Below are 72089 nucleotides of genomic sequence, written 5' to 3' on the forward strand. Positions count from 1 at the left end.
ATTATTTTTATATTTGTCAGAATTATTGATCATAACCAGATTCCCAATATAATTACTAATGTATCCTGAAGTTAATTAATAAGTTTATTGCAACATTTTGTAGTTTGCTATTATTTATGGTACTTGTTGATTTAAAAAATTATAGTTTCTTGTAATTTCATTTAATTCTAAGTAAATATTGGCCATTTTTAACTTTTAAGTTCTTTTTCTTAAACAAACATAAGGTTGTAAAATAGAGATTTACTTAGGTGAATATCTTCCAAAATATTGTAAATAATAGCCAAATATTATATTAATGGAAGAACCTATGCATTATGTAAAGATATAAGGAAAGAGTTTAATGTTTATAGTTATGACAAACCATGTAAGTTCATTTGTATTCTATATTGAATTCAGTGAATAACCCCCAACTTTCGTTTATAACACACTAATATTATTTTACTTAAGTCCATGATGTATTCTGGTAATTAATATATGTATGTCATAGAAAAGATGACACTGATATTAGCTTTCTTGATTCAGTAGTTGAAATTCCACCTGTAAATCTTAAGTGACCTAGTAGGAGGACCAAGACAGCTCAAGAATCGTGCTAACTAATCATGTTGAAGCTGCCTATTTCCTGAGCTCTAGACTGAGCTCATATGTAATGCTACTTGATATCTTCACATGGATGTCAAACAGGCATCTCAACTTTAGTTTTTAATTCCTTGGTACCATCTAGTGCCTGCCCCAGAGTTTTCTGGCTCATTAAAACTATTCATACCAACCGTGAGGGATTCATGTTAACTACCAAGGAAAAGGCATTATTTCCTTCCTCCATTGCACCCTGCACTCCCATATCCAGTCCACCAATGAATCCTGCTAGTTACAACTTCAAATTTTGTTTCCAATACAATCAGTTATTTCTACCTCCATTGCTACCCCTTAGGCAAGCCACCACAAATTGAGTCTTTTTTAAACTTATTAATATATAACCTAAAAAACCTTGAAAACCTATATACTTCATAGCCCATTTCTGAGTTGACATTGTAAAGATTTTATTATGAATTTTAGTAGCTGGAAAGGACATGCTTTTTGTAAGATTATAAATATTAGCATTTAAAATAAATGTGTTATATGGAATCTAATAATAGCAATTTCATGCCTAGCACCAACCACTTAAAACATAATAATGAACAAATGATTCCTTATTGTTAGAAAATTGTATTGTGTTTTCTTTCCTTAAACTTATATTTTTGTTCCATTTCTTCTCAGAATTCTAAACCAATCTAAAATCACTTACCGATTAATATATATTCTATTAAAATATGTGTTATATTTAATTTGAAAATAATTTTCTGTGATCACAAGGATCTGGAAAATTAATTTTGTTTATGTAATTATTGGTGAACAAATTGCTCAAAATACCAATATGATAGACATTTCATTAAAATTTTAAAAATTATCATAAATGCATATCTTAATGTTCTGAGTGGCATTTTGTCTTCTCGGTTCATATGTACACACATAATAATACTTACTGCAAAAATTAGAATGTTTCTTTTCAGTGCTTTATTTTATCACATTTTAAATACAAACACTGTAATTTTTAAATAAATAAATGTATGGGAATGAAAAACAATTATAACAACATCACAAAATTCATTGAACTGAATTACGTGGCAAAAATCAAAAAGTGCTCTGTAAAAAAATGATAAAGATCTATCAGTCAACCACTCAGCTGAGTTCCTTTGCAGTTTTGTTGAAAGGAACATTGGAAATCACCTAACTTGAAAAAGGGCTTGTATTCAGTTGGTAAAACAATTGCCATTTTCAAAATCTGTATCAGCCTTTGAAATTGTTCCCCATTTGGTGCCTTGAAAAATTCAAAACCTGAACAATGTCAATGGCCCACTTCAGTGTGGCAAAGAGATAAAGATTTGCAAAGAAGGAAGGCTTCACAGGTAATCAGTCCCAGGAAAGCCAGTAAACGGTTTTTAAAACAATCCTCACTTGCATACTTCTCAGAAAGTCTACGGAAACCCCAGAATATGTGTGGAAGATGTTTGTTGTGCAATTCTGCCAGTAGCTTTGACCCTGGCCCCATGCTTCCACGTCTTAATTCATTTTCATTGTCTAAAAAGTCACCAGTCACCACTTTAAAATGCAAATCAGATCTTGTCACACTCTCCTTTAAACACGTCAATGGCTTCTCTTTTCCTGTGACAATGGGAAGTCCTTTCCTGCCTTAGGGCCTTTGACCTTGTTACCTGCAGGTTTCCTTTTCTGAAAAACTCCCCTGACCTCCCCATCCACAGTAGGGCTCTATTATTTTCTATCCTATTACTGTCTCCTCTTTATAGAAGTTATCATAATCTGGACGTAAATAAAAAAAAACCCTTCCCATGTATATGTTTACTTATATATTGGCTGTCCCACTTGCTAGATAAAATCTTTGAAAACCTGGAACTGTACCCTGGTAACTGGCACCAATTCCATAGTAGCACATAATAGATGCTCAATAAATATTTGAGTTGGAACGAATGAGTTGTAGCTGTTAACCTAAAAAGAAAGACCAAAGTGAGAAGCAATAAAGGTTTATTTGAGATCAAAAAGAATTAGAATTCTGGGAGGCACTGATTCAGGCAGACAGCCACGTAATGTTCAGATTTTGAGGTAAAGGCAAGGGGTTTTTTGAGAAAAAGTGGATAATGACATGACAAGGAAATTTTCTATTGGCTCTAATAAGCTAAGGAAGGAATTTCTATAGATGTTAACTGGCTAAATTATTCTTTAGCTATGTATTGTGGTGCTAATTCTAAAAATACCATTAATTTTCAGTGTTCTTAGTCAAGATGTCTACTTTCCAGTTAGCTTGTTACAAACAGTTGTTTGGAATACAGTGTCGGGTTGGACCATTCCAAAGGTCATTTTGTCTAGTTCAAACATTCCAAATGTTTGAGAAATGAGACATGTAAGGCGGGTTCTCTGAGATGCGGGCTCCTCCATTTTGAAATTTCCCCATTGACATCATTTTTCCCATAGCCATACTTCTAGTGCATGAGTGAGAGCGAGATACAGAGAGGAAGGAAAGGTGCCAAACAGGGAATGGAGAATGGTTTTGAATTCCTAGTGTACAGTCTCTGAGGAGAAATATTTCCCAAATGTCTTAATCACATGTGAATTCCTTTCATTCAATATTCTCTGGCCAGCTCCAAACAACAAAGGAACCACACAAACATTGCAGGATTCTGGTGGGGTTTTTTTGTTTGTTTGTTTTTTAAATAAAAATTGTTCTTAAAGATCTTAGGAGCATTTTTGAAAGTTATATACAAACACAGCTTAGTAAGTATAGGTGTTACCCCTATCATATGAACATTGAGATTAGTGTGGATAAATAAAACCTTTGCATGTATTTCTTGAAATTTACATTAAATATTCCTTATTTGTGAACTTTTAAAATGGGAATTTTTTAGGTCTGCCTTCACTGACACAAATATATGAGCAACTGTATAATAAATCATTGACATTGTCTGATAGTAAATACATACTGTATGTGGCATCCACCAATGAGAGCAACAAATGGTCGGAAACTTTCAGGAGTTTCAGATGGAACTTTATTGGCCAAAGCTTTACCTGCACAGGGGCGAACTCTTGAGGTGTCCGGAGACACGGTGCCAAGAGGCTGCAAATGAGAGTCTCGCCTGGCGCTTACAGCTTGGGATTTTTATTGGGGTGAGCAAGCAAGCAAATACAGAAGCAGACGTAGCTGTTAGCAATTGGCTATCTCGAGAGAACACACATGGCTATGTTCTCTACTTGCAACAATGGATACTTTTCTGCAAAGACAAGGTCATGCACAAGGTGGTTATCTTGTTCAGCACTCTTTGTACTTTCTGTACTTTCTATCTTCCTTGCTGAGACAGTCTGGAGCCTGCCTCGGGTTCCTCTTGGCTACTTTTATCTAATTCCGGCCCTAACACTATATTTTCTGCAACTTTTGTTATATATTTTTTAGCTGTCTATAGTAAGAAATATGGGTACTGATTTCCTCCTCTTGTTACCGAACAAGAGGAGGTCCAAGGGAGGGGCAATACAATATTTGGCCCATCTAGGGATGCCCAAAACTGCTGTACAACAGGGGCCCCTCCCAAAAACCAAAATACTAAAATCTACTGGGCCCTTCTGTCCGCCGCCAATTGGAAACACATCTCTTAATGCCAGAGATTTGTGAAAAGGAAACAAAATGTTTATTTAATGCTATTTAGGCCTAATGCCACCACTAAAATATCAAAGTCCTTTAGGTTATGCACCTACACCCACACAGCGCTCCCTTTCCCTCTGTCCCAACTCCGGGTACCGTAAATCAGGAAAAGAGCACACGTCTGTGTTGCAGGCCGCTGGCACCATCAGCTGTGTCACTGTGCAGGCAGGATCTCGAGTTAATCCAAAGTACTGTGGTACCCTCTCATGATCCACTTGCAAGAGTCCTTTGTATCCAGTTCCAGTCAAAATCTCTGTTGCTTTTCAGGCCCCGCGGCCAAAGGGGGCACCCCAAAGCCGTGTGGGCCTCTTCTACCAAAGCTGCAGGGGTCCGCACTCCACCAAAAGCATGTGGCTGTCTTCTTCACCTGGCTGCAGGGATCTCCATTCTGGCCAAACTGCGTGGTTTTTCCCTTTCACCTGGGAAAGAGGGGTTCCACACTCTGCCAAAACCACGTGGCTCCCTCTTTCACCTCACCAACAGGGGGTCCTCACTCTGCTGAAACCGCGTGGCTCTCTCTCAATGGCTGCCGTGCCTGGCTCTTAAATCCCAGCACCCATCTTCCTCTGTACCCCTATTTCCGACTCCTCCCAAAATCAGTTACACCTGCCAGTATTCTGTATTAATACAAGTTTACTGGGCTGCCATCGTTAGTCTGGGCAGTAATCATCCCATGTCCTCGAGCCAATCTTCTCCAAGCCCCTACGCAAGCGCTGTAACTTGGGGGGACCTGCCCCCAGTTACATCTTGGGGGAAGTGACTTCATCCCCCTAGCTCCAAGCCTGGCCACAGCCATTTAACATATCCAAGTGACCGCCAGAGGCTATAGATATGTTAAAAGACAATGCCATGGATTAGCTGCAAGGCTGTGGCTGTGCAAAACTGTCCCTTCCCCCCCAACTCACACCTGTGGGGGTGGGGTGAGGACATCTTATATGTCTCTCCATCATTCCCATACACTTTGAATTCTGGACACCATTCCAAATCTTTTTCTGGGGGGGGGGCCCCCTTTGGCTGCACCCTGTATCACTCTTACTCTTGAAAACACAGGGACCAGACTGACTTTTTGTAATCTTATGCCTATACTTATTAAATACAAATGTGTATAAAGCTGAATAATTCATTGTAAAAAGCAAAAACATTTTATGTCAAAGCTTACTAACGAAAGTGTATATTTTGTTATTGTTTTTGTTTCAAAATAATTGTATTGTCAACGAGCCATGAGCCTAACTTTCCAAACCACAGTGATGATTTGTGGAACGGATATTAAGATAAAAAACATGATATTTTAGTGAAAGATTAGCTCTTTTCTTGATCTTCTATTTACAACGTTCTTCAGTGAGTTTATCTAGTGTGCAGTCTGGTGTGTTTTCCGAATATTTAAATGCCTTTTAATTTGCGCATGTAATTGTTTCCCAATTCTAGTCTTACACCATTCCAGAGAGGAAAAAGCTAAGTGTTTTTTTTAATTTTAAAACATGAATTATTCTTCATGTAAATAGTGTAAGGGGACTATTAGAATACAAAATACTTTACTCCAAGCTCCACAAATTTGAGAAGGAAAAATAAGGTAAAACAACAGTCCTGGGAACTAAAAGAACAAGCTATCATCATGCAGAAACTTTGAGTAATGTAATATCTACAATGCAGATGGGTTCCAATAAAGGGGGCCTTGCTTGCTCTCTTGGAAAGAAAATCTCCCCAAAATTGATATGGCCTTGGAAGAAAAAAAATTAAGGGGCTTTGTTGATTCCAAAATCTTCCCATCTTGGAAGAGTCAGAAGTTGGAAGTAGAGCAGGCTTCCGAAATGTTGTGTTTCAGTCTACCTGGCCATCTTTGTCCAGCACAGCTCTTGCCCCTATCTGTGCAGTTAAACACAACATTCCTCATTTTAATAGTAAATCTGTTTCCTGATCTAATTTAGGTCAATTGTTTCTTCCCAAGGACTTATAAACATACATTTGGGAGCTGTAGGTAGCCAGGTGTTCTCCACAAGCAGAAAGCCTTTCTCTAGCCAGGAAGAAAGGCAAGCTGTATAGAGAGCCACAAGAGAGAGGGAGACCCAAGACTGCATTTAATGCCCTCCTTTCAGCTGTTCTTGGGGTCCAGCTATATCATTGCTCTTCCCAAGTTTAATGGCACAAAAATCTTCCAACAGTTGCAACAAAAGTCTTCCAAAGTCTTCTAACACATTTTGACAATAAGTTGGTTTAAGTGTAATTTCCGTTGCTTCACTGACACAGAGGGACTACCCAGTGAAAATCACTAAAGCCACTAATAGGCAAATGTCCAGGGCAGCTTCAGGTGCCTGCAATACACAGAAAATTTACAGCGGCAGCAGCTTGTCCTCATAGTGCTGTGTACAGAAGCCAGCTTTGTACCACATTGACAAACATCCAGTTTTAATCCTTGCAGAGTTTGTATTTTCTAAGAGAAATAAAATTGCATACTCAATGGCAATACATTAGAAAAAGGTGCTGGGTTATGGGAAACACAGAATGATGTAGAATCATTAAAAGGAGAGGGGGCAGGTACCTGTTTAGGGAGGAGAGGAGCCAAAAGCAGACGTTGAGCAGGAAGAGTATTCCATGGAGAATGCAGATTATGTGTAATTGCTCAGGTGTGAAATAGTTTATTATACCTGAATTAGAACTAGGTTGGGGGGAGGGAAAGGGGAATATAAAATGGACCTTAACAAATATGCAGGGCATCGAACTCAGGAAAAATTACATAATGTTTATAAAAGCGTAAGCTTTATTCGAAGGTTGATAAGTAAGTGTTCTTTTTTATACAAGAGATACTATTGTGGGATTTTCTTTTAGAAAGTTACTTTGTTCACTGTGAAGAAAAGGAATTGAAGGTGGTCAAGAGTAGATAATGAGAATGCGTAAGAGGATTTCACAGTTGAGTTGACCACAGAAGTTAAATTGACAGAATTTAGAAATTGGTATTTTGAAGGAATAACAAAGAAGGATGAATAAAAACGAGGCTCTGATCCTGGCTTGGCCAACTACTTAGCAGCCTTCACTCTGATGGAGAGCAAAATAGAGAAGGCAATTTGAAGAAAAATGTTTCAGATTTAAATATGTTGATTTCGAGGTGTGAATGGGCATGGAGGTTGAGGTGTCCTCTTTGAAAGATGGTAGCATCAGACTCTAGGAAAATAGTCTTGCAAAGCTATACTTTATTCAATACAGTTCTCAGTAGGAGAAAGATGAAGCCGAGTTATTCATGAGTGTAAAAGGAGGCTTGATTAGGTACATTGGCTCAGGAATTTTACACGGGAATTACACAAAAATTTAAAAGAAATTTTGCAGAAGTCTCCTTAATAAGGCTTCTGATTAAAATTTAATAATCAGTTTTAATATTATTCAAATGTAAATTGAAAGACCGCGGAAACATTCAGCAACATTCTTTGTGAAAGCAATGAACTTGTCTAGAAGAAAACTTGTACAATTTTAAGGATAAGTGAACAGAAGCAGCAGCATACACACACAGAATCTGTATAATCTCTGAAAATATTCCATTGTAATAACAAATATATATATTAAAAATATAAAAGAGTCACTACAGAAAGAAAAAGTAAATTTCAGATAGCATCTGATTTATAATGTTGATAAAATACAATTATTGTGAAATAAGAAAAAAAGAAGAGATAAGAAAACAGAAGTAGGGGATTAATACTGGATTGAATTATAAGCAAGCAGACATTTAAACATATAGAAGATATTTATGGAGCATTTTGAGAAAAATGTGATGTGAGAATTTAGAAACATGATTGAAGCAATAAGTAGGAGAATTATCAAAGTCGATAATGGCTTTCGCTTCACCAAAAGTAAAGGATGGAGGCTGAATAGCTAATATGCAGATACACGTTTCTGAATAACAAATGGCAGCCCTGTTGAAATGCGTAATAGAAGCTTTATGAACTACATTGAGACTTCAGTCTACAGTTTCCAATACAATTCCTAGAAGAACAGTCAAAATCTAGGTATACTCTGGAAAAGCACTAATACATCAAAGAAAAATAAACATAAAAATTGAGGGGTAAACAAAACGTAGTAAGACTAACCACGAGGAAGCTTACGGTCTGTCAGCATCAAAGCTTAAGTTCTATAGAAAAGATCTAAAGCAATTAAAAAAGTAGAAACAAAAATTTCTCTAGGATGATTTTAACATAAAGATAACAAAACAGAAGGTCTTAAAATGATAAATGATGAAGTATGACATATTTGATAGAAAAATGGTGATATTAGGCAACTGTGAGCTCTTAAAATAAATTTAAAAGTAAATATGGTACTAGAACAAAAAGACAAAGCAATGAGATTCAAATATTGATTTGCTGTCTTGGTTATTTTTAATGGTATTTTTCAGATTTCAAAGATGAGCAGAATTACATTACTTGGTATATAAACAAGGACACAGGTCTACAAATACACTGTTTGGGAATAAGAAATAAAGGATCTTTTATAAAAGCAGCTTTGCAATATGCATTTGTGTTCTCAAAACTATATACTCACTAGCCCACTATTTCCATTTTGAATAGAAAAATAAATAAAACTAAAATTTGAGTATTTTGTTTTAAAATATAACTTATGTAAAAACTTGGTAGAAAATATGGAAACCAATATATGAAAATGTTTACGACTTTATATCTAGAGTGTGGAATTGTTGATCATTTTATTTTATTCTGCACATTTCTCTATATATTTGCATCTATTATAACAATCACATGTTAATGTTATCATTTAAAAAATAATTAATATCTCAAAAATTTTGTTTCGAGACATGCAACTCTATCATCTTCCTCTTCATTTTCTTAAATGTCTTGCTATACATTGCTCAATTATTTACTTACTTGCATGACTATGTAATTATACAATGACTCTTTGACTCATACAACATTAAAAACATAGTAGCCAAGTGTTTTGACTATTAAAAGAAAACTTTAAAACATATTTTTTAAAAAGTAATATCCTAACAGTAAGAAGATCTATACTTTATTCTAAGTAATCGGTCAATTGGCTGTGACTTGGGTGTTCTGGGTATTTGAATACATGTAAAAATAAATGTTTAGTAACTATTGTTTCGATTGCTGTTAATAAACTATGGGAGTCACAATGAAATTCATTCATGATTCTTATCTCCCCTCTTCACCCATTACAAGTCTTGAAAAAGTTCCCTGACTCTGAACTTCTCAGAGAAGTGAACCGCACAGGTTGCTGCCCAGGCCATGTTTATGGTCTACAGCAAACATTTCTGAGTTGCCCCTACTGTTTGGGATGGAAATGGAGTTCAGAGAAATTCAGATGTCAGTCGATAGTTCTAAATCCCCTCCTCAGTAATCACCTGGTGGCCTCTAATCACCCTGGAGCTGGGGTATTAGCAAATTCCAAAACTCAATTCTAAATTTCTGAGAGAGAAAAATAAGGAAAACAAAAGCGGAGAAAGAACTCCTTCAGTGATTGATGTAACGTCTCTGCTCTGCTGGTTCTGTTGCTGACAGAAGTTAGATTTGCTTCTGTTGGAACCTAAGTCCCCACTGGCAATATGATATACCCGAGGGAAAAACACTTCCCACGAGATTAATTTGCCACAACCATACTAAGCCAAGTTAGAAAGTTTGAAGGAAAAGCTTCATGAATGTCAAGGCCTGCCTTAACACAAGGATTGTCTCACTCAACCACTCTCAGAGAAGCACTTAACCACAAGCCTGAAATTTCTATTGCAGCGTAATGAGCTGCAGGCGGCTTCTGAAGACCAGGGAATTTGAAAAGTCAAAATGACAGATTTATACCACCTTGTCAGTGTCACCATGCCTAAATCCAGGCGAGGCACTTACAACCGATTTCTCAGGATTGTCAAGGATGATAAATACAGAGGAGACTCTACAAAGAGGCATCAGGATCCCGTGGAAGCCAGTGAATCGAGCATAGGCTTGGAACCTGGGACCATGTCACAGACTAGATGAGGCACTGTTATGACCTATGTGCATATGTTTTTTTCAGAATCATTCAGATGTTTTATAAAAATATTAACTTTCAGTTAGCGGTAGGTAGGATTTTTTTTTTGCCCATTCCAACATTACTACCAGGTGGCATGTTATAATGAAAAAAAGTCTCAGATCAAATTCTGTGAGACATAAAATATTTATCACTGAGCAGACAATAAAGCAGTCATTCAACCTATTATGCAAGCTCAATGAAGCCCAGGTCCCTGCAATTTTAACTGATATGACAGCACGTTGCCTAAAAGTTTTCCCAAAACAGCTGTAAAAATAAGCTAATGGCAGAATTTAACTATCTTTTTTCCCAAGGAGTCCTAAGTAGCTAACAGCAGGGTGAAGGAGCCCTGATCCCTGAAAGTCATTCCAAGTGGGATGCCCTACTGAGCTCTGTGGATTTTCACACCCTATTAACCCAAGTTCAGGGATGCCTGCCAGGATTGACTAGCCAGTCCACCTATCTTTAATACCCTTTTTACTAAGGAAAGGTAATTTCTAGCATTTTCATGCTATCAATAGTTGTTTAGTGTTTGGGGAAAATAAGCACTGCTATTGATTTGGAGCAGCCTGTCCTGGAGTGTGAGCATAATTTTTGATTGCCAGTTTGTGTTTGTTGTTTCTTTGCAAAATTCTACCTAATCAAGCACTTTCTAAATGTTAACTAATCACGTGGAGTGTACATTTTGGATTAGAATGCTTAAAATGTTAAGGCCATGCTGCTTTAGAAGAAACTGAGGTAAACATGTACACCATACTGTCTCTGTTGAGGTATTTGAAAATAAATGAAACCATAAAGCAGTTATCTTGGGTCACAAAGTTTTTGAGTATCAATTTCTTTGTCTTCAAATCTAACACTTTAAAATATCCAGTGGAAATAGAGACTACACATGTATCTTAAATAGGAGCCAACACATCTTTTTGCTGTTTTGTCAATATTTTAAGAAAGATAGTAATTAACTTACCCCCATGAGGTGTCTGACATGTTCCCAAACACATAAAGTAGATTATGTGGAATAATACATTATCATTTATTGAGTACCTACTCTGTGACAATCCTTATCACAGAGTGGCAGTGTAGACCTTGTTATCACCCTCGTTCCCTCTGAAGATGTGTCTCCACCACGTGCCTTGTGCCTTTCCCGATCAGCGTCAAAACATCTCTTCAAATTTCATCATCATTCAGTATACTGGGGAAGAGCAGGCTGTGGAAGATTCAGCATACATAGAGCTGCAGTGACTAAGGTGATTATTGCCTCCAGTCCTTTGTGGCATAAAGCAAGGCCTATGTTAGTCATACCAGCCAAGAGAAATATAATTAGGAGGTAGGCATCGTTGCTTTTGTTGATACTAATATAGCCTAGCACAATTAGAGAATATTCTAGAGCATAGTTCAGGCTAGGATTCCTGCCTCTGTATAGATATAATAAATGGCTTGCAGACTGTCCTGTTTTTTTTCCTTTTTTAAATTATTTGGAGAATTATGAGCTGCAGGCAGTGTTAGTAGAATTTGCAAAAGTGTAAAGAGCTAAGATATTATTCAATAACTTAATGTTATCTTTAATAAATGAGATGTAAGTTTTAAAAAAGACAAAAAAATGAAGAGAACCCAAGAGTGGACATTTCTCCTAATTCCCGTAAGTGGTGACTTGTCAGGGTAGCTTACTTATTTCCTGGAATCTGATTTTATAATTCTTGTCCCCTCTGGACCTCATGAAAATGCAACTTTTGACCTTCCCTTCCTAAAGGAAGATGAAATTCAATATTTATATAATTCACTAATTATTTCCAGGTCATTATAAAAATCAGGAATTTTTATTTTCAGATATCTATAAAATGAGATTTTATTTTAAAATTTCTATCTATTCTATTGGATATTACGCAATTACTTGATTTTGGAGGAAAGCTAAGGAAATCAAAGAAAACCCCGAGGGAGCATATAAAATGTTTTCATGACAAGAAGCATCTTACGCTTTCTACTTCTAAGATAATTTCACTTCTGAAATTCTGGGCTACATAGGAGCAGAGAAAAAAATCAAGGATTTGGTTTCCCCAAATACGTCATCAGTGTCTCCCTGCTGCTTCCAGTCTTGTGAGCATCACAAAGCCCAGTTTCCCTGACCTGTGTTGCTAGAGCAGGTTGTGCTGGCTTCCCACAGGCACACACTGCCTTACCCTTCGCTCTTTCTTGTAGGACAGAACCCACTGCGAGTTGTCATTCACATGCTGCCCTTGTCGGGTTTGCAACACAGGGCCTACTGTACTCCTGCACCATCAGGACCCCTAATGTCAATAATGAGCTTATATACTCACAGTGAAATTAATGATGTAAGACTGTAATAACTGCTTTCTCATTGGCTGGCATGCCACATGAAGAGTTCTTATTACTCACAGGAAGTATGAAAATACACTGGGAACTCCCCAGCAGCTCGTCATCTACTGCAGACCCTTAGATGATGTCAGAGAAACAACTGCAGAAAGAGGGTGTCTGTCTGTGCTCTAACTGGGAGGTCACCTTAGCTTCAAATAGAAGTCAGCTTTGAAGCTGACATTTTATTGAAAGCATTTTTTTCTGATGATTCATTGGGATATAAAATGCAGTTGCAAAGAGTGGTATAAAACAGGCAGACTTTTTTTGCTTCATCTACTTCTTAGGAAAAATCACCATTTCATAGCCCAGCTCCTTCACTGTTTGTTTTTGCTACTGTTTTTATTGGGGTGGCCTGAACCAGGCATCAGGACTCAGGGTGGGAATCAGGAAACTGTAGTTCCTGCCTTCCCTCTGGCCTGGGCTGGAAGCAACCTGCTCAGATTTCACCATGCAACTTTCCTCTCTAGCAGACGAAAATGCACCCCTCTCCCAGAAAAGTTCTTGGAATTCATGAGAGATCTTTGATGTACTCTTCAGAGAGTTCAGGTTTGTACTAAAAAGATAAAGCATATTCCATTTGGAGAGAGTCAGAAGAAAGCAGTAGATTTGAACTTGGAAAACATATTAAAAAGCAGAGACAGCAACAGAAAAGCACGAGACCTCTACCGCTGACAGATGGAATGAAGAAGAAAAGCACACATTCCCCATGGAAACAAAGAATTGCTTGAAGTGCTTTAATACAATGCCTCAAGGGTCCGTCTCATATTTCACTTGCATAATAAACTATAAAGCATTTACGTTAAAAGCAGTGCCAGGTTATTGTTGGGTTTTTTCCTTTCCTCCCCCACCCCTCCCAAAATAAAACATCAGCATTCATTTATAGACCCATATTTAATCACACTTCCAATATTTATTTAATCATTTTCTTCAAAAAAATACTATATGCTCCCACTCAGCGACCATTTTCTTATTCAAGACTCTAATTCTATTGCAAAGCAGAAACGTCTCCTTCTGTGTCATTTTTGATCAAATGGGGCTCATTAGATTTTTATTTACTGCAATAGCTTACTTGTTTCCTGGAATCTGATTTTATAATTCTTGTCCCCTCTGGACCTCATGAAAATGCAACTTTTGACCTTCCCTTCCTAAAGCTTTTTATTCAATGGGGAGCCAACCACGTGTGATGGATGGTTTCGACGGCAGAGCATCTCAGAAGCTTACACACAGGGTGGTCAAAGTAACTATGGAAATTCAATTCACTTCCAGGACTCAAATATGTCAAGTTACAGGTATGTAAGTACTATGTTTGAGGGGGGATTAAGTTAATATAATTCCATCCTGCTATTTGGAAAGAATGTAGTACAATGTAAACTGTGTTTTTGACCCAGACTATATTGCCCTAGAAAAAATTAAAATACTGAGCAAGTTTCCCATTAAATTCCACTCTCTAAGATGCACTGGCAAACAAAAACTTCAAAGCAAACTACCACAGCTTTCTCCTAACTTTGCCAACTCACTTTACAGGCAGCTGGGTACTTTGAACTTTTAATTTCATTTGCAAAGCTTAATTGGGAGTATAGAAACCATCTCTGATTTAACATCACCAGCCTATAAATTGCAGCTGAATACAGTGATCTGATCACAAAATGATGAAGCAGTGGACTTTGAAGTTTAGCTGTTAATGCATCTCAACCAGTAAGACCTCAAAGGGGCAAGCGGGGCCAGTTGATCACCTTTGTCTACCTGGCCAGATTCTTAGCACAGCTTCCTAAGCAGGTAGACTGGAGGCACTTTGTGTTCCTTTGCGAAGAAGTACACATCCATGTTTTAACAGTAAAACCTCGGGATAAGTTTGCTACCTGCAAGTCACTCAAGTAAGCCACAAATTTATGTTCTTAGAAATGAATGTGCTCCCTTCCTGTCCACTTATCTGTATCCATCTCATTAACTTGCAAATATTATCTATCCTGCCTCTGAAATACAAACATTCTTATTCTACTTAAAATTTCATAAATCTCAATTTTAAAAGCTTAGATTATTATTTCTACACGTAGATATTGTGCTCTTACTTTTTTTCTTATATGATCACCTCCTCACTCCCAAAGCAGTGCACACACAGTAAAAAAAAAAACAAAAACTGGGCTTTGCTTCTCTATTTTTATTTGCCTTGCCAACCTTGAAGATTCTGTGGCTATTTAAAGGATCAATTATCCAACTGGATCACTGATTTGGTGTAGTCAATAATTCAAAGATGGAAAAGTGTTAAAATTGGGCATCGCAAGCATTGAATATCCAGAGGTTCTCATGTGAGAGGCCCACTGTAAGAATGTGGATTTCATTTTCAGGGATATTTTTAAGAGAAACTTAAACCTGAAAATAAAATCACTGGCGGTTAGGATAACTATTCAAATGCCTGATCTAGACACTTTATAAAATGGTCTGTCCAAGAGGGTTTAGGTGAAATCTTGTCTGGAGTTTGTGGAATGAACAGAAAAATCTCTTAAAGTCCCACGGAGTCTTTTGATTCTACATTAAGCAGGCCCTAGACCACACACAGACACTTTTTATGACATCGCTCCTTTGAATATTTGTTTTCTTTATAGGGCAAATGGGAAGACAGGAGAAAAAGTCCTATTTATGATAACAGTGTTATAAATGAAAATCATTTTACAATAGATATAAAATTACTACAATAAAAGATAAAATACTCCTATTTATCAACTTGACATTGAATTCAATCCAAAGTTAAGAATAAAGAACAAGAAAAGTTTAAGGTTTCTGCCTCATTTTGTGTTAGAATATTTATCATCTAAGTCACTACAGAGAGAGAACGTTTTTCTTCTTCTGGTCAGGGTATGGGAGCCTGCTCCTCATGTTTAGTCTGTGCCATTGCAGATTTTATGGTCTGGTTTTGACTCACAAGGATAATTCCAAATAAGGAATCGTTAAGAATTTATAAGCTCAGTAATGTGGAACAAACACGTGTTACATTCAAGCAAAGGAAACAAAGTAGGGAATTTCCTTAAAATGATGAATTCACTGCTGTGCTATTTCTGTGGTCCAAGAATGATTTGTAAATAGGTCTAGGGATGAATATAAAGAGTTTCTTTCTGTTCTTTTTTATAAGGACAAAGACGCTGATGATGCCTTAATTGAGAACCTTCTTCACAAATTTGGGACATTTTGAAAAGGGCTTTTCTAAGCACATAGCTCCTCATTAGAAATTAACTCCTGTATTTTAGAACAAGGATAGAGAGCACCACCATTATGATAATCCAAAACATGTTTTTTATTTTACCCAAACAACATTTTTGTTAACTAAATTCATTTCAAAGACTAAGTAAACTTACCTCACATCTAAGGTGCCACACTTTCTTCAGCAAACTTGACTCAGAAATGTTCATGTCAATTTTATTTCTCCAGGACAACTCAGTGTAGTTCAAGTGCCCAAGGTTACAATGAGTAAACATCTCCTTTTTGACCTGTTTCCATGCTACATATGAGTCACTAGCCTCTCAGTACTTGAAATCATCTGAGAGTGTTTGGTTTAGCATAATATAAACTACATTAGCATTAACTAAATATATAAAAATGATTATTGTTATTAATAAAATAACAAAGAATATAATTTATTGAACCTTCATCATAGGCAGGCATTTTGCTAGTACCTTATCAACATCATTTCATTAAACTCAAAATATAAGCCTGCAAGAGAGAAATTATTGTCTGTATCATTCATACCTTGCCAATTTTTTTCCCAATTTCTATTACTCTGTCCTTTTTATTCTCTTTTCTTCTTCCTAGCCAACTTAGTTAACATAATCATTTTACTTATTGCCTTTCTTTCCTTCCCTCATTTTCACTCCTTAGCCCAGTTTAGTTTGATTTCTATCACCAATACTCCACTGAAACTTCTCTGCCTCATGTTACCATTAACTCACTGGTTTAACTCACTAGACAAGCTCTCACATCTTGTCTAACTGAGCTTCTCCCCAGCATCTTGGCACTGTTGACCACTTTTTTTTATTCATCTTCTTTGTTCATGAGCTACTTTCCTAAGTTCCAAAATGGCACACTCTCCTGCTATTTCCACTGTGTCTGAAACTCAGTCTACTATTGCATTTTATTTATTTTTATTTTTTGTTCTTTAGTTTTTATTTCATAATCATAAACTTAACTCTGAAAACTAGACTTGGAAGAGGTATCAAAAACAGGGAACCCAATGAACTGTGGTGAGAGCAGGAAGATTATAGAACATTCCAAGCAGATGGGGGTTAAGGGTTGCTCTCTTGAGATACAGAAGGAATGGTCTGGTGTTTAGGATATATCGCAAGTCAAATTTATTACAGCTGTCCACAGTCAGTAATGGTGATCTTTCTGCTGGTCTTGCCATTGGCTTCACGGACCCCTGGCACTCCCTTGCCGTCACAACATCCATGCGGTCTTTCACCAGGCCGAAGACAGCTGGCTTGTCGTCCAGCCCCTTGGTCTTGGCAGTGCAGATGAAAAACTGGAACTGTTTGTGTTGGGTCCAGCATTTGACAGGGACAAGACACCAGGACCTGTGTGCTTCAGGATGAAATTCTCATCATCAATTTTCTACCCCTTAGATGGACTTGCCGCCTGTGCCATTGTAATTTGTGAGGTCACCATCCTGGCACAAAATCCTGGAATAATTCTATGAAAGAAGGAGACTTTATAACCAAATCTTTTCTTCCGAGTGCTCAGAGCACGAAAGTTTTCTGCTGTCTTCGGAACTTTGTCTGCAAACCACACAAAGGAGATGCGGCTCAAATGCTCGCGGTTGGCAGCGATGTTGAAGAATGCAGTGGGGTTGACCATGGCCGAGGCAGCGGGGGCGTCATCGGCAAGGCCTAATTCATTTTAATCTCAGACCATCCTCCTTAAACTATTTTACAAAAATTCTTCCTCAGTGATTTCATCTGCTGGTTCCAACCACCAAATTCATAATAATATTCAAATCTTTATTTCTAGTCTAGCCCTTCTTCTCCAGTTCTACACCTGCATTTGAAAAGGCCTTCTTGATTTGGCCATCTACTTTTTTATAATCATCTCAAACTCAGCATGGTTCAGTAAAATTCATTATTCATTATTATTATTATTTCAATAGTAATTCACCATCATCATTTCTCTTCTTCTATTTCATCCATCCTTAGTTCCCTACCTTAATGAATGAATTGAGACATATTCTGGATGTGCAATACAAAATACGTTTCATTGAGATAAACTTCCAGAAAAAAACAAGACCGTGGTCTCAGCTGCAGAAACTAAACCATATTTCCTATAATTTGGAGAATATTCAAAGATCAAGATTCTGTTTCTAAGATGCCTGGATTTGTGGTGGTGGGGAATCAGCTGCACAACAGAAAGATCAGTTTTCAGAAGAGCCAGCATCTGAAAACACAATGAGGAAATCAAGTCTTAAGTCAACTGGCATCAAAGAGAAACATGTATATAGAAAAACAGATGCAAAATAGAGAGCAGTCTAATGCAAAATATTTTGATGAAGAAAACACTTTAATACAAATTATTTTGATTAGGAAATGCATTTGTATGTAACAAGACAGTGAAAATACTTTGTTTTTCAATGAAGAGATTGTGTTAGAAATACTATAGTCAGACAGCCCTGAAATACAGGTAATAGTCTGGTTATACTGGTAAGAGTAAAATATCTGTGCTCTCTGTTGCCACTGCAGCCTCAATTCAGATGACTTTTACTTTATAAACCTTACTTTTTACTAGAGACCTCTTTTGAACCTTATCTGTCAATAACAATGTTAAAGTTATATTGTGTTGAGAGCTCTGATTTTGCAGTGGACTTTCTTAGGACTTACACAACACATTTTTGAGCTATATAACTGTATACAAATATACTTAACTTTTCCTGTGTATTTTTTCAGAAATTAGCAATTGAAGAGTGTGACAATATTTGAAGTCACATTACATTTTAAGATCATTTATGCCACTTCCATTTACTTTCTATAACCCGATGAAACCATTTCATTGGCAAAAAGTCATTTAGGGTTCTTCCCCATTTGAAATAATGACAGCGATAATAACAATAACAATAAAAATAGTAAGTAAAACTTCAGATAGAGCTTACTATGTAGCAAGCACTTTCAACATTGTACAAGCATTCACTCATTTGAAATGTATTCATTGACAGTGAAATCTATGGCAGTAATTACTATTATCATCTCCAGATGATAAAATTGAATTACAGAGTATTTTTGCAACTTTCCCAAAGTCACACGTGGGCAAGGCTTGGACTGCAAACACAGGCAGCCTGTCTTCTGAATGTATATATTTAAATACTACACTCTACTAGCTCTCAAGCTTTAAGTGGAATGTCTATTCTGAAGTGTGAAAGCTACTTTTCATTTTTATGGACCTTATCCACATTCAAATAATGAAGAGAACAAGAATGGATTGAAAGTTTATGATAAATGGTTGTTATTTTACTGTCAGTGAACCAAATTCCAATTCCAACACTAGAAGCTGCTGGCCTGTTCCTCATAAAAACAGAATTCAAAATAAAGCATAAATCACCCAAAACTCTTATAAAGCACTTCATTAAAATCAGCATCTAAAGGAATACAGCTTTTATATTTGCAAGAGACAATAAAAGAAATAAAATATATAGTCAGATCGCCTTGGCATACCATTCTAAAACCTGATAATATGTCTATGGTGACGAATAATCTTTAGGAAATTGAAAAACAATTATTACCTTATTCGTTGGCAGGCAGGAGAAATGGAAGCCCTGCTAAATGGTGCACAAAAGAGATTAGTATGTTCATTGAGACCATTCTAAATTGAATAGAAAGGTAACACACATTTTCTGCATTAACATTCGAATAGTTCTTCAAGGAAAAGTGAATAGCTGTAGTTCATGTATCTGGAAGAAATTGTGTGTTCGTAGTTAGTGCTATTCATCGAAACACATGCTAGCGTCACACTGCCTGTTTTTGAATTGGGGGCAAGTATGTGACGTATGTCACTTCTGGGACCCCTGGACTTTGGGTGACACTTCTTCCTCTCCTACACTGAGTACAGACAACTCCTCAAAGGCCTGTTTCTGCCAGGCTGAGACCCTCTGTGAAATGACGGCAGATCACGGTGGACAGCTGTTTCTCATGAATGAGAAACACGTTTTTGTTATGTTAATCTTTTAAGATTTAGAATTTTGCTGCTCATGATGTTACTTTATCATGTCTAACCATTCTAATGTATACAGATTTACCTTCATCAAATCAGATCGGAAGCGGCGGGGCGGGAGTCATTTCTTAATTTTCTTGAACTGAACCAAAATCTAGAATTTAACTCATAGCCTCCATCTTATTGGGTTGGCAGTAAAATTAATGTTATTCTATTAAAAAGTCTGCCTCCCATTACATAAACGTCACTAATATTCTAATATCTTATATAACAGTATAATTATATGTGTTGATTCAGGGAATCCCCTCTGGTCTTCTCATCCTAATGGTTATTCCTGGAAAAGACCGTCCAGGCCTATCTGACGGCTGAGCAGTCCAGACTTGACTGCTTTCAGGAATCCTGTTAACAATCTTGTCGCTTGGTGAGAACCCCCCTGCTCCCTAACACTCTTGCAGATTCTATCACTTTTCATGTTTAATGGCCACAACAGATAAGAATCCAAGTGGAATTAGTACATGAACTTGTATAGTTTGAAAACATTGCTTTGAGAAAAGAAAAGAAAATACATATAATTTCTTAATCTGGGTGGTGGTTACCAGGATACAAGTATCAGTACTAAATCACTAAAAACTTTGCCATGTGAATGTTATAACAGTGATAGAAAGTTTAAGGGGCGGGGAATGATTCAGAAATCAGGCTCAGGACTTTGGCAGACTTTCCTGCACTTGAAGGGCCCAGAGGGTAAGTTTCATGAGCTTCAAAGTAAAGCGGTATTTCTGACCTTGAAGTCTGCCTCCTTACCTCTGTGGCCCTACTGGTCTCTGTCAATCCTTTCCCTCTTATCCCAGGATAATCCTTGCCAGGAGCAAGGAAATTCAATTTTTAAGCTGTCATAAAGGGTTTTGTCTTCAATTTCCCCCAAAGCAAGAATGTATGTAGTCCATCTATTGGGAGTGAGGAAACTGTTTGTACAATGAATTGTACGCCAGAATTAATGTCTCAATAAAGTACTCTGCCACACACAGATGTAAAGGGAAAGAAAGCTACATGCATCTTGTAGATAGAATTGCATTTCAATTGATCTCGTACATTATTCACTTGAAATATTAGTTTTTTTGTGAAGAATCTTACCTAACATACATGTCAACATTGGCACACATCACCTTGTCATGTCTATAAGGAAAACTGAGAAACACTCAGGGTTACTCCGATTGCATATTTATTTTTCTTGTGGTGCCTAAGGGTAAACACATTCCAAACAAGGGTAGGCCATTTGATAAATGTATTTTCTGTCTTCATTTTATAATACCACAAATAAAACTTCTTTAAACATGAGTAAAAGTTAGAGGTTCAATAGAGTAAAATATTTGCACCGTTAACTAGTAAATGACCATCATTTACATTTCTGAAGTAATTACAAACCCTCTATTGTTTGATGTTGAAGCATCTATAAATGAGGCAACCTGCTTTTGTTTTACCTTTTGCATTTCCAGAAAAAACAATATTATGAATTATATTTTTTATGTAAAATTTTGCTAAGGCAAGTAGAAAAGCAAGCTTTCCAAAATCTCCCATTATGGGTACCCAAAATTAGTTCAATGAATAACAAAGCAATGAAATGATTCTGCCATAATAATTAATGTTTTTAGTGACTTGGTCCATTATGTTGATTTCTTTATTTATGTTCTTTTTTATTTTATTTTAAGATTTTATTTATTTTTAGAGAGAGGGGAGGGGAGAGAGAAAGAGAGGGAGAAACATCAATGTGTGGTTGCTTCTCACGCACCCCTCACTGGGGTCCTGGCCCTCAACCCAGGCATGTGCCATGACCGGAACAGAACCTGCAACCCTTTGGTTCACAGGCTGGTGCTCAATCCACTGAGCCACACCAGCCAGGGCTCTTTATTGATGTTCTATTTGTTTAACGTACCTCTGGCAATTCTTCCTACCTCAAAAAAATTCTGTATTTTGCTAGTGAATTTGAATTTAGGAATTCCAACTTTCTGAATTTAGGAATTCCAACTTTTTGCTGCAGAGTTGGCCACAGGCTTCCTATCTTACATTAAATAACATGAAATCTGTGAAACAACTTTTAGTGCCGACACATGTAAATGGCTCTCTTTTCTCCTCATAGTAAGAATGTCACATAACAGTGCCTACCCTCCCATATGAACACATTTCTGCATACAAATAATTACTAGTAAAAATTGTTTAAGATATTAAATTGTATAGAAAACGCTGAAATTTAAAGTAGGAAATTGATTCTGCCTATGTATGGACTGATGGATTTATTCATAGAAAGACATTTTCTAAAGAATCTGCTTTTTAAAATTGCTCTGAATTTTAATAAAACACTTGAATGCAGACAGTAATTTTTCACATATGATTTGTATAACTAGTGGTTTTAGAAAATATGTAAATTAATACTGAAGTTACAAATTGATTCCTTCTACAGTGCTATTGTTTAGTGAGAAGTATTCTCACTAAAGTATTAGTATTCTCAAGTACGATAATTAGAATCAGAAGTTTTAGTATTCTCAAGTACGATAATTAGAATCAGAAGTTTTAGAAGCTTTCCATATATATATATACACACACACATACATGTACATATATGTGGATATATCTATGGTCTCAAGTGCATTGCAAAAAAGCATTGCCTCTGTTTTAAGTATGGAATTATTTCAGAAATTAAAGCTGCTTTGCATGTTGGCGGGAAGTCATAGGTCTCTCTCTCTCCGATTTGCTAGCAAAACAGTAAAAGAACACTAAACAAAAACACCTGGCTATTCTACGTGACTTCACTACTTCACTAGGAGAGTTCAAAGCTCTTTGTAAACTTTTGCTGCCTTACTTGTAATTAAACTATGTAAAAGTATTTCCTAAGTGTATCGTTTCCCTACGAAAGTTAATTAACCATTTCAATGCATTGGGGTATCATTAGGGCACTGTTACTTTATTGCATAACAATCATAAGCTTCAGGAGTTATATAAACTGAAGTATGAAAATAAACACAGACCCAGGGGCCAAGAACCTAAATGAACCTTGTTGTAACTAAGTAGGAATTTCAGTATAAATAAAACAAAATTAAACATCTTCTGAGGCTACTAATAATGCTGTCTCATCTATTATCCCAATATGTATAATATATGTATAGAAATCATTAAAAGTTTAGCAAGATGGCAATATTTTAAAAATTTTATATGATGATGTAGAATCTTTTTTCTCCACAAATGTGTATTTGTATTTATTTTTTAAAGATTTTATTTATTTATTTCAGACAGAGGGGAAGAGGGGGGAGAAAGAGAGGAGAAATATCAGTGTGTACTTGCCTCTTGCACACTCCTTATTGGGGACCTGGCCTGCAACACAGGCATGTGCCCTGACTGGAAATTGTACTAGCAATTTTCCGGCTCACAGGTTGGTGCTCAATCCACTGAACCACACCAGCCAGGGCTTGTGTTTTTTAAATAAAATATCAACATGACTAGGAGATCTGGAGAGAAAATGAAGATAGTAAAGAGAACATAACCTAAAAAATATAAAATAAAATTAAAAAGTAATGTAAAAATAATATTAAACTCTTATTATTTAGTTAATAAAATATAGAAATATTTGTTTATTGTTTAAAAGGAAATCTATTTTAAGATTATTGTGATAATAAAATTGCTGATGGCATATTGTTTAAAAGAAAAACAATACTTAAATGCAGAGCCAAATGTTAATACTATTTGTGAAATGTTTAAAAAGTTCCTAGAGAGAGAGGGAAATATGTAATGCCTCATTCCTTCTTCCCCAATCACTTCTCCAAATTAGCGGGTTAATTGTTTCATAGATATAATTTCAGCTATATTCTTCATTAACTCAATATATACAAATAAGATAATGCTTTAATACATATGAGTTCATACAGTATAGGTATCCTCACACTAGCATATTTCCCCTTGATAATATAAATATTTTTTCATATTAAATTTTTAATATTTCCATCTCATTCATTATAAGAATTGTTCAGTGATCCATTGTTTGAATATAACATATTTATTTAAACAATCTCTTACAGATTAACATTTAGATGATTTTTAATAGTGTTGGAATAGTTATTTAATTATGTAAACACAATCATAAAAATATTTCTAAAAGTGAGATTGATATGCCAAGTGATTTAACATACTAAATATTGATAATTACTGTTGAATTGCATTCCCCTGAAGTTAATATGATAGTTGTTATTTCTCCCAACATTGCTATACTGTGTAGACTCTACAAGTTTGATGGCTCAATATTAGTTCCTCATCATTCCATATATTTATGGTTATTTTATTTTGATTGATGCTGTCATTATTAGCCATGTGTATTTCTTTTCCTTTTCAACTTTCACATTTATTTTTTTAAAAATTACAGAGATTGATCTCTTTTCTTCGGATTTGGCTCATCAATGCTTTACAGATGGATTTCACAATAGAAGCCTTCCTAACCTTTGTGACTCTCAGACTTCAAAAGTACAAAAAACATTTTGTAAACTGTAAAATTGTTAGTAAAAACAGTAATTGTGTCATTTGTGGGCAATGAACTACACTTTCCTTATGTTTAGTTTCTATCTCACAATAATATCTTATTTAAAAGTCTTGCCCTGACTGGTGTGATTCAGTGGATTGAGCGCCAACCTGAGAACCAAAGGATTGCAGGTTTGATTCCCAGTCAGAGCACATGCCTGTGTTGCAGGCGAGGTCCCCAGGAGGGGGTGAGCAAGAGGTAACCATGCATTGATGTTTCTCTCCCTTTCTTTCTCCCTTCCATCCCCTTGCTCTAAAAATAAATTTAAAATATTAAAAAAACTCCTCAAGGCTATTTGTGGTTAAAGACATAAGAACAAACAGCAACTTGAACAAAGATGCAGACTCAATTCTAACTCTAAAATTGATGTTCTCTTCTCAAGGCTTCATAGACTGCTCTCTTTTTTTATTGAGTAGGCAAAATTTAAGTACTAAAGAGGAACGTGTACCTATAAATCATCCTTGTTTTTTGTTCCAGATTAATCTTTCAATATCACTTTTATTAAGTCTTTCCCAAACACCAGTAAATAATTGTTTTCTTCTTTCCTGCCACATCATATCTAAATGGAGGGACCTGGCTAAACCTCACCAATCCAACCTTAACTTCCGCTAATCCTCAAGTGTGTCTTTAGTTATCCTGGTATCATCAACCTTCCACTGATGAGCCTCGCTCATAGAAAGAGATATAATCTGTGATGATATTGGGACACTTTTCAGGGTGAGAAGGAAGGCTACTAAATATTATAACAAGCAGTCATATTTAGGTCCATCCCATAAAAACGAAATGTGTGGTAAACCCTGGCTCTGCATGCCCTCCCTGAGGCTTCGAATATTTCCCTTCTCTCATTCATGTACGTTATGCACTTCATAAGACCTGGCTCAGACCTGCCTTTCTACACATCTTCATCACCTAGGTTAATCTTTTCTCTAAATCTCATTAGCATCCACACTACCATCACTTGTTTCAATTCATGTTCCTTTTTTTGATCAAGATTGGGAGATTTTTTTATAAAAGATGGGGGTTCATCATTTACTACAGTATTGCAGAAACCTATCCAGCGCAGGGCAAGTAATGGATATTCTGTGAATAGCTGTGGAATTAATTGAATCAGTTTTCCAACTTCTAAGTGTCCCCTATTAGCTGGAGGAGGGGGGATTAACTACAATCAGTTAATAATCATTTAAGCTTCTTAAATTAAGGTATATTTTAGCTGATTCTATTCTAAAGTGCCTTTAATAAGAAGCAAATGGTCAGAATGCATGGATTTTCATAAAATTAGTTTGAGGGTCAGAGCCTGGAGTGCCGTCTCAGAGGACTTAGCTGGTGTGCAGAACCTCCTGGACTGGCTCTAGGCAAGACGTGCCACTTTCTGAAGAAAAAAGAAAAAGTCGGAGGGAAAAAAGGCCCAGAGTGAGCTAAAGACAAATCCTTCTTATTTCAGAGTGTTTCTTCGGGCAAGCACTGTCTGAGCTTTTTCAATCCAGTCCCAACTGTTTCATAACTTACTACCCAGAGGCTCTTTGGAAATTTGCTTCCCTCTTTCAGTCATTCATAACCACGCTGAGGCAGGAAGCTGCACTGAGCGTATTTTTCATGCATTCAAATAACTATAAACAAAAAATTGAGTGTCAATAATGTTCATTGTTCACAGAAATGCAAATCCAACTCCCAACTATTCTGGCAGGACAACAGTAGCTCCGTGGTAATGCCGTGCCTCCAGAACTGAAGACCAGCCATCATCAGACAAGGTGTTCACCCCAGAAGATGTTTTCTTCAGCAGATTTTAACTGAATCCAAATTCATTTTAAAGCATGATGGATCAAGGTTTGGTGTTGAACTCTGTACTACTGACAGAAATACTACAGATGGATTTCCCAGGCTCAGATAAACATTCCTCCTCAATTTTGTGCCCCCAGTTTATAGGAGTGCAGTTAATTTGAAAAGTAGTACATTATCTCAAGCTACTCATTTTCTATGAGAAGTTTCAGGATTATTTAATTTCACCAAAGACAGAAAGTGTAATGAAACCATTCTATCAATGTCAATATTATTGGCCAAGTAGAAGTTTTTAGATTAACAATATAATTTTCTGAGCAAGTCATCTATCTCATTGATGAGATGCTAAAGATTGATCATTCTATTTAATATAGAGATATATGTGTCTATATCTATATATCTTATATATATTTATATCTATATATAATACATTTTTTATTTTTTTAAAGATTTTATTCATTTATCTTTAGAGGGGAAGGGAAGGAGAGAGGGAGAGAAACATCCATGTATGGGTGCCTCTCATGAGTCCCCTGCTGGAAACTGGCCTGCAACCCAGGCATGTGCCCTGACTGGGAATCAAACTGCCATCGTCTTGTTCTCAGGCCCACACTCAATCCACTGAGCTACACTAGCCAGGGCCTATATATATTATACATTTTAAAATTACAAATCCATGTTTCTATACTAGACATAGGCTATTTTTACAGTTTTATTTTTGTGTATATATTTGCTTAACAATCACTAAATCCCTAGGCCAGGTTCAGGTAACTGAAGAGCCTTTATAAGTAGTTTATATGGTGGAGAACCAAGATATATTGTAAATCCAGCCTGGAGCAAAATAGGAAATAACATCCTCCTAAAGATAGGCTTAGAAATTCTTTTATACATATATTATATATATTTTATTGATTATGCTATTACAGTTGTCCCATTTTTCTCCCTTCACTCCCCTCCACCCTGCACACCCCCTCCCATCCACATTCCCTGCCTTTAGTTCATGTCAATGGGTCATACATATAGGTTCTTTGGCTTCTACATTTCCCATACTATTCTTACCCTCCCCCTGTCTATTTTCTACCAACCATTTATGCTACTTATTCTCTGTACCTTCTCCCCCCTTCTCCTCCTCCCACTCCCCTGTTGATAACCCTCCATGTGATCTCCATTTCTGTGGTTCTGTTCCTGTTCTAGTTGTTTGCTTAGTTTTGTTTGTTTGTTTTAGGTTGATTGTTAATAACTGTGAGTTTGCTGTCATTTTACTGTTTATATTTTTTATCTTCTTTTTCTTAGATAAATCCCTTTAACATTTCTTATAATAAGGGCTTGGTGATGATGAACTTCTTGAACTTGACTTTATCTGAGGACTTTATCTGCCTTTCCATTCTAAATAAAAGTTTTGCTGGATAGAGCAATCTTGGATGTAGGTCCTTTTGTTTCCTGACTTGGAATACTTCTTTCCAGCCCCTTCTTGCCCATAAGGTCTCTTTTGAGAAATCAGCTGACAATCTAATGGGAACTCCTTTGTAGGTAACTGTCTCCTTTTCTCTTGCTGCTTTTAAGATTCTCTCCTAATCTTTAATCTTGGCTAATATAATTATGATGTGCCTAAGTGTATTCCCTCTTGTTTAGGACTCTCTGAGCTTCCCGGACTTCCTGAAAGTCTATTTCCTTTGCCAGATTGGGGAAGTTCTCCTTCATTATTTGTTCAAATAATTTTTCCACTCGTTGCTCTTCCTGTTCTCCTTCTGGTACCCCTATAATTCTTATGTTGGAATGTTTAAAGTTATCCTGGAGGTTCCTAAGCTTCTCTTCATTTTTTGAATTCTTGTTTCTTCATTCTCTTCTGGTTGGATGTTTCTTTCTTCCTTCTGGTCCACACCATTGATTTGAGTCCCAGTTTCCTTCCCATCATTATTGCTTCCCTGTATATTTTCCTTTATTTCACTTAGCATAGCCTTCATTTTTTCATCTAATTTGTAACCAAATTCAACCAATTCTGTGAGCATCCTGATTACCAGTGTTTTGAACTATATATCTGTTGGTTGGATATCTCCTTGTCACTTCGGTATATTTTTTGTGGAGCCTTGATCTCTTCTTTTGTTTGGGCCATTTTTTCGTTTTGACCTGCCGGTTATGTAGTGAGGGGCGGAGCCTTAGGTGCTCACCAGGGAGGGGTAACCCATGTTGCTGTGCTATGAGGCTGTATGTGGGGCAGGGGTCCCAGAGGGAACAATGGTGCTTGCTCTGCTCTCTGCTGGATTTCAGTCACTTCACCCACAACCCACAAGCAAAGTGGGCCCCTCTGGTGCTACTTCCTGGGTGGGTGGGTTTGTGTAGGTTCTAGGACCCTGTGGGTCTCTCCAACAAACTCTCTTGTGAGGCTGGGAGTTTCTCCTGGCAGCTCAATCCCCACAGGTGTTTTCAATTGGAGGTTTGAGGCTTTATTTCTCTTCACGGAGACCCTGGGTTCCACGGTGAGTCCTGTTCCCCGGTTGTTCCTCCCAGTTTATCTGCACGTGAATGTGGGACCACCCACTCCACAATCTGCTGCCTTGCAGGGTCCACCAGCCTCCACCTTGCAGTGAGTCCTTTCTGCCCTGCTGCCCATCTCCGCCCCTCCTACAGGTCTGGATGAATGTTTCTTCTTTAACTCCTTGGTTGTCAGACTTTCATGCAGTTTGATTTTCTATCAGTTCTGGTTGTTTTTTCTTTTTAAATTGTTGTTGTCCTCTTTTTGGTTGTGCAAGGAGGCACAGTGTGTCTACCTACACCTCCATCTTGGCTAGAAGTCCTAAAGATAGGCTTAGAAATTCTAATCCAGTAGGTTAATTTGTTTTCTTTCTCTGGGAGCAGGACTAAGGCACACCTCATGCTGGGCCACATCATTCACAGGTATACCCGAGAAAACAGGCTGCAGACCACCAAAAACAAGTCTCACCAATCCACCTCATGTTATGGTGCAGGTTTCACAGTTCAAATCACCTGCATTTGATGGAAAACCTATAAAACCCTTATAAGAAATGTTTGCTGTCAAAAATGGGATTCCCTGCCATTGGTAGAACAGCAGCTATGCAGGCCTATGTCACATTTAAGATGTGCGGAAAGAGACTGTTTGCTAGTAGGCCACAGAGAGCAGTGTTGAGTCCAATTTATGTTGGCCCATGTTCAAGTAGATTCCTTTTTGCTTCTGGGGGTTAACTTTTCTGGTTATGATATAAAAATTTATTTTTCCTTGACATTATTATCTGGTTCATGATTTTCCATCTTGAGTCTTATGCTCTTCTCCCAAAAATCAGTGTTTGCTCTAAGCTCCCTCAGCCACCAAGGCTCAACTTGCCCATGTGCAGCTATCTTTCTATGTTACAGATTTTTTTGATTATTGCTTAATTGAGATAGATGAGGCTTTAGCTCTCACATGTAGCTGCCATTCATTAAGCATTTAAATTAATGGGCAAAATATCAAAACTGGTGGTTTTGTGTTAAATCAAAGCAGAATTCTAAATTTGTTTACCTTGCTTTCAAATTTGGAAAGAAATTCCTCTGTCCATAGACACTGCAAATTTTTAGTAACCCCCTAGACCATTGTAGATAATATTTTTAAAAATAATGAAAAGGAATTCATGCTGTTTTGCATGTGTCTATATTTGTGTTTTAATTATGCTCTGTGTTAACAGTGACATTGAACATTTTCATTTGTCAAGAAGTGCCCATCTTTCTTATAGTATGAGTTAGCAACACTCAGGAAATTGAGTTGAGGCAACCTGTTAGCACAGAAAATTGCAGCCATAAGTAGCTTGCTGTTCTTTATCTCCAAGGTACAGAGCTGACCTTTCAGAAGGGAAATGTCATCAGCATTTCTCTGGCCACATTCAGCAAGCTGTGTAAGCTGCTACTCTGAGGGAAGGAAACATGCATGAAATACATAGACTGGTGCTCTGATTTGAGGATTGTCCGCTCTCAGTATGGCTTGCAGCATGAATAATTTAGGTCTAACCTGTTTTAAAATCTGTGTTATTGCTGTTGATCAGTGTGTTTCAGTCAGTAGTTGTGGGTAAGTTACAAATGTCACACCATGATATGAGCTTGACATAGTAGAAATTAATGCTATAAAGTCATGAAAGAGTTCTGACTTCAAAATGTGCCCTCATAATCTAGTTTCTTCTTCCTCTCTTCAACTAACAAATATTTATTGAATTTTTGAAAGAAAAAAAGATTTATATTGACTATAGAAAATCAAATAAAACAAGAAAAATGAAATTGTCTAATATATCTATTACTTGTTGCTATTTTGAGAGAATTTTGGGGGGCTCTTCTGTATTCATACATATGATACAGTAGCATGTTATATGCATGTGAATGCATGTATATATACATCTGAGTGCTATGTTTTTTAGAAAATCAAGATTACATTGACTATATTTCTATTTGTCTAACACATAGACATACATATACTTTCTTTTTTTTCTTTTTTTTTAACTTTTTTTATTGATTATGCCATTACATTTGTTCTATTCCCCCCTCCATTCCCCTCCACCCTGCATACCCCTCCCCCACCATTTCCCCCTTTAGTTCATGAGCACGTGTCTCAAATTCTTTAGATTCTGTATTTCCCCTACTATTCTTACCCCTCCCCCCCTATCTATTTTCTATCTACTGTCTATGCTACTTATTTTCTATACCTTCTCCCCTCTTCCCCTCCTCCCACTCCCCTGTTGCTAACCCTCTATGAGATCTTCATTTCTATGGTTCTGCTCCTGATCTAGCTGTCCTCTTAGTTTGCTTTTGTTTTAGGTGTGGTTCTTAATAACTGTGAGTTTGCTGTCCTTTCACTGTTCATCTTTTTTTATCTTCTTTTTCTTAGGTAAGTCCCTTTAACATTTCATATAATAAGGGCTTGGTGATGATGAACTCCTTGAATTTGGTCTTATCTGAGAAGCACTTTATCTGTCCTTCCATTCTAAATGAAAACTTTGCTGGGTAGAGCAATCTTGGTTGTAGATCTTTGGTTTTCATGACTTGGAATACCTCTTTCCAGCCCCTTCTTGCCTGTAAGGTCTCTTTTGAGAAATCAGCTGACAGTCTGATGGGGACTCCTTTGTAGGTGACTGTCCCCTTATCTCTTGCTGCTTCTAGGATTCTCTCCTTCATTTTCATCTTGGCTAATGTAATGATAATGTGCCTTGGTGTGTTCCTTCTTGGGTCCAACTTCTTTGGGACTCTCTGAGCTTTCTGGATTTCTTGGAAGTCTATTTCCTTTGCCAGATTGGGGAAATTCTCCTTTATTATCTGTACAAATAAGTTTTCCACTGGTGGCTGTGCCTTTCCCCCTTCTGGTACCCCTATAATTCGGATGTTGGAACGTTTAAAGATGTCCTGGAGGTTCCTAAGCTTCTCCTCATTTTTCTGAATTCTTATTTCTTCATTCTTTTCTATTTGATCATTTTTTTCTTCCTTCTGGTCCCCTCTCTTGATTTGAGTCCCAATTTTCTTTCCATTACTATTGGCTTCCTTTGTATCACCATTCATTTCAATTAGTTTAGGTTCCATATGTTCCTCTAATTTGTGACTAAAATCAACCAGTTCTGTAAGGATCCTGATAACCAGTGTTTTGAACTATGCATCTGAAAGACTGGCTATTTCTTCATCACTTAGATCTATCGGTTCTGGAGCTCTGAGTTATCCTAGAGCCATTTTTGGTCTATTCGTGCTGTTAAGTAAGCGGATCGAAGCCTTAGTTCTTTACCAGGACGGGGAGACCCAGGTCGCTGGTTTGTGACGCTGTGTGTGGGGGCGTGGTCAGAGAGGGAGCAATGGCCGTCCTCTCCGCTAGCCCAGCCCGTCCAGTCACTCCACGCGCCTGGGGCTTGTTTATCCGATCGGAATTGTGCGAGCCTGCTGAGCCTGCTGCCCCATGCCGGCTTCCCTTCTCACTGGTTTCTCAGCACGTAAATGTGCGCGACCGACCGACCGCTGCGCCTCTTCCCTGTGCGCTCCCGCAGCCAGCTCGCTTGCGATCAGCGCCCTCGATTGCCTGCGCGCACCATGCACCACCCCTGGAATTTTTTCTTGCTAACCTGCTCCGCTGCTGGCCTCGCTCCTTGTACCGGTCCAGCTGAGTATCTAGTTGTCCTTTGGACTCCGTATTGTCAATTTTCCGTGTGGCTTGGTTGTGACTGCTGTTAAAAATAGTTGTTCTTAGATTTGGTTGTGCACAGAGGCAAGGTGGTTCCTCCACCTACGTCCCCATCTTGGTGGAAGTCTCCCATATACTTTCATTCAGTTACATCTAAGTTACTCCTTACTTAGGTCACTGTGAAGAGTTTGTATTTTCATAGAGTTTGAACAAGGATGAAATAAAGCCACACATGCTTTTCAGAGTCTATTTCATAGTATAAGCTCAATTCATGTTAACTACTATTTTATCAAAGAAGACAAATGAGGAACATTACTAGTAAACAGACTTTTAACTCAATTCATGGAAGAATACATGGACCAAGTGAATTGTTGAAGACGGAATTTAGTTGCTTGACAACACAGTAACCGATTCAGCCCAAGCAAAAGTGAAGACACCCTACATATTATTTCATTTACTCATTTACTTAATGAATGTTACCTAATGGCCTAATCTATACTAGACTCTCTTCTATATCATGATATTACTACTGTGGAGAAAAAGGTAGAAAGGGAAGCAAACAGAGTCTTGGTCCTCTAAAAGTTTATGTTTTAGTAGAGGAGAGACATACCAATAAAATACTATGTGTTGAACTGTGATAAGTGCTATAAGAATGAATAAGGAAGAGTAAGTGGTGGATAATTCCAGAAGTGCCATTTCATACAGGTGAGATCCAAGAAGGTTTCTCTGATGAAATGGGAAGAGACACATTAATAGTACATGGAAATAAGTCTTGTACTCAATAGGGAAAAAGCATTCTAGTCTAAAGGCCCTGGCGTGTATGCTTAACGTGTATTTAAAAATACAGCAAATGAGGTAGGGTGGAAAATAAGTCAGTGAGGTAAATTGAGTCAAGACTATGAAAATTTCAGTAAGTCCAAAATGAGATCGCAGGTTTTTCATCATGAATCTGGCTGATTTCTCCCGGTGAGGAAAGCCAGTTCGTGAAAACTGTTCCCTTTGTCAGTGTTGCAAAGGGTATGAATTCTTTAACTGGCTGGATAACTGAGCCAGATGAGCATCAAATTTTTCTAACCCTGATATTCTGTGCCTGAAAGCTTCTTTATAGAATCCCAATATGCAGTTTTGTTTGTCAAGTGAAGGTGGTTATTAAATCTGCATTTTCTTTCAATAGTCATCATTATGGCATTTAGCACAGGGTCTGCGTGATTCGGTTCCTATGATTTCTGATTTCCAAGTCAAGGAAATTTAGACAGAGTTTGGATTATTAAAACTTGCAATTTTAGAAACGAACACCTGTGAATTCATTTTAGACAAAAAGTAAACAAAAAGTAGATTTAGAGTTACTCTTTTTAAAAAATGTATGTCTTCATTTCCTCTTCTGCATTTGTCACTAGGTCCTCCTCACAACACTGTGGGCTGTGAAGCTCTGGGTAAAAATTGCCATAAATGAAACAGGGGCAGAAAAGTTGTTAAAGAGAATATTTTGCAGCTGCAAAAACACCTCTAGGCTTCCTTCAGACATGATGTTACCACTGGGTGCCCGTAGCTTGTTACAGGGTCACAGCATCCAAAAGCCCTGAAGGCAAAAGTCTGGTTGCAGTTTCCTTGAGGTTGCCAGTAATCAGAAAAATTCTTCCCTCACAGAAAAATCATAACTGAGATTCTTCCCACTGAAAATACCACGTGCTTAAAAACAAGGAGTCTAGCCATTACAGCTAAGTGATTGTTACTCAGGTCCAGGAACAAAAGTCAAAGCCAGTGAAATCCATGAAGCAAAGTTGAGATGCATGGTGTTTGTGGGTTGGCTGGCTGCCACGGAAGTGTTTCCTAGGTAACCTCACAAACGCACTTGGGTTAAATATCCTGGAGGTCAACAAGCCTGGACCTTTAACATGTGTCAAAATCACTCAGAGAACTTGTTCAACACAGAGCTAGGCCCCATCCCTAGAGTTTCTGACTAGTAGGTAAGAGCTAGGTCTGGATAATTTGCATTTCTAACAAATGCCCAGATGCTGCTGCTGTGGAATCAGAAATTTGAGAATCACTAATCTTGACAGTTGCTGGAGAAATTGCAATTTTGTCCCAATTGAACTGTATCTGCCCATTCAGCTTACTTTATTTAATAAGGGTGAGGATCCCAAAAGCTATGGGTTTACTTGCCTTAGTTCTAAAATTTTCCTCTGAAAACTTGAACCCTAGTCTAAATTTTTCTTCTTCATATTTTTATTGTGGGGGCTAACATCTGCAGAGGTTTGGATTTGTCAGAAAATGTATAGTTATAACATTACATATTGTTCACAAATATTTTAAGAAGGTAGACATTACTATCACATTTTCTGATGAAAACAGGCTATGGTAGGTTAGGTAAATTCTGTAAGATTACAAACCGAATAAGTGGCAAGACAATATTAGAATATGGGTTCTACTAATTATTTTTCTTGCTGCAGTGTTTTTCAGAATTCAATGTGCATATAAATGACCTGGGGATCTTGTTAAAATGCAGATTCTTTTGATAATAAAATGTGTATATAATGGTAAAATATTAACGATGTTAATACAATATTTTAAATAAATTTATATTAATACCAATCACATCATTTACATTACTTATTTAAATTACTTACATAATTTAAAATTGTAGTGTATGAGGTATAAAATATTTCATTTCATCAAAATAACTTATCTACTGCATGTGAATTGAGTCTTTAAATAAATAAACTATAATGTTTCAATTATACGGAACACACAGGTCTTATAAATATGAAGACACAGTAAAAACTTATAATTTATCTTTTTTATTGAATAGAAAATTATGTTCTAATTTTAGTTACAAGTAGAGCTATAGCTGGTCTTCATAGGTGGACAAGATAGGAATGGTTTAAATTGCCTGCTGAGAGCTGGATGAATCAAAAGCCTGTCTTACTCACTTAAGTACCCTACACTTAACCTTGAGCTACTTCTAATCAGGAGATTTTTGTAGTTTTTTTTCATTATGAAATTACTTGGAGGCTATTTATAGCCAGTTTTTTCCCTTAAATTCATCTCTAAAATACATTTTATACGACTTTTCAAGAATTTCTTATTTTTGTTATTATTTTGTTGTCTGTTTTTCTCCCTCCCCCTCCTCTACCCCCAACTCCAGCCATCTCCACCTCCCTTCCCTGATTCCATCCCTGCTTGGTATTGTCCATGTGTCCTTTATAAATATTCCTGAAAACCCTTCACCCTTTCCCCCCAATATCCCCTGCGACCTCCCCTCTGGTTACTGTCAGTTTGTTCTTAATTTCAATGTCACTTAATTTCAATGTTGCTTACTTATTTGTTTTGTTGATTAGGTTCTGTGTAGAGGTGAGATCATATTTTATTTCACACCATAGTACGTTTCCTAGTATTTCATGACAATATGTAAAGTCTACTTTAATATCACAAAGAAATACACAAAACTTGGATATTAATAGTATGACACTGGAATATGGCTGAAAAAAATCACACCCAAATTTTTTTAGGAGAATTTATTTCACTTTGATATTTATTATTTGGGTAGATACCACATACTGTGATAGTGTATAGACCAATAGATAAAGTAACCCAAAGGTTACACATTTATTGTCTTATATTATTTTCTTTCTATATTAAACTAGAGCTTTTATTCTAACTTTTTTTTACAAAATGCCTAGAAATAGCTAGTTCTTCAAAACAATTTTTAAATCCTTTTTTACCATTTCATTGGCATTGTCATTAATTAATGAATTGAATGAAATCTCTGATGTGTTTATTCAATATTTGTGTGTGAGTCATGATTTTTACTTGGGCAGTTTTAGAGCTTATTCACAAAATGCCCAAGTGAACTCATCTGCCAGAGATAATTTAAATTGCATTGCCAGAAAAGTGAAGTTCATTGCTCTTTAGGACCAAGCACACATTTTTCTTCGCTCTTGAAACCCAAGCAGCACTAGAACTTTACCTTTGGTGACTCTGCTTTCTAGGGTTTTATTTTTTTATCCCAAATATTTTGGCTTTTGTTTCCAGTTTTTGGCCAAGTATATTAGTCAGTCTGTGCATACCAACTCTGGCCTTGAGTGAGATCTCTCTGCACCACCAGAGGAAAAGATGGCAGGCCCTTAGACTGGCCTCTGTGGCACAGTCTCAGAAGCACCCGCTGCAGGTGCGAGTGAGTTGGTTTGTGCAACAATGATTCAGAATCTCCCCGGGGTGATGGGAATCTATTCTGTCAGGTGAGAGACAAGAGAAAACCTGGTTCGTTAATCTTCCTTTGTTTGTTCACTTTACCATATGTGAACTCATATCAATTAAGGAAATAACTTTTGAATGCTGGGAAATAGAACAGACCTTTGAAATTTGTATTTCTTTTTTTTATTTTTGACCTAAAACAGAGGTTGTAGAATTAGAGTTGAAATTCAGATCTTCTCATTGTGTGAACTTGAAATATTTTTGTACCTCTAGGGGATATTATTATACTAGATTATAAACATTCTCAAATTGAAGAAGGTCTTTTTTAAATGGTCTTTAGAGAAAATTAAGTATATCTATATGTGTGTGTGTATATATATATATATATTCAGAATAATAACAAAACCAAACTTTTAATACTTTAAATATTCTAACTTTTTAAGAAAAAAATCCTCATAGAAACCATTAGCTAAAAACAGGCTTATATACAAAATGCAAGTTTACTAACTTGAAGTGAATCTTTGAATAAACAAATCTGACTTAATTTGGTTTAAAAGGTAAATAAAGGTCTATATATCATTTCCTTTATATCATTGACTTTATTATCATGTGGTATAAAACAGACATACATTTAACTTTTAAATAAGATTCAGATTTGTTATTTCATGAAGAAGCTAGATAATCTGGACTACCTACATTTTTTATACTGGTGCACTGGCTTACTGTACAGAACATATTACTTCTATAGACTGTTTAGAATTGTGAAAATGCAAAACATACTCAAATCATAATTCCTCCAACCACTTTATAGCAACAATAATTATGTTCTATGGTATGCCAGCCCGATATAAAGTCTGAAATCTTTAGTTAGCCAAATTTCATTGAATTAGTTAAAAGATAATCTTTAGATACATGAGTAATTTATATATAAAAATACTAACTAACAGAGGTGGGTAAGGTTCTGATCATATTAACAAAGATGTTTATTTGACCACTAGAAGGAGGTGCAGAGGTGAGGTAGATGCTGTGGTTGTACAACGTGCACTGTCAGCTTTGCTGGTCTTCGAAAAATGCTTGTGGATGTCAGACCTTCCTCAACTACCCACATCCCAGTGTTCTCCGCAAGCTAGAAACTAGTTAATTGGTTGCCAGTGGTCAAGACTATTCTAGAGATAATAGTGGTTAAAGAAGTGTAACTTTATATGAGTAATAGACATGTTTCTGTTTATAAAGGGCAAAATAAGAGAAGTTTGGTTGAAAGTAAAATGTTTGGTTATTCCAAAATGGAAAAAAAAAGATGGCAAAAGATAAAACTTGAATAAATGAATTACAGAAGGTTTTCAGAAAGTTTATTTTGTCTTAGAGTATAATAACTATAATTAATGTGTCTAAAAAAGGAACAGTGAAATATGTTAATTTTGAGAAAGGTTCTCTCAGCTGATGGGTTGACTTTTTTAAAAGGGATTTTTGTGGGTCCCTTTTTGCCAAGTATGACATTACATTACTACAAAACCAGCATATTTGGCTTTCTCATCACTAAAATAAAACTGATTTTAAACTATTTTGTTTTCTCATAATAATGGCATTCTGTATTTCCCTTGAAATCAGTGCAGACAGAAATTTTATATCAAATGAAAATAACTTTTGGTTCTGTGCATTGATTTTGTCATGTCTTTCTTATTTAAAACAAACAAAAACTAAAAACAAAAATATAAAATGAGAGACCTGGGTTTCCTTACAATTGTATAAATTTCCATGTTTATTTAAATACTGTGTTGTCACCTTGATTCAATGGGGAGCCAAACACTGTTTTTGAAGTGATCAAGTGTCCTCTCTTAACTCCTTATTTTTACCTTCCTATGATATGGGTGTAATGTTAGAAGAAAAATATTTTGGCTGTTTTTCATATCTGCGACTGATTTTTAGATTTTTCAGAAGCCTCTGGAACAATTACAAAGATTTATTTTTTTAACTCATCAAAAGTGGGATATTAGAAATAGATTTGTTTGGTATACCATATTTACTTCTTAGCACTATTGTAAAAGTTTTGTGGGAAGAAGAGTCAAATAAAAAGAGAAACTTAGCTCTTCCTATGTTATTTTTGAACATTTAGAAATATAAATATTTTACAGACAGTACTCTTTATAAGAAGGTACTTGAGTTTTTTCAGTGTGCTCACTTTCCATAACATGTTTGTACTCTCAAGGAAAACATTGCATATGAAATGGTTATATATTGTACTTCAGTAGGAAATTGTACTCACTTCTAGTGTGATATTATAGGGCACTCTAACAAACCAACTGCATCCACTCAGTCCTAACAGACAGAGGTTAGGTCTGCTTTAGTCTTCTCTCTGAGGCTGGTCTAAAGGCTCTACAGGTTAGCTGCAAGCTAGCATTGGTGCCTTTAGTAAAAAGGATGATCTCAGACCCTAATGGAAAGAGCTGCATTTAGCTCCCATTTAAGTATTGACACTTAAAGAATACCAATTCTTTATGGTAGCCAGATTTATATGTAATAGAGTTATTGGCAGAAGTTCAATAAAAATCTATTCTTTTAATATGCAACCAAGGTCATACCCAGAATGTCATATTTCCAAATGATTTTCCTTTAGTCTGGAGTGAAAAGCCCACCATTAAGGAACAATGGTGGTACAGATGAAGTCAGTGTGCTAAAATTCCTCCCAGGACAATTGGCTTTGTATGTTTACAGGAAGGTACCTCAAGATGTTTTCTAGGAATTAGGGAGTTAAACAAATTTGGAGAAACTGAAGAAGAAAACGAACTAATCAAAATGAAAAGTACTGCAGGTGAAAACTTGTAGAGAACAGTTTTTGACTAACTTATCAGGTCTGGGATACAACAAAAGATAGCGGTTTTTAATAGGCCTAATCTTAAATTTAAAAGTGAAATTTCCACACAAATGTTCATCTTCTAGCTTCAATATTTGTTTGATTCTCTCAGCTTAAGAGTTTTTTATGGTTAATTTGCTCTCTCCTGTGCATAGGTAAAATTATCAGATGAAAGGCATCTAACCAGCCTATTTTGAAGTTAAGAAACATTTTTGGAGATTCTTTATTATCAAAATGAAGGAACCATTAGAAAAACTTATCCAAAAACCTGACAGTGAAAAGAGTAGAGTTCTTTCCAGGTCATAACTGGACCATTGTTTAAGAAGTCTACCCAAAGATTACTTAGAATGATTTATCTGTGTTTGAAATTGCTGTCTCATTATTAAAACTTAGACACTGTGAACTTGTATGTTAATTTCTATATTTCTGTCCCATGGAAAAGAGAACTTCCATTCATTGTTTTATTGCCCTATTAGACATTAACTTATTAAGTCTAAACTAGAGATCATACTCTAACACTCTTCTCAAAATGTCCATTCAATGGTCTTTGAACCAGCTTTCCCATTTTACTGGGTCCTATATTTGTTAATTAGCTCCATAAAATATTTGACCCATACTCATGTTACATTGGTATAAACTCGTGTTTTTAACATTTGAAATTTTTACTTCAGCAGTAAATACACTAGTACCCATGCACCAAAACCATCGCTCAGAGAGCTCTTGATTACATAGACTCTAGACCCATTTTTCTCCATTACTCAAAACCCATGTTGTGCTCGACTGAGCTCAATACGAACAAAAATATCATCATTCTGAAGTCCACGTCTGTCAGCTTTGATGTCCCCCCAAATTTATAAGTATTTCTTTTCAAGTGATGGGTCAAATGGCATGCCCTGACTTAACATGATATAACCAAAGACAGAAGCTAATGCAATAAGCCATGGAACTTTGTTAAAGCTGACATGTGAGTTTAAGAGCTTATATTTGTCATAGAATGACTTACTTCTCTTAATCCTTCTCTTCATTTTGGAGGATTACAACTTCTTAGATCTATAATTTTTTTAGAATTTATAAGAATTATAAAGAGGATTTAAAATATTTAAGACACACACATATATAGTTTGTGTGTGTTCTTGGTTTGTGAATAATATGAAACAACTGTTATAGTCCTTGTTTCTGGGTCATGGAATTAGTAAAAATAGAATGTTAATCATCTCATTGTTGGTCTTTTATCCAAAGCTGTTTTTTTTTAAACATGAATGTCTCAAAGGAATGAGTTACACATTTTAGAATAATTCAAAATTGCAGCAAAGGAAAATCAATGTGTCTAGCATGTCCATGGGTTTTTACCTTTTTCCCCTGACAATGTATGGATGGAAATAACTGAAGTGGTAATGGTCCTCTCCTCCCAGCTTATTACTATTGAATTATTTTCTACAGTATTTACAGTTTCCTTACCGCTGATTCCCATAGCAACCAGAGAAACAAGTTTTCATAATTTCTTCATACTCATCCAGTGCTGGTCATTGCCCAGGAGTGGGAGTTCCCTTCTCTGCTGAGCTTCTGGCATTAAGACCTTTCTGGAAAGCTATTGCTGGGTGTCACAAGCCAGCAAAGAGCCAATGCAGTAAGTGCTGTGCCTGTGTGCTCAGAGCCACTAGTCTGCTTAGTGCTGAGCTCACCCAACTGCTTGTGTTGGTTTTCTCATTATTTTAAACCATATATCCCCAAATAACTCCTGGCATGCTGTCCTCAGCACAGAAGCTCATAAAAACTCAGCAAGAGGAGTGTTGGCTTTATTATCTTTCTCTATACGACTAAAGCTTTAAAAAAAGGTGGGGGGGGCGTGGAAAACAAGAACCTGAGGTGGAAATTTGTCACAAGGCCTGCAGGATGAAAATTTTAAAAAATGAGGCCATGTGCCTATAGTTAGTCACTCAAGAAATGAGCAGTCAGCTTACTTATCACCCAGCATGAGAAGATGCTGATCTAGGGCAGGGTGTAGTTAGACCAAAAGCAAACCAAAACCGTTCAGACAGCTGGAACATTATCCCCAGCACTGTCGTTAGCTACTGTGTGATCTCTCCCCAGTCAGCCTCTTTGGCTATTCATTTAATCACCTGTTAAAACAAGACAGGGGATTGGTCTAGTAAAATGCATGTAAAACCTTTAAAACAGTGCTTAGCACATAACACAAGTGTAATAAATGCTCATTATTATAATGAAATGCTTTTCAAGTCCCCTTCTTGATCTAGAGTTTACTCTTCTGTAACTTCTGAGAAAGTATAAATTGTCTTCAGTAAAGTTAAGGATCAAATAATTGTATACATGATGACTTAAAAGTGAGACAAGACTATACATTTCTGTGCTAAATTGAGGGGCACACTTAGAAAAATCAATGAGAAGTAAGAGAAAGAAAGCTGCCCCCCACTTACCCTTTATCTGCCTTAACTTGTATCTTCACTCTTTCTTCCTTTGCTCCTGATGGAGACAAATGGACTCTTTCTCCTATAATCCCCATTTCACTTGTACCCCACATCTCATTTTTTTGCCCTCTGCCAAAATACTGTTCCAAAGTAAACATGGTTTTTGTGTGTTCATCAACTCTTTTTTCTCCTTGTTCTTTCCCTCTGAATTAGCAACAATCTCAGATCTCTCCTCAATTGCCCTCTTGATTTAACTCCGATACTACTATGCCTGTCACTATTTCCTACAAAACTACATGTTCATTTGTTTCATTTTGTTTTTAAGAATCCCATGTGCCCACAACTGAAGTTCAGGTATAGAACTATTATCAGTCTATACAAGTTCTTTTTTTGTGGGGAAGGGTATGTTTTCTTCTGTAAAGTATGTTTCTTCAACCCACCTTTCTCATTTCCTTTGATAAATAAATAAACAGCCCTGGCTGGTGTGGCTCAGTGAATTGATTGAGCACTGGCCTGCGAACCAAAGGGTCACAGGTTCTACTCCCAATCAGGGTACATGCCTAAGTTGTGGGCCAGGTCCCCACTAGGGGCCACATGAGAGGTAATCACACATGGATGTTTCTCTTCCTCTCTTTCTCCCTCCCTTCCCCTCCATTGAAAAATAAATAAATGAATTATTTAAAAAATAATATGCATATACCTAACTAGGCATTATTTCACGTATATTTATATGTTTAGGATTTACATTGAACGTTGAGGTTTATTAATCTCATTATCTTGCTTACCCCACTTTCTTCAAAAAAATAATGTTATGTTTTTGACAGCTATTTACCTGTTTGTTAACACAACTAAGGTATATACATCAAATTAGTTAGTCTTCTGCATAGAATTCCTTCATATGTGTACATTGTATTTCATCTATAAAGGGGAAATCCCATGTTGTTTATTATGCTTTGCTTTGTTGTTTATTATACACCAACTGCAATGGCCATCCTCTGAGAGATCACTGTATGAATCTGAACTGTACTTTCTGCTGAGTATCATCCAAGTGTGAACTGATGACTTGAAGGAAAAATGCAAACAGTTTTGCTGTTTTCTGGAATGGCTAAATCTGTAGATATTCCAAGGTTGTTTGAGTGTCCTTATTTTCATATAATTGCCACATTTACTCATACCCCATTGTACGTTAACTTGTATTTCCTTGTTTGACTTTACTTTTTTTCTTTTAATATTTCCTATTAAAATAATACTGACTTCCGACTGAGTTAGGATGTATTCATTCTGCTTTTACCCTCTGGCGGAGATTCTAAAGAATTGGTGTAATGTCTTCCTTAAATATTTAATAGAATTCACCAGTGAAGTCATGTGGACTCAGTGTTCTATATTTTGGAAGGTTATTAATTACTGATTTAATTTCTTTAATACACATAGAACTAGACTTTTTCAGATTGTACACTTCTTTTTGTGTGAGTTTTGGCAATGTGTGTCTTTCAAGGATGGTCTCTTTCATCTAGGGTATCAGATCTGTAGGAATAGAGTTGTTCATAATATTCTCTTTATTACCCATTTAAGTCAGTGGGATCTGTAATGATATCCTCTCTTTCATTTTGATATTAGTAATTTTTGCCTCGCTCCTTTTTTTCTAGTTTACCTAGCAAGATTGGTAAACCTACCTTATTGCTTTTACCGGTCTCTCTCTCTCTCTTTTTTTTTTTGGAATGGCATGCTCTTTCTTTTTCTTTTTAAGATTTTAATTATTTTATTTTTAGAGAGGGGAAAGAATGGAGAAAGAGAGGGAAAAAAACATCAATGTGGGGTTGCTTCTCTTATGCCGGTTATTGGGGACCTGGCCCACAACCCAGGTAAGTGCCCTAGACTGAGAATCAAACTGGAAACCCTTTGGTTCACAGGCTGGCACTCAATCCACTGAACCACACCAGCCAAAGCAAAATAATTCATTTATTTTTTTTAGAGAGGGGGGGAAGGGAAGGAGAAAGAGAGAGAGAGAGAAACATCAATGTGTGGTTGCCTCTCACATGCTCCCAACAGGGGACCTGACCTGCAACCCAGGCATGTGCCCTGACTGGGAATCAAACCAGTGACCCTTTGGTTCACAGGCCAGCACTCAATTCACTGAGCCATACCAGCCAGTCTGATCTCTTCAGATAACCAGCTTTTGGTTTTGGTGATTTTCTCCTTTAATTATATGTTGTAATTGCATTGATTTTGCTCCATTTTTTAAAATTATTTCTTTTGATTCTGCCTATCTTTAATTTAATTTGCTCTGTTTTTCTTGTTTTCTAAGGTGGAAGCTTAGATTTTTCTTCTTTTCTTATATATACATTCAATGCTGTAAATTTTCGTGGTATCACTCCTTTTGCTGCTTTCTTTCTGTCTTTCTTTCCAGTTTGGGGGCAGTAAAAGACCCTGTGACCTCACTCTAACAGAGCCAAGAATAGTTGTTGATTTTTCAAGCCGTTCAGCTCTTTAGTTATTGTTAGGATGGAAGGAAGACTTCTAATCCCTTACATAACAGAGCAGTAACTGGAAGTCTATAACATTTAACATACATGCATCTCCTTTTGTCTGTTCCTTCCACCTTCGTATTTCCTCTTTTTACCTGCAAAAATTCTATCCAGATTGTGTGGTTAATTTAAAAACATACCTATGTATGAAACTTGGTTAACTAGAATATTTTTAATTTTTAAATTTATGTGTAATACATTTTACAGTATTTTATTTGCTTTAGACTTGGTAGGAAACATGCATGCAACTAAGTATATTTTTACATGCTAATTAATGAAGGAAAACTATATGGAAAAAGTGGGTTTGAACTGGTTCTAAAGAAGGGGGTCATAAACTGACCAAATGACCAATTAATCAAACTAAATGAGCAAATTAATTAGACTAGGTATCGTGAAGACCCTGTATTCAAAAATACAAATTTAAATGTTTTTGCTTATTTCCTCAGTGCTTCAAAACAAATTATCAACAAACCACGGCCAGTGGACCAAATCCAGTTATCATCTATTTTTGTAAATGAAATTTAATTGGAACATAGTAAGTTTCATTCATTGACAATATTCTACTCAACCACATGCATGGTTGGGCTAGAGAGACAGCATGACTTGCAAACCCGAAAAGATTTACTATCTGACCCTTTGGAGAAAAATATTGAAGACCTCTGTTTTAAAAGTGTGTCATGGAATCTAGATTGAGATCCCTTTTGGACCTGAAGAAAAACAGCAATTCAAATTCCAGGTTTTTGTTAGTTTTCTAATTTATGTTAGCCTGAATGCTTTAAGGTCCTGCAAGGCAAGAGTGGTCCACTGAACAGCAGCACTGACATAACCCATGAACTCATTAAAAATGCTAATTCTGAAGCACCACGCTAGACCTACTGAATTAGAATCTGCATCTGAAAATGCTGTATTTGTGCACAAGACAGTTTAGAGAACTGTGCTTTGAAAGAGTGTGAATTATTGGACCAGATTTTGAACCCAGAATTAAGCTACCTGTCTGATTTAACATTCACTGTTGTCACTTACTGTGCGGTTACAGATAAGCAAGTTAAATTCTCTATGCCTCAGCTTCCTTATCTGTAAAGTGGGTCATGTTATACATATCTCTTGATATCACTGCAGTGATAAATGTTACTATATATAAAACACTTAAAACAATGCTCTTAATCTATTTTCTGGCACATAATAAGTGCTCAATAAATATTTTTTGTCATTTTATTATTGGAAATAGTGGAATAAGTATTATTTAACTTTCAAATATCAATGGGAAGACAAGTGATTTACATCAATTAGAAAGTTATTGGCTGATTAGCAATAGTGTCTTGGAAGAAATTAATAGATACAACTCTAGCTGGAAACTTTTAATATTTTTCAGCAATAACAAACTAGCATGATTTTTTTCATATTTCTTATAGAAACTTTTTATATTAGCTTTTCCAAACATTTAAATCTGAGTTCAATGCTGACTAATAAGATGCCCAAACTTTTCTTACTTAATTTTGACAAGAGAGATTATTTCCGGTGTCTCCTCCTGTCGGTCATAATCACTGATTTCTGGAACATTTTCATACCTACTGTCACCCTGGTTATCCATGAAATGGTCTCTACCTGGATTAGATCGCCTAAGAAACAATGCCCTACCCAAAAGTTACTGCTTTTGGAAATTTTCAGAACATGTGATTTGTTTATTTATGTGTTAAGAGGTTATTATAGGGGCACCTGTAAATAGGTAAATAGATAAGTCATTCAACTGGAAGCCATTTTAAATATATGCCCATTGGTTGGAGATTTGGATGAGTCATATTTGGAAGGAGGGGGAAATATCATTCATTCTTTAGCATGTGAAATATTATAAATCAGGTTTTAAATCTGGAATCAGCAAGGAATTTGCTGTAAGAAGAGTTGCTAGCTAATACTAGTTTCTTAGAACTATTATTCTCAAAAATGTTATTTATGTCAATAATATTTAAATGATGTTTCTGAAAATATATGCTTTATTTAAAACAAGATCTGATGTGGACTCTCCAAAGGAAAGTGTTTTTAAACTGTGTTAATGTTGGACAGGGGAGAGAGTGAAGCCCAGGAGAATGACAATGAAGGGCTCTAGCATAGTTAGTTCCTAGAATCACATTGTCCAATGCGGTAGGAAACTAGTCACATGTGACTACGTAAATTTAAGTTAAAATTTTACATTAAAGATTTGTTGTTTGGGTACACTAACTACATTCAAGTAGTCAATAGCCACATGCAGCTAGTGGCTTAATTTTGAGAAAACATAGAAACATTTTCATCAGTTTAGGGACTTTTATTGGACAGCGCTACTGCAGAATATAGAAGCGATTTTCAACATTTTTCATCTCATGGTACACATAAATTAAGTACTAAAATTCTGTGGCACACTGGTTGAAAATTGCTGGAATAGAGTAACAAATATAAAGGTACAAATTCAGAATAATTTGACTTGAAATAAAAAGAGTATCTTAATTGCATAAGAATTTAAAAGAGCCTCTATTTTGTTTTATAGAAAACTAAATACCAGGGTGCTCTTATAAACTATTAGTTTGTTGAATTAGTGTGTGATTTCAAGTTCTGTAACATCTAATAATAGACTTCTTTTCCTCAAAACTGAAGTCTTCTTCAATCTTTGACAGGGAATTTTGGGGGATTTCTGTTTTGATGATGGCCTTGTAATAGAAATACCACAGCCATCATTATGAATCATTCAGCAACCTTGAGCTAAGCAACAGTGTAACATTTTGGACTTTAATTTCTATAGTTTTATTTAGATATATTGTTCTTGGGAAGATAATTTAACACAGTTAAAACTAGAATAATCTCATTAGGAAAATAGATATTGAAGTCCAGTTTTTTTTTTTAAGATTTTATTTATTGGTTCTTAGAGAGATGGGAGGGGAAGGAGAAAGAGAAGGAGAGAAACATCAACATGTGGTTGCCTCTCATACACCCCCAGCTGGGGACCTGGCCTGCAACCCAGGCCTGTGCCCTGACTGGGAATTGAACTGGCAGTTCTTTGGTTCACAGGCCCATGTTCAATCCACAGAGCAACACCAGCCAAGCCAGTTTTATTTTTAAAGATATTCATATATTAGCCAAAATTAAATGAAAGCATAGTGAGTATAAGGGCAAAGTGTAAATCACGTTATATCTGAACTCAATTTTGAAGCAAACATGTTCTATTTATAACTTCTGGGAAAGGACCAGCATCAGACCCGTGAGAAACAAGGGGAAGCTCTGGTCCTCCTTCATCCAATTCTACTCCATCCCTCTCTTACTCCCTCTAATTCAAGCTCCTCCCAGGACATAGTGAGAAGCTTTGGGATCAGGCTATTAGGAAATCATATTTTGCTATCAGGAAATTTTAAAGGTATATACCTTTAACATTCAAGGTATATTGGGTTTTTACGATGTCACATAGCACCTAAGAATTTTGGGGGGTAATATGCTATCTTCAATAAGTGTCAATTTATTATGAGCAGAATACTCACATTCTTCCATAATCTCCATGCTATGACAATATCCTAGACAAACCATCTTCATGATTTCCCCAGCCATGCTGCAGAATGCAGAGTTTCAACTGTAGTATAATGATAATTCCATATGTCGCACTTTATAGTTTACAAAAATCTTTACAAAAGATAATTTTCTCTACAAAAAAGGAGGAGGTTGGGTGAGGCACCTGTATAGTCCCCATTTAAAAAGGAGAATATTCTTTGAAGAAAAACATCTGAAAAGTGCTCTGTGAAACTTTCCCATCAGCTAAGCATAGCCACAAAAATTTTAGCAAAGATGTATACTGTGTGTTATTTATAACTTCTAAGTAGAAATTATGTATTATGTTCAATAGTTAAAAATAAGTATAATAAGAATATAAAAACCCACAAAGATTTATTGTTCCCAGAATTACTACAGTTGTTCTTTTCTTTTTTCTATTAGGATGAATTAGGCAGTATAATGCTTTTATGCTGCTGGTATTTCTTACCTCAGCAGCTGGTATTTTCTGATAAGACAGGTTCTGTGTAGTCCAAAAAAAAAAAAAAAACTATGGTATCAAAGTTTAATATATTCAGGATCATATTGGTTAGGAAATCTGCCACAATTATCTTAAATAGCCCTAATTAGATCAACAGAGAACACACAAATAAAACTCCATTTACAACCTTTCATGTGTTTAGAAGACCTGATAAAGTCATGTTTAGGTTTAGACAACCTTATGGACCTGTTTGTATAATCTCTATGCCACCTGTCTTGTCAAGGTGTGCTCCTTGCCAAACATCCCGGGAAGAGCTTGTGCCAGCTTGAACAGACAATGCAGGGACAGACAGTGACTCTTGTGGGTCACTGTGTCCTATAACTTGAATGTTAATCACTATCTTCTAGAATAAGAGAGAAAAAAAGCAGAGGAGGAGAAATGGTAATCTTCTGTCATCTTTTATTAAAAATTGGAAAAAATTTTCCTCAGGATTATAACTACATTCTGGAATAAAGCAAAATTGTTGCAAGTCATTTTTACTTCTGAAAATATAAGAGCTCCACCTTGAGGCAAAATTATTTTATTATACTTTGAGAGGTTAAATTTGAATTTAGAAGTCTATATCTGTGATGCCTAGTGGTGAATAATCTCACATGGAAAAAGGAACAAATAAAAGAATTCCAAAGTTCTACAACACATTTAGAAACTCACATTGCATTAACACTTTTGGTAAAATACAATGGGCATTAGTTATGAAAGGAAGACAAATTATTGTAATCCTGGTGGTCATTTTAAGGCTGAAATTTTATTTAGCTGAATATATGTCAGTAAGATTTTATTTGATGTTGTTCAAAAGGTAAACTAAAACTTTAAAAATATTTTTACTCTACTGATCTCCACCAGTGGTAAATAAATTTCTGATAGTAGCTAGCCAAGAAAATACCCAAATGGAACTCTCTTGAGATGTTACCATTTATTTCTTAATGTTGACTCATGGCTTCTTGAATGAGAGACATGGTAAAAGCCAGCAAATAAAATAAAAGTTCATATTTCACTTACTTGCTGCCACTTAGCCTAAAGGCTGGTCTTTTTTTAGTTTTTCTCTTTGTTTCATCTATTTAGGGCTGAGCGTGAAGCTGCAGGGGAAAAAATGTGTGGGGAAATTGAAATCTGCTCCAAATAAAAACAAGAGTAATTGTCATTATCGCACTCATTCTCTTCTCCTGATTACAAATATGCTAAGAAGCATCCCCATTAACATTTTAATAAACCATTTTTCTATGTTTTCTTCTGATTCTTTTATAATTTCATAAAATGTATTCATTTAACATTTGTCCACTTGGATTATTTGTGCCTGCATGAATACTACTGTGAGCTAATTTTCTAGATTAATAGCCAGTTATCCCCATACTGCTTATTTCTAAGTAATCATTGCAGATATATGGGAAATGTACTTATTGCTTATTTTAATCTTGTATTATTGAAACTTCTTATTAATTGAAATACTTTTTCAGTGGATTCTCCCAGATTTTTGAGCTAGATATCCATACCATCTACAAATAATACCACCTCCCTTGAATCAATTTTGGTAATTGCTTTTTCCTAGAAATTCATAAATATATTTTAGGTTAGTCTCATAAAATCTGACTCTTTTTATATCTCTTTAGGTACTAATATTAAGGGTTTACTTTATGTTTGAGTCTTTGGTTAGTTGCACATAGCCTACTGACTCATTTCACGGGGATAGTGTCCTCTAGTAGAGCTGGGTCTGGCCCAGCCCCTGGGTGAACTGGCCGAGGACCACTCATCAATTTTGTTGCTCACTAAGTGTGTCATCTGGCCATAGTACAAGAGACTTGAGAGGGAAGAAAAAAGGGAAGATGGAGAGAAACCTGAGTAAGGTTTGAGCGGGAGCACCCACTTTCTTGTTCTCCTATTATCATCTGAGGCCCAGCTCATTAGAAAAACACCCCCACTACATGGGTCTGTTCTCCAGTTGTTAAGTTCTATTAAAATGCCCTTATTCTCACTGTCCACCCTGACACCTTCTCCTGACAGCTACAGATGCTCTTTCAGAGCTTGGGTCAGTGAGGAAAGTGTAATGTAAAGAGAAGAAAATTCATTTATAAATATTCTCAAAATAGAGGGAGGAGGAACTATTTAAATAAGCATGGAGGATATCTAATAACAATAAACAGAATCCATTTCTTTGAGACTGAAATCCATATTCTGAAAGTCCATTAAAATGCAACATTCTGTGGGAATATAAAATGCACTTAAATATATGATGCATTTGACATGGCTAAATATGTACCTTTCAAATAAACTTAGAAACCCTTTCCATGAAGATTTTTAGAGATCATCTTGTAATGACTTGGAAATTAGGAATCATAATCATAATTTGGGGTGTTAGAAGTGATGGACAAACCTACAATTCTTGGGTTGTTTTGACACAAGGAATGTAAAGTAGTCAGTAAATACTAGCTATTTTTGTAGATTAAAAATTAATGCAGCTCCAGGGCAGAAAACCATGGGTCTCAAGTTTTCTAGATGCTCAAGGGAGATAATAAGGACACCTGCCAAGTGACAATAACTGCACTGTGATTAAAGGCCCAGGCTTGAAAGGTGATGTTAAAGAAAGCATGTATCGAGCCTCCAAACCTAAAGGAGACTGTGAGTATTCTTGATAAAAATGTAGATGCTTCATCCTTTTGCCTGACACCAAATTAATGTTTTATAAAACCTAAAATTTGCCTTCAAGCCAAAATTCCTGAAAGGGCTTTTTTTTTTTTTTTTTTTACTATTTATTAGCTCTAAAATAAACAGCTTTCCAAGCCCCTTCCCTAATATTCAGTAACTACTTGGGTGGCATTTTTTTATGTAAAAGAAAAAGGTGCAAGCTTTGCACTTTATGGAGCTAGAGCCATGGAAAAATGTTGAACTATATTTTGGTCTTTAGTAAATGGGTATCTGTGTCTTTAAGGGGTGAGGGGGCAGTGTGGGAATGTATCAGAGTAAATCACAGCAGGAGAAACTTGGCCCTCTCATTCCCTGCCTTATTCAATAGAACTTGTGATGTCAACTTGAGGAAGAACAGACAGGAATCAAAGGGGTCCAGGAAACAGACATCATGAAAGACAATAAGAAATTTGAGGGAGATGCTGGGGAAGCTTAGCAACTTTTCCTGGCTGCATGGCCAAACTCAGCATGTTGCTTCCGATGTTCTCTTCAATCTGAGGCTGCTTATGGCCATTCCATCATGGGGGTCTCCTTGAGAGACAGAGAAGGCTCCTTGCCTTCTGGCTCTTGTTTCAGATTCTACCAATTATCTGACGTATAAATTATGGTTTTTATTTTATTACTCAAACTAGCCAATCAGAGATCTGTGTAGCCTGCCTCCTCTGACCCATTCATTTCTCTCTTCAAGAACCACAATTAGGAATCTCGCCTGCATCCCTTCTCTACCAAACGTCTTCCAGACTCATCTGTAACATCCCTCTGCCAGTTGTTCACTACACTGGAAGATACCCGGTGTGTATACAGCGTGGGCAAAAGGAGGCTTACAGTAGTTCAAATGGAAAGTAATTCAAGAATAAACTGTGTTTTGCATACTCACCACTGTAAAACCACTTTTGTCCCACCCTGTATTCTAGCTCCCAGACTGGGTTGTAAATTGCTGAAGCTAAAACATCACATCTGGTGCTTTTTGGTTTGTTTAGAATTGAACCCAATGCTTGCATATGATGATAGCTGAGTAGTGATCATTAGCTTAATTTAGATATAACTAGTAACCCAACCTTCTTCACATCCTTTTGAGAATAGAACAGGAAATAAATTAACCTACATACATGCCTTGAAGTTTAAAATCTTTTGACTGTAAATTTAGGAGCCTAGTACCTTATATTTCTTGGTCTCTAAAGGCATCTAACTCTTGACTCTTTGTGTCAGCTGGGCTGTCTGAACCTTAACTGTGGAGGCAACTTTGCCTGCAAGTCCCCCTGTCCACCACAGGTGAAAATAATACTGCCAAGGCATGTTCTGCTTGGGGAGGAAAGGTAGTCAGTCTCTCACAGGAGAAAAACCGAGAACCTTTTCTTCAATGGGCTTTTACTGGGTTTGTTTAGCACATGAATATAGGTAAGGATCAAACAACAGATAGCATTCAAAGAACTATGAGGGCTTATTTTCAGTCAAGGCCAGATGGCTAAAGAGCCATAAAACTTTGAGGAACAAACTTCTTGCTTGGACCCTTATCATTTAAATGAGAGCATTCTAAACAAAGCAGGTTTCACAGGATTTTACATATTCTTTCTTAGGCCTGATCACCCCAGATCCCACTCTAGCTGGTAAAGAGCTGCACTGCCTTCCCAGTCATAGGCTTTTAGGCTTAAGTGGATTAGAGCCAAGAAGTGCTTCTCCCAGACAGAAATGGGAATTCAGGCTATGTCAGAATAGCCAGGGGGTGAGGGTCCATCACTCCCTCTTTGCTGCAGCCCCCTGAGTCCTTCCTTAAGGGCCTCCCAAGTGATCGTGTCTGCCTTAGGTTGCCCACCCTCTGGGGGGTCTTACCGGTCATTGACTTCTGACAAAGTGTTGGGGGCAGAGATGGATGAAGCAGAAGCAGCACTGCTGCCAGAGATAAGCTTTGTCTCCTTAGTGGCTCACAGTCCGAAGGTCGCTCACTCAGCCTTATCCATGAGGGGCAGTTACAAGTCCTAAAACCAGGCAGAGTGGTTCCCAACACTTAATTAAGCCTGTTTTAAAATACACAGAATAAATAGAATGTCTGTGACAGGAAAATGTGTGAATTTGGATAAATACAAATAAATATATTGTCTTGTTTCGAAATACTTTGTCTCCAGGGATTTTAAAGCCCCTAAAACTTGTCCAAGAAAAGAGGACTTTAGAGAATTTACTAGTATCTCATGGAACCCCCCCAAAAAGAGTGATAGATAAACTAAAACAAAGATATTAAACACTATCAAAAACCAAAAGAGTTCTTTCTCTGTCTCCATCCCTCTCTCTCTCTCTCTGATTCTGTCTCTCTCTTATTGGCTCCCTGATCCTTTTATCTTTATAATCTATTCCATTCTTCTTCCTTTCCCTGATAGCCTCTCTCTATGTTCCATCAATGTACATGACTTTGAACACTATTCTGACCATAAAGAGCACATCACCTTCCAGTGCATCCTGCACATCAACAGTGTTTTTGTGTCTCCAGATCAGTTTCCAGGGAGAAAACAGCCAGGCATGTTTATGAGTCCCTCAGGTTGGAGAAGGGGAAGAACCTGGGGTACCAAAAGCATTCTGTGATGAACTTGGGACAGGACTCATTTTCAAGACTCATAACTCTGGCTTCATTTATCTTTGATTTCTTTTGTGTCCTTTATAGCATAACACAGACTGTTCTAAATTTCCATGGGTTAATTATGTAAAAATATTATTAGATGCATTTGAATAAAATGCTATGATCATTGGCTTCTGGATGAAATTTAGATTTCAGATTAAGCATGCCTTTTTGAGGCTTCATTTATATAAATACTTTTGAATTCCTTATTATCCTAACTCTTATTTTTAATTGCACAGCAGCATTGCTGATTATATCCCTTTTGACAAAATGCATGGGCTTTTCTATTTTGGATCATCACCAAATCCTCCTTATAAAAGAAACCGTTCTCTCACTTAATTGAAAATATATTTAACAAAAATGCAACACTTTGGGAGACAGCATGCTCATGGTTTTCACCAGGTGTGGAGTCACCGGGCTCTAAAGCTCAAATCTGGCTTCATTCTCATAAAAGAAGAAAGATTTTTACAACTAATAAAATGGTGTCCATAATGCACACATATCTTGGAAAATAAGTAATAGGTTGTTATTTCACAGGAATATCCCCATGGTATTAAAAAAGAAATTAGCCCTATTACACATCTAGCATAATGGCCAAAATCCAAAATGTTGGCAATACCAGTGCTGTTGAGAATGTGGAGCAATAGGAACTTTCATTTATTGCCAATGGGAACGCAAAATAGAACAGCCAATTTGGAAGACAGGTACTTTCCTACAAAATTAAACATACACATCATATGCCCCAGCAATTCTACACCTTGGTACCCAATGGAATTAAAAATTTATGTCCATACAAAAAATAATACATGGGTATTTATTTCAGCTTTATCTATAATTGCCAAAACTTGGAAGCCACCAAGATGTCCTTCAGTAGGTGAATAGATAAATAAACACTGCCCCATTTGGAGAACAAAAGTATCATTTAGCAATGAAAGGAAATGATCTATCAAGCCATGGAAAGACATGAAGGGACTTTAAATGCATTTTACTGAGTGAAAAAAAAAACAATCTGAAAAGGCTACATACTGCATGATTCCAATTATAGGACACGGTGGAGAAAACAAAATTATGCAGACAATAAAATGATTGGGAGTGACACAATACCACCCCTGGCAACTTGTATTAAAAGGGGAGTGGATTAAAGCTTCAGAGCAAATATTCAGGCGAACTAAGAGAAGGAAAACAATTTTACACTAAAAAATATGTGGGAAGGTTTGCAAAAGCAGGTGACATGGAGCAGAAGTGATTTATTTGGGTGGAAGTAAAGGAAAAATATTGTAGACAATAGCTTGAGACAGCAGATCTCACCATGTGCCAGCAGAAAATATATTTCTTAAAACTGGAGAGCTTGTCTTCCGGAGCAGTTCTGTCTATTCTTTGCAATAAGCAGGGAAGGACTACCGGGTCAGCAGGATTGGAAGATGTCTTCTAGACACAGCTTTTACTCAGAGGCAAAGAAGCAGAGCTGCATGAAGAATTACCAGGAGAGTTACTTCTAAAAGAAGCCTTCTACCCTGGCCGGTGTGGCTCAGTGGACTGAGTGCTGGCCTGTAAACCAAAGGGTCACCAGTTTGATTCCTAGTTAGGGCACATGCCTGGATTACAGGCCAGGTCCCCTGTAGGGGGTGTGCGAGAAGCAACCACACAGTGATGTTTCCTTCTCTTTCTCCCTCCATTCCCTTCTGTCTAAAAATAAATGAATACGATCTTTAAAAAAAAAGAAGAAGAGGAGGAAGCCTGGCTCAGACAGAGCACAGGGAGACAGAAGGTTAGACTGTGAAGCCTAGAGGACGATACTCTCACCTCACTCTCCACTGGATCCCTTACTCGTGGCTGGTTTGGGGAAATGCAACTCATTCAATAATGAATTTAAACACAGTATCTGACACAACATCCAAAATACATACCAAAAAGTGGGAAAAAAAACCCTGGAAGACAGTAGTAAATTAGCAATTGATGAAAAGTTACTGAAAAAATATATACATATTGCCATATGTATATATTGCATACTTATACATAAATGCAATTGATGGCCAAATATTTTGCCAAGAATTCAAATGTCTTAATGGATTAATTATGTTTATTGAAGAAGGCCACTGATCAGAAACACAAGAACTCTGGAAAATGGTGTCTGGAGGTGAAATGTGAGCTGGTAGTCTCGGGAAAAAGAAACAAGAGGAAAAAATGTAATGAAAATAATAAAGTTAACGTTGCAAAACACAGAGGATAGAATACATTATGTGAAAAACACAGTAAAGAACATTGAGTCCAGAAATTAAAATAATGTAATGAAATGGGAGAAAAGTAAAATACTTAGAAAGAAAATAATGTGTATATAATATTGACAAAGAAAACGCAGCATAAATATAATTTAAGCCCCAGAGCAAACATAGCAATAGAACAAATAGTCAAAGACTATTGTCGGAGAGATAGAGAAAAAAAATAAGTATGCTATTTTAACATTGTTAATAGTAGGGAGCTAACAAAGATTGTCTTTAAAAACTTGACACCTAGAGAAAGGAACAATTATTAAGAATACAACAAAAATAACCAAATCTTTCAAACACAGATTTACAAACCCTTCAAAACACAAGAAAACATATGCAAACAGAGCAAAGAATAGACACAGTCAAATTATTTTAATAATTGTAAACAGAAAATATGAAATATTATTAAAGACTAAATATGACCCATGTTAATAAATATAAATGACAACTCTTTTATTAAGATTAAAAATATAATTTTGAGTCTCAATACAAAACAAAACCTTAATCTATGCTGTACACAAGAATCTCACTACAATTGGCCTGATACTAAGCCACAAAAAAAAAAAAATCTAAATAAATTTAAAAAGAAGTCCAAAAAACACAGAAATTACTCCCTAAAAATGGCAAGAGAACAAAAATCTACTGACAAAAGTATAAAATAAATGACCTCTTCAACAGGAACTTAAAAACTCTTATACAAATTTTGGTTCAAAGAGGAACTATGGAGCAAAATTTCAGAATGTAAGAATAATAAAAATATCAAAACCAATGAAAAAGATCTAAAACAGAATGTTAGTTGAAAAGTTCAAAGTTTTCTACTTTTATACAAGTAAAAAAGAGTGAACAAAGATTATTTAAACTGATTCACAAAGTTAGTAAAAGGAAAACAAAATAAAGAAAAACAGAAGGGAAGGTATTAATAAAATTATAACTACAAATCATAAAACTAGAAAAGATATGAGTTAGAAAAAACTGTCTTATAAATAATAATAAAATAACATAGGAAATTAATAGATCATCTATTGATAAAAATGGAATCTGCAAAAATAAAAGATTAAGGAATGACAAGTAAAATATATACATAAAACCTAACAAAATTTAAAAATTAATGCAAAATTACTATTTCTCCACACAAATGGTGCAAATATATAGAAATTAATCACAGCTTTAGATGAAGCATTTTTGAATTACTGAATGGATATTTTAGTAATTGTAATAATTATTAAAGTAAAATTAGTTTTTCAACATACTGAAAACATTAGCCATTGGTATAGCTTTATAAACACAGATTTTCAGGTGTGATTCTTTGCACACTGACATTCCTAAACATATCATTACTATAAAAGAATCTCATTTACTCTTCTGGCACAAAATTACTGTCAATTATAACAAAAAAAAACTTGAAGAAATAAATGGATAAAATTTTAAACTAATTTTGTAACAATTTACATAGAAACATTGCTTTGAAATTAAGTTAGTTACACAAATATTTGTCAATAAAAAATTGAACCTATAATTTAATAAATTAAATTTATTATGAGCAACTTTATTCTTTATCCACTGTTTAATATCCAGAGTTTTGCATATACTATCACTGCCTTTGAGTGAAAGAAATTAAAACAAGAAGGCATGTAATCAACTTTGTATTTAAACTAAGAACTCAGATAAGCATTTGAAGTCATACTCCTTACAGTATGGTTAACCGAAGACCCATATGAGCTGCTCAACTTTCTTCCACCCCCCCTACCTAACTACCTCCCTGATGCTGTCTCCTACTACAGTGGTCCCCCCTTACCTGTGGGAATATGTTCCGAGATGCCCAGTAGCTTCCTGAGGGCACAGATAGTACCGAACCCTGTACATGCTATGCTATTATCTATATATACGTACATTTTCTCTTAAAGGAAACACTTTGCACCTCCTATTTTAGCATCTCCAAGTTTCCAACACTACTTCAGTTTGGCTTTGGGGCTATTATTAAATAAAATAAGTTACGTGAACATAAACAATGAGATAACACCACAGTTAGATCTGATAACCAAGATGGCTACTAAGTAACTAACAAGGAGGGAGCATATAGTGAATGGTCATAATAATCATTTACATGCCACATGGGAAGGCAGAAGGTGACATGACATTTCATCATACTGCCCAGAATGATACACTATTTATATTTATGAATTTTATATTTCTGGAATTTTAATTTAATGTTTAGATATGGTAGTTGGTCATGGATAACTGGAACCACAGAGAGCAAAACTGCAGAGAAGGGGGACTGCCATCATCTCTGCTCTCGGCTAACTAGCCACTTCCTCTTCCCTCTGACATGGCAGGCGCTGTTCCACCACAGGGCCTTTGTGCTTCATGGCTTCTATTTGACTGCCCTCAGGTTTTAGTCCAAAGGTCATTTTTAATGAAAATTTACTAATAACCCTATTAAAAGTGGGACCACCCTCCCCATATGCCACACCCACCCAGGTGTTTCCAGTTAACTTCCCTACCTTTCTCCCAAGAACACATCACCAATTGGTACAATTTTTAAAAATGTAATTCATGTGTTTGTTTAATCCCTATAAATACATGGAATTTCTTTTTTCCAAATCTGCTTTATTCCCAGAACTTTTAATCATACCTTGCATGTGGTGGGCATTTAATGACTATTTGCTGAATAGGTAAATTAACATTCCTACCAGAGCATCTTTATGAAAGTCCTATTTTCTAGTTACTATATTCTCAATAATATCTTTTAAAGATTTTGAAAATAAATTTATATTTTCCAAGAAATTATCTACATTTATGTCTTTGATTTATTGGTTGCATTACATCTGTACTAAAGTATAAAAGGCAATAATTACAATACTACTGACTTCAAGGTGAATCACCCGATATTTATTAAGTACTTTTGCTGTGGTAGGCCCTTCCCAAGCCTCTGGGAAAAAATAGTGAGTTCCAGACCTCAAAGGGCCCGTAGCCTGGCTCTGAGACTCTGTCCTTCAGTATGTACTTTTTCAGAGTTGGCCTCTTCAAAAATGAAACACCTCTTTAATCTGCATACCTTCATTTGAGGAATTTATATTAAGAAATGGATATATGTACTCTATTTAAGGAATCTCTATTAAAAAATATATCTTTCTAGTGACCTAAATATGTTAAGTAAAACTCCAGGAAATATGACTCATGTTTATACATGTTAAATGGAAACTTTTAATATAAATCTAAATCTGTACATTCATATAGCCATTTCAATGGCCTTTAATCATCAGGAAAATCTCCTTTACTGATAGAAAGCCTGCATAATGTATTTGTTCAAAACGTAATTGATCCCTTATGTGTTACATTCATAATAGGAATTATAATTCCCAAAGTATGTCCCACAAATTCCAAAGAAACAGAGAAACCCTCTTGTTCTATTGCTAAATATGACACATTCTCTCATATTTCATAATGTCTTTAAATAATCAAGGTATTAAATACTGGTTTGAAATTTACTATACTTGGGAAATTTTCAAGCTTTTGGAACCATTAGCCTCCAAAATATAGTGAATTCTCTTTTCTCCCCTCTTAAATACAATTTTATCTCTTTTTTATATTTATTTACTTTTCCATCCAAACTTTTTTATTCAAAAATTTCTAGTCATGGATGTCTTGGAAGAGTATATAATGAATATTCATATTATTCACCAAAATTCATCATATTCCAACATTTGCTACTCTTTCCCTTTCTGTCCATTTGGCTGTAGATAGAAGATTTGGGGTCATTTGGAAAAATACAGACACATAATACTCTACCCCTGAATATATGGTAGGACATTTTCCTTAAAAAATACATTATGATTACCACACTCAAGAAATTTAACGTAAATAGGACAATAATACCTACAATATTACATCCAAGTAAGGACTTTTATGGCTACGTTTTCTTTCAATCAAGAATCCAATAAAAGATTATCCACTGATTTCCTTTAGATCTCCTTTAGATCACTTTAATCTCCTTTAATCTCGAACAGTGTCCCCCTTTTTTATTTTTTATGATATCAATATTTTGAAAACTAAAGGGTGACAGTTTTGGAGAATTTCTCCCAGTTTGGACAGTTCTGATCATTTACTTACTAAGAGATTCAGGTCGAACATATTGTCAGGATGACTACATAGGTGATGCAAGACATGTTAAACCAACACAGCTGAAACAGAGGTTGCCTGAGCACGTACTCTGTGACCGTTGAGCGCTGTGTGAACTCTGTGTTTCTGCTGGAGTCTCGCCTGCCTTTGGTGAACCCACAGCCTCTTGGGAGCCATCTAGCAAATCAAAAGCTGTTTTCAAAAAAATCAAAGCAGTTCCAGTGATAAAGGAGGCTAAACCCTCCCACTAGCTGGAAATTTATCTCTAAAAATCAAGTCATCACGTGAGCCAAGTAATAGAATAATTATGGAATCACATCTGCTGTTGCTACCACATTTCAAAAGCACTTTATACCCTGTTACCCCTAACTACAAACTTGGTAGCTATGTCTAAGAAACAGAAAATTTGCTGCATGTCCCTACTCACCTTCTCTCTAGTTCACTTACCTTCCTTCACTTATCTGTTCTATGAACATCACAGAATGTCAGTGCATGCTTTGGGTTCAGGATTTGTTTCGGTCTTCATCTTCCTTTCAGAGCTCTCTGCTCTATGCCCTTTCAAACAAGTGAAGGACAAGCACTCCATAACAACAAAATAACATGATTTCCAAGGACAGTGCATTCCATCTTTCAACAATATTTATTAAGAACATATGACAAGCCAGATTCTCTTCTGGCAAAGAGAATACAGACATGAACAACAGTGCCCTACGTTCTTAGAGTTTGTACTGGGAGGTGGTGAAAATGAGGAAATCAGTAAACAAATAAATAAATTGGAAAGTTGTAAGAGTGACATCAGCAACATGGCAGAAGGGAGAGTCTCAGCCATCCTCTCCCTCAGCAGGAACACTGATGAAAGAACAGTACTGGACTAAAAGTACCTTTACCAGAAGCCTAAATCCAGTGAAGAATTTATACCTCAGAGAAGCGCAAAACCATGGAATCTCTTAGAAGTGGTAAGAGGAGCAGTTTTACTCTGAGTCAGATGCTCCCCCAAGATGCCTCAGCTCTAGGATGAGAGAGAGCTCACTCAGTCCACAGTTTCTCTCTTGGGAGAAAGAGTGAAAGAAGTTTATGTCTCAAAACTAGTCTTTGAGGACACCGCTCAAGAGCCCTACTTCTGTCTCACGTCACTCAGCACTGAGACAGCTGGCATAGTTAGAAAGCCCGGGCCAACTAAGAACACAGAGAAGGGGCGGGCCTCTCGGCAATGACAGTGTGAGCCTGGGAGAAGGTGCACAGCCCTGAGACTTGTCCTTCAGGGAGAAGGGGGGGAAGTGGAGCTGGGGGGAGCTTTCAAAGCATCTTCACTTACCCCTAGTTTGTCACATATGGGGAGTTACAGATAGTCCTGCTGTAGCTGAATGAAGTGTTAAGTGAAATCCTGAGAACAGATTGAAAATTACAGATGGCGTAGAATCAAAAAGAAACCAGACAGTGAATAGAGCTGCACATTTAAAAAATCCTGGAGCACATCTGCAGCCCTTCCTGAGCCACCCGCCAGTCACTGGGCTACTTTCCTAAGGGCCAGGAGAACACGAATGTTGCTTGTATGGAGGCAAGTCGATTAGTGCTGTGCAATTTAAAGGTGGATACTGCCATCCCACAAGGTAGAGGCAAAAACAGATGTGAATATGAGCTCTACACACCCCTTTTTCTGTGCTCTGTTCATGTGTGGAAATGGAACAGGGTAGAATGGAGCTTGGTTTAAGACACAGGACCACGTGTCCTGCCTCATCTGTTTAAGACAACTCCATCTTCCCTCTTGTTCTACCCTGAACTTTTAGTCCAGGAGACTCTTTGGAGGCAGAGATGAAGCACCGTTTTTCAGGATGTGCAGCAATAAGGGGTAATTAAATTTTCCCAAGGTGATGCTACTGGCAATTCCCCCTACTGAGTTAAAACTCACCCACCACATTTTTCTCTGGGATGACTCAGCAAAAATGGTGCTGGGCCCAGTTTTTGTTACTTTAAATAATTCAGAATTATAGGCTTCCTCTTGGGGTTCATGAAGATCCATATTAACAGCATAATGTAATAATATTTAAATCCAATAGAAAGTTTAGATTTAACAGAAAGCCTATTTTATGAGGGCAAATTTCATATTATGGTACATATCATCTCTGTTAGGGGAGAGGAAATAGATAGTTGGGTATCAAGTTTTAGGTAGAGAATCCAATATATGATAAAGCAACTGGCTTAACTTCTCATTGTCCATGGCAGGGCAGAGGTTAAAACTCCAGATGCCTAAATCAAAGCTGAGATGTGTTTTATTCTTTCTTAAATTGCACTAAAAAAGGAAAGCTTCACCTTTTTGTGAAAAGCTCCTTCTGTCGGCAAAACATATTGCAAGATGTCAGACGGTATAAACGCCAGAAGGAGATATGCTCTTGATCTATTCTGTTCTTAGCAAGTGACAAAAATGTCTTTCAGCAGAATAATTATAAGGTTTTGGTCCACGGACAATCATTTATGAATAATGTGCACCTGGTGACTGGAATCTGGGATTTTAAAAGTTCATTCATTCACTGTGAAAACAGAAAGTTTCTTCTTCAGAGTGAAAATAGAGATAAAGGTACCCTTTAACATTAGTTTTAAAATTGTCAAGTTTGTTATTAATAATCTAATTAGAAGAAAAGCTGTGTGACCATTCTGTAGTGAATGCTATGAATTTGAATATCTCTAAGGGAAGCTCACAAATGGAAAGTTAAAAATGATAATTGAATAATACCAATTTAATTAGCAGTTAGAGCAAAGTTTAATTTATTTGAAAAACCAGGGGTTATGATTTCATGATCCTTTAGAAAAAGCACAACACTCATTAATGTCACAATGATTCTTTCATTTGTATTCAGATCACAGAAATGAATATATTTAGATTTTTACATTGAATATCTTAACCCAATGTCTCTGAAAAGCTACCCCCCAAAATTTACATCAAATTCTGGTATTCAAACTTCAATCTCACATATCCAAAAGAGGAATCCTTTCTAAGGATAATTTTCTTTGTGTAGGCATGTATTACGCTGAAATAAATTCTAACATTTAATACAGTACATGAGACCACAGTTACCATAGTAACTGCATTCTTACAAGACCTGTTGTACATTGTAATTCCCTAGCTTTTTCTGTTACAATCAATATAGCACTCATGTGTCCTTTTTGAATGACATAGTTATACCCTTAATGTTCCCAAAAAGGGGCAGATCGATGTTTGCAAGGCCTCAATTTTTCATTATTCTGTGACTTCACTGATGCATTATTTTAATTTGCATCTACCATGAGCCTAATTAAGAACAGGTAATCACTTAGAAGTGAGCTTCTCTATCAAGCAGTATAAAACATTTAAATGAAACTATCTTTTTTCTGCTATAAAGTATATGCAATATATATATATGCAATATATATGTGCTCTCTCTCTATATATATATATGTATGTATACTTTTTTCTTTTGCTTAGTGATTCTTTGAATGTTGTGTCATTTTTAAGAAATCACCTTAGGCAAAAATCAACAACATGTGTCAGCAGCTTGTAAAGAAAAATTGATGGGTATTATGGCTGTTACTTTATGAAGTAGAATTTAAAGGTAAATTAAAAAATGAGATGTTAAATTTATTCTTGGCACTAATATTTCAATCCACATTCAAAGACTGCCTACCATGTGTCAGAAACTGTCCTAGACATTGGGAATAAGGCCTTACACAAAACCAAATTCTGTAGTCATTAGATTTACCTGCCAAGTATGACATGAGAGTGGAATTCAGTCCCCCACACTTCTCTACAAGTTCTCGGAGTAGTGGGAAAAGTAGAGGCTCAGCAACTAAGTAAAGCCTATAAATGTTTCTCTGACCTCTTAATTGGGCGATTTTTGGAGCAAGTTAATTTACCTCTCTGACTTTCCACTTCTCTATTTGCAAAATGAATTATGCGTTCACATAAGTTTATGCAGTGGATAATGTATGATAAAATATGTACAGAGCATAGAATGGAATTGTTATTTCCCAACAACTGTTTCTGGAATCTGCTTCATTCTATAAAAAAGTAAGACTATTGTAAACATTGTCTTTTTTCTATCATAGAAATCAGGAGATCAGACCAATATAAGAAAAATAACAATTGCTGAGTAAGAGATCACTGCAACTTACATTGGAAAGTATATAAGAGCAGATATTCCCAGTAGTGGCATTATATAACCCTCTGAAATAGCCAGGTATAATTGAAAACATAGCAACATTATAGCAGTAAAGGAAGCAGTGTAGGAGTATGTGTTTATATATAAAAGATTTAAAAGAGGACTGGCACATAAGCATTAAAAAATGCTTATGGTATATATTGTAAATTATTTAAAACTATATGAATTTTTATAAGTAATGTGTTATCTGTTTAACATGCAAAATCTTATTAATTCTCACAATAACCATGTGATTCATACTTTATAAGTGAGAATTTTAAGTTCAGAAAGATTAAAAGAAATGTTCAGGATTACGCTAATACATGGGTCAACAAAAAACCAATAAGTAATGATAGATGGTGGGGGAAAGTCTCAGTGAGTAATACAATATCAAGATTAAGAAAAATACCTTTTCTGTTACTAAACATTTTTTAAATTTATTTAATTATTGTTCAAGTACAGTTTTCTGTTTTTTTACTTCCCCATAGTTGAGGACCGCTGAATGACAGAGATAGAGAGAAAGCTCCAAGAGAATCATGTCTAAGGCAATTTCCTTAACCACAGGAAAGACTTGCCAGTAAGATAGGACTGGAAGTTAACGTCACTGTCTACTATTTATAATTTTACCACATACATCATCATGCATTAATTTATTTCATTTATCCTTAGTACTTCTGATATCATTACAAAATCTTGTTTTTTTAAATGACTCCTTGAGATAATGTTGGGATGAGGTTTATGAACCCAATGGACCCCAAAAGACCATAACAATCAGTTCTAGTACTTACTAGTGGAAAAACTAAACCAATAACCTTTATTAGTTATAAAATGATGCTCAACAAAGTTTATTTCTTATTGATTTGTGTGTTATACTAAAATTATGTCTTAATAATACACACAAGTATATATATATATATATATATACACACACATGCATAACACATAGACACAGAAGACATTGTGTGGTGATGGCTGGAGGGAAAGGGAGTGGGTGGAGGGGGAGGGGGCAAAGGGCATATAAGTAAGGGATGGAAAGAGGCTTTGCTTTAGGTGTTGGGTACACAATGCATTGTGCAGATGATCTTTTGTTGAATTGTGTAGTTTTGTGAATCAACATCACCCCAATCAATTAAATAAATAATAAAGTAAAATAAAATGTATTACATCTTAATTTTTCAGCTTGTATTTAAAAGTCACATAATAAGGAATTTAAAAACATGAGTCTATCACCCATGTGAATATGTTTTAAAGAATCAACTTAGTAATTCAAAAGCACTGCAATAATTAATATAAATCTTATACCTTAATTACAATTAGTATTAAGAACTTGTCAGATGCCACAGTTAAATTGTTTATTAACAGTGACATTTTGTAGACTCAAAGCTTAATTAGCAATTTAATGATAAATTAGTCTGTTTAATTACCAGTGAGTTTCAATGGGATTAATAGCTAACTTCTCAACAAAAATAAGTAGGTAAAAAGATGATAGGATAACATATTCATAATGAAATAAGAAGTATGTCATATAAGAATCCTATATCCAGCAAAACTATCCTTCAAAAATTAAGGAGAAAAGTGGTACAAATCAGGTAAGCAGAAATTAAGAATTCTTTACGAGCTGAGCTACTCTACAAGAGAAGTTTGGCAGTTTCTCAAAATGTTAAAAATGAAGCTCTTATGTAACCCCACAATTTCAATCTTAGATCTATATTTAAGAGAGAAGGAGCATATGTTCACATAAAACTTGTACACAAATGCTCATAGCAGCTTTATTCTTAATAACCAAACAGTGGAAACCACAATTATCTATGGAGTGATGCCTGGGTGAACACATGTATCTGGCAATAGAAAGGATAAAGTACTAGAGCATTCTACAATATAGAAGAACCTTGAAAAGATTTTGCTAAATGAAAGAAGCTAGTAACAAAATATCACGTGTGGCATGATTCCATTTATATGCAATGTCCAGAAAAGGCAAGTCCATACAGACAGAAAGCAGGCTAGTGGTTGCCAAGGGCTGAGGGGAAGGAGGAGTGGGTATGATTGGTGATGAAGTGATGGAAATGTCATAGAATTGAATTAGGAAGTTGTACAACTATGCAAATATATTTAAAAATGCTAAGCTATACACTTTAAATAAGCTAATTTGATGATATTGGCATTGTACCTCAGGGAAACTTCTATTTTAAAAAAGTTAAAGGTAGAGTCTAGAACCTAGAACAAATTTAAAACAATCATTTATCATTTGGCTCTCATTTCTTTTTTTCTACAGATGAGGAAACTGTAGCTAAAATAAGATAGAAATATTGCTTAAGGGCTCAGAGCTCATATCAGTTGAGTTTGAATTCAGCATGTGTTCCACTGTGTAGGTAGTGTGAGAGCACTCGAAAATTGCTTAGCTATGCATTTAATATCTGAACAATATGAGATATGAGGCCCTGGGAAAATCACTGCATTGAATAAACATTCCAATCTATAAACAAGCATTAGTTGGAAATGTAATTCAGGTTTGCATTGTCAATATTTGTTAAATATCTATTTGATATAAAGCCCTGATCTAGGCTGATTATAGTAGAATTTTAAAGAGACATACAATACTGTTCTTGCCTTGAAGGAGCTAAGATTCCAATAGACACAAATGCCTTGTTATACCCTCCTTATGGCCATCACTAAATTCAGTAGGACAAAAGTGAGTAATTTTAAACTAAGAATTGTATCCATGAAATACAAGCCACATTTGTATAATTCTTCATAGTCACTCCTAAAGTCTCTGACTAGATTCATACACTGGGCTGTTGGAACCTGCTTTTTAAAAAATATGCTGTCCAGTCATGTGCCTCTTTTTCATTAACAAAATGTTTTCTTTGTTAGTGATAAAAAATGAAACTCTAAACCTGATTTTAAGACCCTGACATAGAGTTAATATATCTCACCAGAAGAGATAAAAACATCTTTAATTTATCCCCTCCCACCCTCAGAATCAATAGACAGCAATACCACAAGAAAGATGACATGGAAATGGTAAGGTTCAAATTTCAATTCTTCACAGAAGATAGCTGCTGAACAGCTGTCCTTTAGCATTTGCAACCTTGATGATATGACCCCTTGAAAGTTTATTTGCCAACTTGTCTCACTGCATGAGATTCTGCTACAGTTCCAGGATTTGGGGCTGAGACTGCTTGTTCTAGGCACAGGAGCATCATAGATTCTAGCTGCACTGACGAGGGGGCAGAACTATATGCATTTACTGGAAGCCGTTGGGTGTTATTTTAGTCCTTCCTTGTCTGCTCTCATTGTTTTAATAAGAAACCCTGGAGGAAGTAAAATCACCCTTTACTCCTTAGCACAAGCCTGATGACAGTGTCTTTCATCTTTGGGTCAGTTTTGTAACTTTATGGACAGAACAAAGGTTTACACAACTCACCTCTCCTCCATTTCTTCTTCCCTGCTATTCCTGGCAGGTAGGTCTGCACCCTATTCTAACCTGCTTCTCAGAAACCATTTCCAGTGAGGTTGTTCAGCAGATTCAACTTAAGTTTTATGTCTTGCTTCTAAACCTTGAGTCAGTAAGAATCAATCTTTTAATTTCCTTTCAATTGCACAAAGCACAGGTGGCAAACACAAGGCCTGCAGGCAGAATCCAGCCCTCCACCTTGTTCCTACCCAGCAGCAATGCAGAGCTCTCACTTAACTGTTACAGAGTAGTTACATTTATACAGTCCTGAAATTGCAGTCAGCCCTTTGAAGGCAACCAAGAGGCTGATATAATGTGGCCCCCCTGTGAAAGTGAATTTGATACCCCTGGTAAAGGGTTTTAGATAACTTCTGACTTTTAATAAAATTGACAAGTGGAGTTTGCTATACACTAGTTAATTGCATTTGCATAATCTCCATTTGCTGATTAAAATAAATGGAGGTTCTATATTTTGCTTCACTACAAATTAAGAAAATATGATTCTGATATCAGTAGTGAGAGTGATCTCCCCCTATTTCAGAATAAAAATGAAAGTTAAGAAATTTTTCCTTTTAATATGCACCTTCCACCAAAAAGACCCCTTTTCTAATCCATTTTCAGATGCAGCATATCTAAACTACAGCAACTATAACCCTGAACACCTAATAATCCAAAATGTCTCTTTGCTCATATTGACACTGTGCCCATGAACTTCAATTCTGTGTAGAGGTATGTTTTTGTGGAAAATGAAAGATATATGGTTTGTGGCCTAAAGTCAGCTATAAGAGTGAACACCTTAGCCCTAGCCATATTACTCGGTTGGTTGGAACATTTGATTCCCAGTCAGAGCACATACCTAGGTTGTATGTTCAATCTTGAGGCACATATGGAAGGCAACCAATCAATGTTTCTCTCTCAGATGGATGTCTGTCTCTCTTCCTCCTTTCCTCACTCTCTAAAATCAATACACATATCCTTGGGTAAGGATTTAAAAAAAGAATGAATACCTTAGGTCTTGACTATGTGATTGTCCAAACTTTTCTTAAGGATGATGTTTTCTAATGCATTATAATTTGCAGTAAAATTTCAAACCACTTGACTAAATAGAGCTCTATGAAAATGTACAGGTTATAGTCATAGTTCTAAAGAGACCTTTCTGAATCCATGACACCCAGAGTTACCAAAATTTATTTTCTCTATAGTTGTCATACAACAATTCAATCCATTAATTATGATTACATTTGTATACATTTTAGAAATTTATTTATTAGATACTCAGACTATCATACGCAAAGTGTATATAATAATATGCATGTTCATATTTGTTCTGATGTTTACTTTTTAATTATCTTTAAACTCACCAAGGTAAATTGTTATCTTTTTTTCTTTGCTCTGGTTACATTTTTGCTCCCCAACATCTGAATTTCTTCTTATATATTTAGAGACTGAGATCTGGAGAATGATAAGGCTGCTCCCCCCAAATCCAGATGCTTATTTCACCTGAATAATAAAAAGCGGGCATGGGCAATTGACATAATCCTAGCCAGTCAGATGGTGCTTTCCCAGATGTGTGATCATGCCTGAAAAAAAGAATCAATAATGACTCAGACTTTACTGCAGCAGAAGCAATATCTACTTTTGCATGATGGTGCCCGGCCGTTGGATGGTGCCATCCATTGATCAGCAGCATGTCAGTGCCAAGCCAGTGTGCCAGTAGGGTGACCTTGGTGGTGGTTTTGCCCACACAATTGACCTTGCCTCTTGCCTATTTTTTAGTCTTTGTGTGAATTTATTTTTATGTTTAAGTAAATCAGAACACGTTTCTGCTGTTTGCAAGAAGAACCCTGACTGCAAAGACCAGTCCATCACAGGTTCTCAGTAAACATTGTGTTTCCTCAATTCCACCAGAGCCCACCTATTTCACAAAGCCCTTTCCAACTACCACCTCTTAAAAATGTATACTTAGAACGAATAACTGCCTATAGTATTCAATTGTAAAACCATGTAGAGAAGTCTTTATGGCAAATTCAACATTAATCTAGACCTTAAAGGACTGGTAGGATTTTGATGATATAGATAAATGCATAACTAAAGACAAATAGAATAAGATTATGTATTACTTAATTTTTTTCCTAGAAAACTTATCATATATATAATTTTATGTATTAAAGAGGAAAAGAGTTATTATAAGGAATTTGCTCACACATCATAGTTCCAAGATTGCAGTCAGCAAGCTGAAGACCTGGGAAAGCCAAAGTATAGTCCAAGGCTGGGAACCAGGAAAGCTGATGGAGAAAGTCCAAGTCTGAAAGCCAGAATACTCAAGACGCAAGAGTTTCAATTCAAATGTGAAGGTCAGAAAAGACCAATGTTCTAACTACAATAGACAGGAGGAGTTCCTCCTTATTAATAGAAGGGTCAGCCTTTTAGTTCCAATGAAACCTTTAAATGGGTAGAATGAAGCATACCCACACTGGAGAAGACAATTTGCTTTACTTAGTCTATTGATTTGAGTATTAATCTTATCCAAAAATGCCCTCCCTCACAGACACACCCAGAATAATGTTGACTAAATAGCTGGGCACCCAGGCACAGTCAGGTTGACATAGAAAACTAACCATCAAAACCCAAGTATGTTTACAGTGTCAGATGTGTTTTAGAACACACAGCATGCAGTGTGTCTGAGAAGCAAGGCAGGTGATAGGGAGTGGAGAAGCCCTTGCCCAGGCTCAGAGATGGGTACTGGGAGTTAATGCGAGGAAGGGAGTTTTTGGTTTTTGTTCTCAAATTTTTATTTATTCTTAAAATTGCTAGAGCAAAATAAAAAGATGAAGGATGAATAAAATAGAATCCTACAAAGGAATACCAAAAGCCAAATTTGCATCTCATTGGTGTCATTTGTATGGCAAGAGAGTGGGAGAAAAGAACAAGAGAAGTCATAAACAAACAAAACTGAAATAAAGTCAGAACTATGATAATGAGTACATAGTGATATATTTTATTCTCTGCATATATATTTGTATCATATTTTAGATTTACATGGACCAGCATAGTTTATTCACAATTCCTCCGTAACACAACATGGTTCAAAAATGCAAGCAAACAAAATTCAAAACTGCATTAGTGTGAGGTTGATGTAATCACTGCAGTGAGCTTGAATATATTGCTAAGTGAGGAATCCTGGGACTCAAGTAGTGACTGTCTCCAGCTTTGAAAAAGGGATTCCAGGTTCTATCTCACCCGGGCCTTGCTATTTCCTCTAAATCTCATTTTCCCCTAATTTTCCTCTTCCTAGAAGACAAGAACTTCAGCCTGCCTACATTCGAGAACAGAGGAAGAAAGCCAGCTACTAACTGCATCATGTCAAAATTTGCATCATTCCTGAGTGTGTAATGCAGAGCTTTCCTAAATAAATAACACACACACACACATGCATCCATTTAAAAACAAGAAAAGTACTATTTTTTCTTTTTTATACTCAAAATTGTTGAGCCTTAAACTGAATTCACATATTGCTTTCCATTACTTCTCTTTTTAAAAATGGAAGGATACCAAAATAAATGAGGCTTTTCCTAAATCAGTCATTTGAAAGTTGTCATGAACCAATCACTTCTGAAGAAAATGTTTTAGCAATTACTTTAGTCAGTATGCATAGCCATGAACAGTGGCTTCATTTTATTCAAACTAAATCATAGTGAGTACTACATATTATCAACATTCAGGAAATATTCACTGAATAATTTAAATGTGGATGCAAGGTTTCTGTTGAATAAAAGCTGCAATATTTTAAGGCACCTGTTATAGCTTAATTGTGATGACTATGAATGTACATGCAATCCACGTGGAATGTAGTAGTTTAATCAGTTGCAGTTACTATCAGAGAACTCCCTCTTCGACAAAAGTAGAATACATGATATATACGCTAGACTTTAGAGCAGGACTGAGTGCCAATATTATCCTCTTGGCCTCAACTCCCTTATCTGTAAAATATGGATAATAATAGAACCTGCTCTCATGAAGGTCACAAGGATTAGAGTGCACAGATATATACATACAGAGGTATAGATATAAATATACTCATGTATGAGTGCATATATAGTGTATATATATGTAATGTTTATAATAAGTATGAATTCTCTCTTCCATATATACAGGATCCAGTAGATTATATGTAGATAGATAGATGGAAAGATAGATAGATGGATACATGAGTAGACAGCTAGATAGATAGATAAGGACCATTTTTTATGAAAAAAGTACAACTTCCTTCCCAAAACATTTTTAGGGAACTGAAAAAGAGTACTTAAAAATTGTTTTCTGAGGTCCTTTATCTGCACATTAAAGTTTTTTTTTACTAGAAAAAATGGGCTATTCTGGGCTTGAATCTTAAATAATTTGAATAGTTTATATGCTGAACTCTTAATTATTTAAGGCATTCATAGCCAAAGTAGGATGCACTACATAGATTTCATAAAAACACAGAC

General features: G+C 36.1%; 2 pseudogenes; both read right to left on the bottom strand.

Moving 5' to 3' along the window:
- Positions 1-16820: 16820 nt before the first annotated feature.
- On the bottom strand, positions 16821-17458 carry LOC119034642 (peptidyl-prolyl cis-trans isomerase A-like; annotated as a pseudogene).
- Positions 17459-26870: 9412 nt separating this feature from the next.
- Positions 26871-29399, bottom strand: LOC119034643 (transmembrane protein 126A-like; annotated as a pseudogene).
- Positions 29400-72089: the final 42690 nt, after the last annotated feature.

Source organism: Artibeus jamaicensis, unplaced genomic scaffold, assembly GCF_021234435.1.
Source record: "Artibeus jamaicensis isolate MK-2021 breed Jamaican fruit bat unplaced genomic scaffold, CSHL_Jam_final scaffold_537, whole genome shotgun sequence".
NCBI lineage: Eukaryota > Metazoa > Chordata > Mammalia > Chiroptera > Phyllostomidae > Artibeus > Artibeus jamaicensis.